Below are 72089 nucleotides of genomic sequence, written 5' to 3'. Positions count from 1 at the left end.
CCGTGGCCAGGGTTTGGTTTCCACACCTTTCTAGGTAAATATTGCTCTGAAACTCCTAAAATCTTGCACCTTCTAAATTTCTAACTTTTGCTATAATAAAGTTCATCATTTGCATATGTTATATTTTCCATGCCTTTCCGCAACTATTGAAAGTCAATTACATATTTTTATAAGTTTGTTCCTATGTCTTCTCACTTGTTAGAGATTATATTTTGCATTGCAGTTTGTAATTTTCTGATATGGTCTAGAACTTCATTACCTAGACTGTTCAAAGGCCCCTTTACTTTAAGTGAAGCGTGTTACTCATTATAGGCCCTCCTATAGTTACCCATACATAGTCTGCCCATGCTTAGATATTACTGAATTGCATAGTATTTTTCTCTTGCATGTTATATCAGTATTTCAATGATTACCCTATCATTATTTTTATATAGCTACATAATTTACATTATCTTGGTCATTGATTGTCTCATTCTTGTATACTTGATGCATGAAGAAAACGAACTTTAGATAAACATTTTAAAACTTCCAGTTGTCCGTGGTCATTTAAACAGTATTTGAATGTTATTGGTTGGGTTTGTATTTTGCTGCCTTTTCTTTACAGCTAGCTCCCTGATTCATTTTGGTCATTAGGTACCCGCATCGGTGGATGGTAAGTCGGGTGCACTGGAAATTAATAGTAGGGAACACACACACAAATTGGTAGAGCTCGTGAAGTCACCTGATCGATGTATATGGTGATTTGAAAGTATATGGGCCCTGAAGCCGGAAAACGGCGAAAACTATTGGTCGGGTGGCCTCGCGCGCTCTATCAGTTTTACTGGTAGCCAGAGGATGGTTAGGGACTAGTTAAGAATAAGGCAGGGATTAGTTGGACTAGTTGAGTCGGAAGCTGCTAGTATATTGATGCTGCTAGAAGAGCGGCTGTTCTAAGAGACCTGATCATTCTCTTGTGAATACGCTGCTGAAACTCATGAATTTTTGTATTGTTATTATTCTTGTTCTTATATTGTTATATGTACTAATCCATGCATTTGTAAACCGTATTGTTTCGTGTTGTCCGAACTCCCCGGGGAATTGAAAGGGCAAGTGGTGAATAGAATCCATTGTCCTGAGGTCACAGGCTCGAGGAAAGTTAGGTGCAGGTTAGGATAACCGGGAAGCACTAACTAGGGGTTTCTGAATACATGTGTGAATAAATGACAGTAACGGGGCTCATTGGCAAAATTCCCATAGTGGCGTAACCTAGTAAGGGTCACATCGGAAGAGTAGCAGGTTCCTCGGAGCTAGCGTGAAAGCAAAGGGGTCCGCTGGGAAACCTTAAACTCGGAATATATCCCGGAAAGAAGTGGATGAGTTTAGGGGAATAACAGGTTCACCGATGCTAAAGTGAAGGGTAGGCGGAAGAGATCTACTCGCAGCGAGTGAAAAGTAAATGGAAGTAGTTTACTTGCAGTAAAATAATTCTTTCTCTATCTAGACACTTGAGCACTGTGGCGAATGTGTATTTGTTGTAAAATAACCAAGCACTGAGCACTTTAAAAGAAAGAAAGTTTCCGTTACCTTGTGAAGGGAGGGAGTCAGTCGCGAAGCGCCTCTGACGTCACTCTGTGCCGCGCTGGGATTGGTAGAAGCAGCGGGCGGGTAGCGGAGCTGGTATTGTAAAGGAGGGGTGAGAGCCAGAGCGTGGGAACTGTCTCACGAAGGGGCCGCGCACCCATTGGCGGAGATTATTCAGAGTCGCGCACCCATTGGTCGCACGGATTTCTGAAGCGCGTTCTGATTGGAGGTAGTTTGTAAACAAAGTTTAGCGTAGAAGTCGTATGTGGCACTCGCAGACTACAGGAACTCGACCTGATCCAAGGCACCTAGGGTTTGAAAGGGATCAGTGGAAAACTAATAGATACGATATTATGTATGGAACAAAGAGAAAATTGTCCCTTGTAAGTAAGGTTAAAAATTATTTTAAAACGGACAAACCAATTAAATCTAGGGAAGGTGTTCTTGTCCCACCACCTAATACTCCTGCCTCATTTATGATGTTTGACCGAGGGTACAATACCTGTGTATGGTTGGAGAATTGGGTGAAGTACACAAAAGATGATGGAGTATTGGCATTTCCATTAGATGGGACTTTCAATGGTAGGATCCTATTTAATTTAAGGACTCGGATGAACGAATTGCATCCCAGACCGAGACTAACGCAGTATGAGGCATTAGAGGAATGGGAAATTGAGGCTTTTGAAAGAGAAAGACCCCGAATGGACAAGGGTTTGACCAAGTGGTACCCCAGGCTGAAACAGGAGTCCAGGGATAAAATGATGAAACAGTGGAGGCAGAGCATGATTGTAGAGGGTTTGTTTCCCATGATGCCGGCATGTCATAACCCTACAGCGGGTGAGAAAAGTACCGAAAAGTGTAAGCATTGGGGGGCCCCGGGGGAGTCAGATGATGAACTGATAGATGACATCTGTACCAGAAGTCCGCCACCTTATAACGAGGGAACCCGACCTTCCAGTGTAGGAGATGCTCCCCGACGCCACTTCCTCAAGGAAGAAGACAGATTCCTAGGACTGGGAGGGGGTGGTCAAGTATTGCCCTATTCTGAGAAACCCGAGCCTGCGGAAACAAGGGATATATATCCCAAAGTGCCCGCAAGCCAGGAAGAAAAATATTCACGTACGAAAGTTTTGTTTCCCAGACCCTTGCATGAAAGCGAAGAGAAACCATCGAATTCAGGACTGCCTTTTATTCAATCTCCATATGGGGAAGAGCGCAGGTCCTTTAACACTGGAACTTTATTTCCGAAACCAAATTATGGTGGGGGACCAAGTGAAACGCATCCTACTGCCCCGAGTTTTACTCCTCCTTTGACCCCACAGATATTACATGACACGACTTTAAGAAGGATACTAGTGGAAAAGGAGCAAGAGGCTCTAGCTAGACAAAGGACAGAAATAATTCAGAAAATCTCCCAGTTAAATACCAGCCCTGAGGCATTGACTATTCCAGTAACTATTGGACCAGTGGTCCCGTTATACGGAAATGGTCAGGGAAATCCGATTACTCCAGTTATGACCCCAGTCATGGCACCCCCGAGACAGGAACCGATAATCATAGATGATCAGTCCAGTGAGTGCGAGTCTGAAGTTGCGTTCTTGGACTTGCCAAACAAACCGACCGGAAAGGGAATGCAGCAGAGGCATAACCCTTTTAATGCGAAAGAGATTAAATTAGAATCCGCAACAGGCACTAGGAATGTCTCTCTGGTAACTCCAGATGAAATTGAGAGTTGGAGTCGTGAATTAGAGAAACAGACTCCGCAAACGAAACCTTTAGACCTCTACAAGCTGAGGGTAGAAATAGAAGAATTAATGGCAGGAAATGTGGGGTTGGATCGATTGAATACCTACTCTGAAGAAGAATTGTCGTTTATATGTAAAAGCTTTACAAGGAACACCAGAGTGCTCCACGAAAAACTGACCGAAACAGCAGTTAGTATGGGGGTAGATATCTCAAAATCCAAGCCCTTACAGAAACCGTACAGAGCAGACTTCTCAGACAAAGATATAGAGCACTTGAATGTGGCAGGGAAAAAGCTGCAGATTAAAGAATTATTGGGAGTACTGCAGAAATGGGGAGATGTGGAAAGATGGAGAAGCAGGTGGGCGAAAAAGAGGGAAGAGGCTCGCTCCCGACAAGTGACTCCTGAATTTGCTTTAAGGGAGGTGGAGAAACCTGAACAGTTATGCCCCATGCGCGAAGTACCTGGAGGGAAATATGTGCATGTCCCCTGGTCTAGACAGGATATTGTGTCCTTTACGAACGACTTTCCAAAATTACGAGAGAAACCAGTAGACTGGTACAGGCAGGTGGAAAGGTTCGTGAAGGTACAGAAATGTCTGTGGAAAGACCTGGATGGGTTTTTCGACATTGTGGTTCCGGTGGATTTATGTACCCAGTGTAAAATAGCCATAGACTGGCCCAGTGAGGAGTACCCAAGAAATAAGGAAACAGGGGAGCCATCAAAGGATGTCATGCGAAAATATGAGCAGGTGATTCAGCATTTGAAAGAAAAGGTGCCCGCAAAGGAAACTGATTGGACAAAAATAGATAGAACAACACAGGAAAGGGACGAGACAGTGCACTCCTTCTATGAGAGGTTATTGCAGGTATTTAAAACATACAGTGGTATTGATAACATCGATTTGAAGGACATGACGCATTTTATTTACAGGTTTATAAATGGTTTAAGACCTGAAATTTGTCAGTGGATAAAAGATAATAAAATCTGCTGGCATACAAAGAAAATGGATGAGGTCCTGCGGTACGCTAAGTACTGCGAGGACGAGATGGCAGAAAAGAAAAAGGCCCTTAAGGAAAAAGTGATGTGGGCTCAGGTGAAGCTCGCAGAACAGCAGGAAAAACAATTGAGTAACATGGTTAAAAATGCTGAGAACAAAAGTCCTGGGGGAGGGGGTGGAGGAAAGCCCCGGCCAAAATTTAGCAGGGAAGAGGCTATGAAGAAATTTCCCTGCCATCAGTGCGGCGAAATTGGACACTGGCGAAACGAGTGTCCTCAATTAATAGATGATAATGCAAAAACTCCTGATTTAACTCCACAGACGCAGAAAGAAAAACCAAGAAAGACTCAACCCCAGGTAAAAACAGTTCAGGTGCCTCGAGCACCCAAGCAGGTATACAGGGGAAGGCAAGCAGAGGGTGAGGAGATAGAAGTTTGGGAAAGCGGTGAGAACAGATATACAGCAACTTCGCAGTATCTGCTAAATGATACCTTCCTTTGTAATGATCAGGACTGACGGGGCCTGAGAGGGGAGGACGAGGAGTGCGTACTTGGCGCTTCCTTGCCAGTAGACCAGTCTGGACCATATATTGAAGGAAAGGTTGACGGAAATGATGTCACCTTTCTGTTGGACACTGGCGCTACCCGTTCTACTGTAAGAACAGTGGACGTTCCAAACCTACCCCTCTCGGGAGAAAATATCCAAGTAGTGGGTGTATCTAATCAACTGATTAGTACTCCTGTTACCGAACCAATGGAGATTTCAATTGGAAATTTTAAACAAATGCATAGGTTTGTTGTCTGTGACACCAGTCCAGTGAATCTACTGGGTCGTGATTTGCTGTGCAAAATGAACTGTACCATCTTTTGCACACCAAAAGGTGTTGAAATACAGACCCCGGATGAAGATGGCATTTATAAATTATTGTTACTTAGACCTGACTCAGAAATTAAAAGATTGACCCTGCAGGATTTGCCCCAAGAACTCCAGGAAGCGGTAAAGCCAGAGGTGTGGGATTTCACTGGAAAAGATGTGGGATTAATGAAAGATGTGGACCCCATACAGATAGCCATCAAGGACAATGCAGTATATCCTAACACTAAGCCCTACCGAATGAATGCTGAAGTGAGAGCAGGTGTCACTCTGGAAATACAAAAATTATTAGAAGGAGACATCATACAGGAAGTGATGAGCAGCCCATGCAACTCACCGATTATGGGCATCAAGAAGCCTAGTGGCAAGTATAGGGTAGTGCAAGACCTGAGAAAGGTAAACAAAATTGTAGTTCCTTGCTGCCCTATTGTCCCGAACCCTGCAGTGATTCTGTACCAGATTCCTTGGGATGCTGAGTGGTTCACTGTGATTGATTTGTGTCATGCATTCTTTTCGATACCCCTGCACCCCGACAGCAAATTTCTTTTCTCATTTGCCTTCGAAGGTCACGTGTATTGCTGGAACAGGGTCCCTCAGGGGTATACAGAGAGCCCCTCTATCTTTAATCAGATCTTGAAGAAATGTCTAGAGACTTTGACCTTACCTGGGAACTCTGTCTTAGTGCAGTACATAGACGACCTTCTACTGGCGTCTAAAAGTCATAGGGACTGTGTAGTTGACACCATTGCCCTCCTGAATCATCTGTGTGAGAAAGGGCATAAAGTGGCCCCTGACAAACTACAGTTCTGTGCAAAATCAGTGAAATATCTAGGACACCAGATAGAAAAGGGTGTCAGAAAAGTCACATCAGAAAGAGTGAGAATAATACAAAAGATGCAGTTGCCCCGTACTCAAAAAGACGTCAGAATGTTCCTGGGAGTAATAGGATACTGCAGGCAGTGGATTCTGGGATTTGCAGTCTTAGCCAGGCCTTTGATAAAAATGACCACGAGAGGAATGCCAGACATTGTAGAATGGGACGATGAAAGCCTAATGGCTTTCACAAGACTGAAAAACTGTCTGTGTACAGCCCCTGCGCTGGGAATGCCAGATTATTCTAAAGAGTTTGCCCTATTCTGTGACACTCGCGATAATTGCGCATTGTCAGTCCTAACTCAAGAACATGGCACGACCAGAAGGCCTGTGGCCTATTTCTCTGCCACCTTGGACCCAGTAGCTGCTGGGTTACCAGGCTGCCTGAAAGCAGTAGCTGCTACCTGTGCAAGTTTGGAACAAAGTGAGTCCATAGTCATGGGACATCCTGTGACTGTGTATGTTTCACATGGAGTGGTAATTCTATTGACCAGAACTAAAACACAGTATCTCACCCCTAGTCGGCTGACTAAATACGAGAGGATTCTTGTGGGTGCAGCAAATGTAAGCATTGTTAGGTGCGGTATTCTGAACCCTGCCACTTTACTCCCCGACTCCCTGGAAATGGAAGGGGGGGATGATGATGAACATGATTGCATTGATCTGACAGAGTTCAGCACAAAACCACGCCCAGACATAAAAGAAACGCCATTGCCTGAGCATGATAAAGAGCTGTTTGTAGATGGTTCCTGTCTAAGACATGAACTAAGAGGCCTGAGTGCTGCTTATGCAGTAGTCTCTTTAACAAAAATTGAAGAAGCAGGTTACCTATATAACATCAAGTCTGCACAAGTAGCCGAATTGATTGCTATGATAAAAGCTTGCAAAATTGGGAAAAACATACGCATAACAGTGTATACTGACAGTCAGTACTGTTATGGAGTTGTGCATGACTTTGGCCAATTGTGGCTACAGAGGGAATTTCTGACTTCCTCAGGTACTCCCATTCGGAATGCAAAGGTTGTGCATGACCTTTTAGAGGCCATCCAGTTACCCAAGGAACTGGCAGTGGTAAAATGCGGTGCTCATAAGAAGAGCATGGACAAAGTATCACTGGGAAACGATTATGCTGACCGAGTGGCCCAATGGTGCGCCAGAGATCGGTATATCGTAAATCCAAAACGAGGGGGGCCAGGAACCAGCTGCCAACTTCAGGTGTTTGAGGAAGTGCCTACTTGGGATGAAGTGAGAGAGTGGCAGGAGTCGGCTCCTTGGCAAGAAAGAGAGAAATGGAAGGAGGATGGGTGTAGACCAAGACGTGTGGATGGTGTCATCTTGGGCCCAACTGGTATGCCTGTATTACCCCGACACTTGCTTGGCACAATGGCAAGATTAATACATGAAGGATCACACATTGGTAGGGATGCCATGATTCTGGTATTTCAACAGACTTGGTATAGTAAGAAGTTCAGGAAAGTAGCAGAGTCCCTCTGCCAGAGGTGCCTGTCATGTCAACAGATGAACCCAGGCAAGAGGACAATGGTTGAACTGAGCAAAATTGGGAGATCAGGGGGTCCCTTTGTAAGGATACAGATTGATTTCATCACCATGCCCCATTGTGAAGGGAAGCGATATGTCCTTGTCATTGTTTGCGTATTTTCAAAATGGGTAGAAGCTTACCCTACTCCCCAAAGTGACGCACTGACAGTAGCGAAGTGTTTACTAAAAGAACTGATACCTAGATTCGGGGTGCCATTCATTATTGAATCAGATAAGGGTGGACATTTCCAGAATGAAATACTGGCTGAACTCTGTAAGGCCTTTGGAATAAGGCAGAAACTTCATTGTGCATACCACCCAGAGGCTTCTGGAAGAGTGGAACAAGTAAATGGAACTATCAAAAACAGACTAGCAAAGCTGACAGATGCTACTGGCATGACCTGGGTGAAGGCCCTGCCCCTGGTCCTGATGGGACTGAGAAGTGTTCCTGACCGCAAGACAGGCCTAAGTCCCCATGAAATCATTATGGGAAGAGTGATGAGACAAGCATGGGTGCCAGGAAGCAAACTGTTGAGTATTACTGATGATTTGGTGCTTGAATACTGCAGAAGATTGGGTGACCAAGTGCGTTCTATCTCTCGCCAGATTGGAGACGACGGCATCCTCAATCCAACGACTCCTCTCCACAGCTTGGTTCCAGGAGACTGGGTCAAAATAAAGAAGCACACTCGATCAAACTGTCTGGCACCAAGGTGGGGAAAGAAACGCCAAGTAATCCTGGTAACAACCACTGCAGTAAAGGTCGCAGGTGTTCCCCAGTGGATCCACGCTGGCCACACCCAGAAGGTATTACCAGACAAAGAATTTGCAGAAGAAGGGCAACCAGCAGAGGACTCTGCAGGAGCCAGACCAGAAGTAGCTGACAACGAGCAGCCCAGCACCAGCCAGGCTGCAGGAACAGCAGACGTTGGCCCAGGAGTAGTTGACTACGAACTGCCAAGAATCCAGCCTGCTGAAGAGTTCCAGGAAGCTGAGCCAGGAGTAGCTGATGACGAGCTGCCAAGCATATGGCCAGAAGAATGGATACCGATGATTGATCTGACTGAAGATCCTATCAGAACAAGAGAGCGACTTAGTGAAGGTAGAGAGTGGACTGGTCAGGAAAAGCAAGGCACAGGCGAAGAACCTCAGCCGCCTGAGATTCACATCAAAACTGAGGAAGGAGAAGGTCAGACAGGGACAGAACAGGTGTTCGAGACACCTCCACTAACTCCTGATGAGGATAAGGGACAGCTTAGACATAGAGTGATAGTTCGAGCAGAAGAAAATCAAGAGATCGAAGTGCTTGAACAGGATCAGATAGGGTTAGAAGAACGGGTTCAGGAAACAGAAACAGAAACAGAAACAGAGACAATCGAAAGCCAAAAACAAAATATTCCTGAACTAGGCCAGATTAGTAACCAGGCAGAAGAAATTGATGATAGCCCTGGAACTAGCGAGATAAGGGAAGGAGAAGAAGAAAGTGAAGCAGAATTGCCACAAGCTGAAGAGAATAAGAGGATAAGAGAAGAAAGTGAAGTCCAAGTACCAACTAAGAGACTAAAGAAAAGAAACAAACTTGAGCCTAGGTTCATAAAGAGACTAAGGCTAAGGATAAAGACGGTGGAAGAGAAACGTGCAGAAGCAAGGAGAAGTGCACGGATAGCAGAGCAAGAAGAAAACTCTTCCAAAAGAAGGAGTGAACGATTAAAAAGACAAAACAAGAAATACAAGTCTCCTGAATGGACACTCGTTTTGGAAGAACTTGAAGATCTTGATATAACTGACGTAAGCGACGGAGAGCCCGTCCCTGAGTACTCTGCTGAAGAAGAAGACGAACCACCGTGAATTTGCACAAAGTAAGCTAGCTGTGTAAAGACACAAAGAGGGGTCAAGAAACTTCTTCTGAGCCGAAATGTCTGATTCAACTGTGAATGGTAGACCTAGTTGCAGTCGTTTCAAGACGTGCTGCAAGGTGTGTATATGTAGTATAGTAGTACTGATAGTAATTTGGATAGGACTAACAATCTTTATACCCTTCACTGTAAGTAAAGATACTAACATTGTCCCTACTGAAATTGTAAATACCGACAGTGAGGAGTTGACAACACAGAGTGTAGCAAGACATGAGAGAGCACTGAGACAAACAAAACGAGACTTAGAAGCATCAGATGAGGGAGGACTACATTATCATGGAATTAAGAACAGGACACACTTAAATGTTTTTGCAAACTTGTTAATACACTATGTAGAGACTATGGAAATTGAAGATTGCTATGTCTGCATGAAGCTACCTACTTCTGTGGCTGAAGGCGTGACATACCATCACTTGCCATTAACATATGGAATCTCCTGTAGCATTTTAGCTAGTTTATTTTACAAAAGAGGACCGTTACAGTACTATTACTCTAATAATGACGTAATCTTTTCTGAACTTCCTATACGTGGGAACTTGAATCCTGTACATACCAAAAGCGACACCATAAGATATATGGGAGACTACTTCTTGACCATAGGTAACATTGACATAGCAGATGCACACAGAGATAACTTGACTTGTTCTTTGCGTGAACAGGAAAAGATGTTCCTGAACATGGCAGAGAAAAGAAGAATTAAAATACAAAAGAAGGCTAATGACGAAAGTCAGAAAAAGCCAAAATGGGCAGAGAACATGGAAGGCACCTCAAATGGTGGGGCGGGACCTGCTCTGTTGCTGGATTTTGAAAAGAAAGGCAAGCTATGTCTTCACCGCGAGAAGACTAGCTATTATAATAATGTTTTCATTGGTTCCAGTGAATGCGAACATAATTACAAGGTAATTGGAGGTTGGGGTTTCAAAAATGGGTCAGAGCCTGTGTTTCCTGGAATTTATTATATTTGTGGGGACAAGGCTTATTTCAAATTGCCGGATCACTGGTATGGAAGCTGCTATTTTGGCATTGTTTTCCCGAAAATATACCATGTGAATGGAAAAGCTGGAAGCAATGAAGATACTAATGGCTTAGTGCGTAGTAAAAGAGAAAGTATAGGTGAAATTATGGGTAGTATTTTCAGTGCACTGATACCTGGAGTGGGAGTGGTTCTGAACACTCACAGAATTTGCAAATTGTCTACTATAGTAGATGTGCTGTCTACTGAAACAGCTCATGGATTTCTGCTGGTCAATACCGAAATGGTTGCGATCAGATCAATGGTTTTACAGAATCGACTTGCTCTTGACACCTTATTAGCGAAAGAGGGCGGAGTCTGCCGGATGTTGAAGGCGCAACATTGTTGCACTTATATTCCGGATAAAAGTGTACAGATCAAAAGATATGTGAAAAACATTACTAATTTGACAAAGGAACTCAAACCACTCGAGGTTGATAGTGCCTGGAAGAGACTGGTAGATGGTCTCTCAAATGTAGGTCATTGGCTTGCTAGTGTAGGTAAAAGCTTGTTGTTCAAGATACTGATGCCAATTGGTATTATAGGTCTTATTATATTTCTCATTTTTATCTGTTGTAAATGCCGCAAGCGCACCAAGAAGTACGAGGTAAATGCAAGAGGGTTGAAACGGAGTGTGGATGAGATTGAGTTGGAGGAAGTGAATGATCAGATATACAAAAAGGTGAAGACTTCTCACCCTACTAAAACTGAGAGAGAAAAGTTAGAAAGATTGCTGGAAGAGATAGAGTTATATAAAGTGTGAAAGAAAGTTGGCATCTGGTTCCATTTTTGTGATGATAGTAAATATCATCAAAGAGGGGATTGATGAAGCAAAGCTTCGCATATTTTGCGGCTTGCCGAAGTCAAGAACCTCGTTTATGTATAACAAGGTAATCAATGTACGTCTTACTAACATTTATATTAAGTTTGAGTAAAGTTTATGACGCTTGCCTATGTGTATTCCTAACTATTTTAATCCGTGTTTATAAAATGGCCGCCGCTTGTATTTAGTTACTGCGCATGCGTCAGCCACACTCACGTGTCCTGACGCGTCTGCAGAAGTGGAGGGAAAGTTATGCGCATGCGTAATTCATAGCTGTGCTCATCATGTGGTACTGCTCGTGCCACTGCTCTTGTGGTCGTATCAATGTAGCTAACATTTAAAATGCATAAGTTTATTTCTTGATGATGAGTTAAAAGTACAAACCCTGTGATGTGTTTTCATGATGACATTATTATGTATTAATTTGTTTTCGCTTACTTTTCATGTATCGCGGGGAATGGGGGTCTGAGTGAGAGGAGAGCCATATTGGAGGTCCCTTCTGCGCCTGCGCCACTTTCGGCAGCACAGTGGACCTTGACTGATGGAACATAGCCAGTTGGCAGCGATGGGCGAGATGCTCCTGAGAAAGTCACCTCTGCCCTGCGAGAACGGCGAATGTTGCTCCTCATATGATACAATGTTAAATTGTCATTGTGTTTCTGCACAGTTTCTCCTGGGAACCCCAAACTTACTAGGCGGTACCCTACTATGCAAATGTAGGCTTGAATTACTATGTTGTGATTGGTGTGTTACCCAAATCCTACCTTAGGACCAATCGAAATTGAGGGATTCTGACACTTTGCAACATTGGGGGGTGGTACACTGTCCCCAAACTGTATATCTACCCTGGGTTCACCTAGGGAGCCGTCCGACTTGTCTGGTTTAGCTGACCTGTCACTGACCCATCGTACTCAATAGGTGATTGAAGATACAGAGCGCTGCGGAGCACTCTGTCCGAATTTGACCATAGACTAAGGTTCTACTGAACCTTAAAGTGCTGGCGAAGCACTTTGCTGGGAGTTCGCGGACCCAATCGGGGTCTTGATCGATAGCTGCAGAGCGGGTGGAGCGCAGGCGTTGCATCCAAACTGTGGATTCCGGTCCTGTCCTGAGCGGTCCTGTCCTGAGGGTTTGCTGTCCTGTCCTGAGGGTCCTGTCCTGATTCCTATTCCGAGGGTATCCTGTCCTGTCCTGGGGGTCCATTCTGCACCTGCTGTCCTTTGAGGGGTATCCTTCCTTGAGGGTTTCCTATCTTAACTGACCCGTGGCCAGGGTTTGGTTTCCACACCTTTCTAGGTAAATATTGCTCTGAAACTCCTAAAATCTTGCACCTTCTAAATTTCTAACTTTTGCTATAATAAAGTTCATCATTTGCATATGTTATATTTTCCATGCCTTTCCGCAACTATTGAAAGTCAATTACATATTTTTATAAGTTTGTTCCTATGTCTTCTCACTTGTTAGAGATTATATTTTGCATTGCAGTTTGTAATTTTCTGATATGGTCTAGAACTTCATTACCTAGACTGTTCAAAGGCCCCTTTACTTTAAGTGAAGCGTGTTACTCATTATAGGCCCTCCTATAGTTACCCATACATAGTCTGCCCATGCTTAGATATTACTGAATTGCATAGTATTTTTCTCTTGCATGTTATATCAGTATTTCAATGATTACCCTATCATTATTTTTATATAGCTACATAATTTACATTATCTTGGTCATTGATTGTCTCATTCTTGTATACTTGATGCATGAAGAAAACGAACTTTAGATAAACATTTTAAAACTTCCAGTTGTCCGTGGTCATTTAAACAGTATTTGAATGTTATTGGTTGGGTTTGTATTTTGCTGCCTTTTCTTTACAGCTAGCTCCCTGATTCATTGTGGTCATTAGGTACCCGCATCGGTGGATGGTAAGTCGGGTGCACTGGAAATTAATAGTAGGGAACACACACACAAATTGGTGGAGCTCGTGAAGTCACCTGATCGATGTATATGGTGATTTGAAAGTATATGGGCCCTGAAGCCGGAAAACGGCGAAAACTATTGGTCGGGTGGCCTCGCGCGCTCTATCAGGAGCACCCCAAAGAATTTGGGTGGGTTTACCTTTGGAACACAGGTGGACTCTGGCCTAACCAGGTCCCCAACTGATCTTGTCTATGAGACTGGCATGGGGTTTGCCAATTTCACTGATTGCCCTAATACTTTGAGCAAGTATAGACAAGAACCTCTCATCAATGGTTTGAAAGTTGAGGCCTACAGAGACACAGGAGCTAGCATCACCATGGTGGCTGAATGTCTAGTCCCCTCAAGGCAACTTTTACCTGATGCCAAATATCAGGTGACAAACATTGATGGAATAGAAACCAAACATCCCATGGCAGTCGTCAATCTTAGCTGGGGAGGTGTCACTGGCCCAAAGAGAGTGGCAGTGTCAGCAAACTTGCCTGTAGATTGCCTACTTGGTAATGATTTGGAAATCTCAGCCTGGACTGAGGTTGAACAACAAACCCATTCAAAAATGATAAATCTCCATGGAAAGGTTAGTGGGGCTGTGATGGCTACAGCCCCAATCCAAGATGTCCTTCCTGAAAAGGTTGGTAGGACTGAGCAACCCTCAGCCCCATCTTTAGCTAACTTCCCTCCTGAAAAGATTAGCAGGGCTGTGATGGTAACAGCCCATACCCAAACTCAAACTGATACATGTGTTGTGAAGCCTGAAAAGATGGATCACTCCACACAAACAGAGAGCTTTGAGGAGGAAGAGAAATCTCCCTCCCACCAGACTTTAGGAAAGGATCAGCCTCCTCAGGGAACTGATCTTACCCCTGATGAAGGAACTGCCTCAGAGGTGGTCAGGCCTAGCCTGACAGAGCCTCTGATGTCAGTGGACCCTTCTCAGGTGGGACCCAGTCTGGAGCAGGTATCCTGCCTCTCTCTACCTTGCCTTAGTCAGCCCAGGGATGCAGAGGACAAGAAGGACAGTGAGCCCCAAAGGACCCCCTGTCAAATAAAGCACCCACATCAACAGATTAGGGGCACCAAAGCTAGCAGCCCTAGCCAGGTGAAAACTTTAAAAACTCCTGAGGGATCCCCCTTAAAATTAGTTAAGGACCTCCCACAGATGGATTATGTTGGGCACAGCCAAACTTGGGACCCAAAGGACCCAAACCTGAACTGTCCCTCCAGTAAGCCAACCAAGGGGACCCAGCCTCCAGCTTTAGGTAGCCAGAGGTTGACCCTGAGAGCACAGTGCAACTCAGTCAAAGAAAGAAAGGCCTACTTGGTGGAAAGTGATTGGAGGAAGCTGAGTCCTACAGAGGAATCTCACTTCAGTACTCCATCTCAACATCAGCCTTTAACTTTGCCAAGACACACCACAGGTAGAGATTACCTATGGTGGAGACCCTCAGATACCCTTAGGGTGAGGGATTGCTTAGTGGACCATGAGACAGGGGGTAACCAAGCCAGAGCTGGTACTTCCTTATATGGCCACTTAGGCAATATAGGCTTACCTGGTCAAGGATAGCCTTATCTCCTTTTGTTTGGGGGGGGTCGTGTAGGAAGGTGGATATCTGACTATGGTTACCCCCAAACTTTTTGCCTGGTGTTTAGCTGGTTTTTTACTTTAGTTGGCCTGGGATCCTGCTATTCAGAGCCCCAGGCGAATTGCTCTCTCCTTAAAATGGACTCCAGGTACCTTAGGTACATACCCAATTGGAACTGGTTCACCTTATTGGCCCCTAAGACAGTGTACCCCAGGTACCCAGGGCATAGGTGCTTCTAAGGCCTACCAGGGGCTGCAGCACGTATTGTGCCACCCCTGGCCTGGCCTCCATATTTGACACAACTGGCTGATCACTCAGCTGGGGTAAGTCGGTGTAATCACCCCTTACTTAGGTATAGTATGCTTATATCTAACCTAAAATGGACACATATGTTCCTATCAGCCACTCCTATGGAAGGCCTCATCAATCCTGGAGGCAGAGTGCTTGGAAATATGTGAGATGGTGCTCTGGCATGAGCTGAGCCTGTCTGCAGCTTTCGGAACCAAGTCCGTTAGCTGTTTCATGATACTGCCATACCATATACTCCTAAGTGCATTATGAACCTCGCGGTTAAATGCTATCTTTGGTTTGGCTTTATCAAAACATGTCGAGTAAGGTGTCATACGAATTGGAATACTACCCCCTCGCCAGTTCTGGTGACGGGGGTAGCATTCCACCCTTCTAGAGGGACACGACATGTACCTAACCTGAACCCCGGTTAAAGTTAAACGTGCGCCTTAACATCACAAAATGGATGCTGCCACCACGGACACAAGTCTGACCTCATGCTGCTGGCAGTCCTTCCAGCGAGGGAGGCTTGGACAAAGGGTTTCCTGCCTTGGGAGGTGCTAGCACCACCCCAGACAGGATTTTGTGTATTGGGTAGGATAGGGCTGAATAGAATCAGACATGCCTGGGGCACACAAGGTGTCCCTGTGCATATGCCAGTTCAAACCGGTGCTGGGGCTCTCCAGCCCCAGCCTTGGCGCAAAGCTGGACAAAGGAAAGGGGGTGTAACCACCCCCTTTCCTGGTCCCACCCAGAGGAGGGACCTAGCAGGTAATCCGTCCCCTAGATTTGGAATAAGAGTAGGAGCTGTGTCCCAAGACTTCAGATCATCCTGAACTCGACTTGAAACTAAGAAGAAAACTGGACTTCGACATTCTGCTGCACAGAAGACTGAAGAGAATCTCCCTTGTGGCCAAGGAGTGACCACCCTGTGAATACAGGCACCAACCAGCAACTCGACGTCTGCTTTGCTGCTGCCTCCTGCCGGAGCCCGAGCCCAGAGCCCAACAAGACCCAGACTCCCAGACATCTCAGAGCCCGATCCACAGTCCCTGCAAAGAAGAGACCCGTGGAGGCACCAAGAGACGTGGGACTGGCCATTTCGAAAGACCCCTGAGAAGCTGACTGCGCAGCACCCAAGGCACCCTCGACGCTGTGCTTTGGGGTTTGAGAAGCCCCACCAACGAGCAGCATATGCACTGAAGATCAGCCCCCCAGCATCTCCACGATCTGCGTGGGGCCCTTTTGCACTTTGCCACTCGATGCACCATCCTGGCCACTTGCCACATGGCTAGCGGCCATCTTGGCAACGCAATCTACAAACTACACCGCTGGTGTGGTTGCTCCAGACTGGCCCTTGCTCCCCTGAAAAGGAGCACCTGCTCTGACCTTGCTGGTCCGAGTGATAAGCTTTTTCCACTTCCTGCGTGGCTTGCATTAGCCAAGGCCTGTTTGCTCCAATCAAGTTGTCGACACTGCCATCATCTAGAGCTTTTGTGTGACAGCTTGTGATCGACTCCTGGACGTCTCTGACCTCTTCGTGTCCACGTGGCTGCGGAGACAAGCTGCACCTTTTCACCTGTTTGCACCCAACATTGCCTGGTTCCGTCCTGGTTCCACGGTAGTCACTGGCTAGTGACTTTGAACATTGTCCCCTCTGCTTTCAGGTCTTCACCTCTTCAGATCCACCCTTGGATCCACCGGAACTCTCCTCGACGACCCGCCTGCAGCATCTTCAGCTCCAAGCACCATCGACCTGCGTGACGAAACCCGACACTACTTCGCACCTGTGCACCCGCTTCCTGTGGGTGAGGTAACTCAGCAACGCTGGTGTTCCCACACTGGTATACACCTCCAGTGCCTGTGTCTAAAGTTCTGTCCTCCTAGGTCCATCGGAAGGTTCCTTAAACACTAAGTTTGTAACTTTTACGCACCATTGACATTGCATTGGTGCATGCGTGCGCTTTAAGCGCTGCACCCGAGTCCCGCGGGCCTTTCCCGACTTCATCACTGTTAGTCCCGAACAGCTCCAGCGATTCCCCAGGCCCTAGGCCTCCTTCCTTTCCCCATAGTGGTTCTTATACCACTATTTTAGTATATGGTTTAGGTGGCCCCTAAGGCTCATCCATATTGTGCAACTTTTGTATATTTAAACTGTGTTTTGTTTTAACGCATTTGCTTCTGTGCTCATAAAGAGTATAGGGGATATTTGTAGAAATAAATCTATATATATTTTCAATATATATCTGTGTGGTGTCCTTTCATTTGGTATTCAAGGGGATTGTGTATGGTAAAACAGCTTGCTTCACATGCCTTTACAGAGTTTAGCCTAAGACTACTTAGTCCATGCTACCCCTAGGATAGCTTGTCTATAAGGTTGACTTACAACCAATCATCATAAGGGTTGCTTGGCATGGTACAAGGTGATCACTAAAACTAGTGAGCATCATATACCAGGCCAACTTCTCACACTCCTAAATATAATTTGTTTATCTTGACCATTTCTTATAATAACTAGGTCATCCCTTCTAAGTTTATGCCCCATATCCTCGATTGTTTATTTTGATATCGTTGACTCTATCCGTTGTTTTCGTGCAACTAGATTATCTTTTTGTTGTGACAAATTCCAGCCCAATCAAGGTGCATTATTTTTGTCTTGATGAATTGCTCTCTGAACTACTTGACCAGCATACGTTTGTTCTTCATTTTGGTTCGTTAGTGAGATTTTTGGATCAACGGAGGTTAAGGATCTCATTTTTTTAATCGGGTTGCTTTGAATATCACACATATGTTCCTTTGTTAATACATAACCATTTCCTTTTAGCTCAAATATTTCTTCTTTATCTTGGGCTTTCTTCCCCTCAAGTGTTACTATGTCAGCTTGTCGATCAGTATTATCCGTTAATGTAATTGTATTGGTCAGGAGTGATTTTAAGTCTGCATGATGTATCCCAGGCTTTTTAAATATATCATAATATTTTTAATTTTTTTCCAATAATTTTGCAAACTGATTCCCGGATACATCACTATCCTGGTTTCCTGTTTTCCTTTGTTATTGTCATTCTTTTTGTCATGTCAGCAGATGTTTCCAGTTTGTAGTATGCTTTTACTGCATTTTCCTTTTTTGCCTTATTTCTTGCTTTACGTAATTTTTTCCTTTGTCTCTTTGTAATTTCAAAGGCTATTAGATCTTCATTATCCTTTCCTTCTTTACTTGACTGTACTGGGAAATCAGGCAGTATTTCTTTACTTTTTAACCTATTTGTTTCTTCTTGTATCTTCTGCATTTTTTTCTGAGTTCAGTTTGGTCACGACATTGGAATCCGTTTTAAATAGCACTTGCTCATTGTTTCCCATATTTTTTGCCTTGTTAATCATTTATTTTAACTGGTTAGGAGTGTCACAATCTTGATTTTCATAACTCAATCCCATATTTATTTCTCCGCTCTTTCTTATTGGCATAGTTGTCACCAAAGCAGAGTTTATTATATCAGTAGTTTGGGTTTGCTTTCCTTGTATGACTTTGTATGCATTATTTAATATAAGCTTGTGATTTAGCGACTTACTATATAATGTGTATGCATTGGCTAGTTCAGTTTTTTCCTTATTTCAACTTTAACTTCTAATGGTAATGGAACACCTGCAGTCATTAGGGTCATAGACTTATCGACTTGTGAGAGATCTTGTATTGGTGTTTCCGTCCTATTCTTAACCATATCCCTCTCTTCCATTTGAGTTAGCAATACTGGGCTTTGTATTCCCCAATCCACTCTTTGTTCAATTATTTCGCCCTCTAGATCTTTATTTTGCGTATTGCTGACAAAATCGCACTCCCGCTCTGAATGAACTACTAGTATATTTCTTTCCAAGATGTTAGTTGGCTTAATCCAATCTATAACTGCTTTACTTCTGCATCTGATTCCATTGACATAAGCGCTCCTGTTCGATCTCTCATAAAATCAAATTTCTGTGGTATTTTTGTAGATTCTCTGAACATCCGTGCTATTGGTGAAATGAAAGTTCAATTTGTTCCCTTTATCTGTGCGTTAGCTTTTTTTTAGCACTTTAGGTGCTTGTGTTTTACGTGCTTGTCTTGAGGGGGCCCAATGTTCTTTCCTTCGCTGAGCACATTCCCGATGTCTACCTTGTTTGATGATAATGGAAAACAACTCAACTATTGGACAGCTCAGCTCCATCCGTGTTCTCCAAGTTCAGCTATCACTACATCTTTTGAGATTTCAATTTTCAATTTCCATGTTACACAAGTAGTGCATACGTTAAACTTTATTTTACAGAGCTTATTTGCAATCCTTATTTGCACAGCTCTGCCACGATTCTTGCACTCAATTTACCCTAAAACCCCTGGGCCATGCCACAAGCCACACCACGAGCCGCTCTACAAGTTGTATTCCATTTCAAACTCCAATGGGGGACAACCAAGCCACTTCTGCTAGGACAAGGGAGCTTAGGGGGGAGAAGAAGCAATATAGTCCAATGCTTTAACTCCCTCAGTGGATTGAAAAAATGGCAACTGAGTAATTGGCAAATGGCAAGTCGGCATAAGTTGTTACTTGCTCCCACATGTTATACTTGCCACAGACGTTTTGCTGTACTGAACTAATTTTCACATCATCTGGCAAACAATTAATGACCGCCATATGCTAAAAGGGTCTTGTGGGCGGACCGAACAATTATCCAACAGTTTTCGGCAAAATATATATATTTTTTTACGTAGTTTTCCACTCCCACTATCGCATTACATAAATAAATTAAGGCCCCCTTCCTTCTTAAAAGGATTTTTGCTCTCAACGGCATTTAACAGTGGTTTAACAATGCGTTCTTGCGCCTCCTGTCTCCTACCACTATCGCTTCAACAGCACCACTCCTCCGAGATCAATGTGGCCCACTGCAGAACTGAGGCCCCTGCCTTCTGCCGACTACCGTACAGAGGATCTTAAGGCAAAGGGTCTCGCAAAGGGTCTCACAGCTCTCAGTCGCATCTGCCGTGACCAACAAACCATTTGCGGTTCTGCTCCAGCTGCTCCTGCTGCATCCTTGGCTCTGTCACCTCTGTCACCTCATTGCCGGTTGGGAGTCTCGTGCTCTTATACCTTATACTCTCATGGCTCGTGGAGGCTGTGGAAGCTTTACAACCCCCTAAAATCGCTGTCTCACTGGTAGCACCAGTACAAGTAGCCCCGCCGCCGTAGCTCCTCCGTTCGCACACAGTCAGAAGCTCCTCAGTGTCAGAGTCTGTCTCAAGGACTCGCAAGAAGAATAGGGGGCTCACAGTGGTCTATTCACAGTCGCGGTTAGCTCACAGGCTCAGGTGGGTGAGGTGGAGTGAGCTTCATCTCTGGCTCCCACGCACCATACCGCAGCCACAAGCTGGTCCGCCAAGGCCGGTGAAATTCCATGAGAGCTCAAATCTGCTGAAAAGATGCTAAGAGCCACCAGACCCCCAGGTAGATGCTGCACCCCCCTCAGGGACTGGTGAAATAACCCGGTCGGTGTTTCTTTCGGGTGTGACGTTTCTCAAACTAGCTCCGCGGCTCGGCTGTTGCCGTTGCTGCTCTCGGGTCCCCCCTTACTCTCATATCCTCGCCTCACACTGCACCGTTGCAACTCTCTACTGCTCTCTACCAGGCTCTCAATCCCTGAGCCGCTAACAGGAGGGGGAAGGGGGAGGCCAGCACACCGACACCCAGACCCCAGGCAGGAGCAATGGGCAGCAGCAACAAGCCCTCAGCTTAGTCTCACTTTGCAGACCCGGCCCAGTCCAGGTTTTTGCAGCGCTCAAGTCAACAGCACTTGGCAGGGCTGCCATACCCCAGGTCCAGGGGCCGGGCCTCTGGTTGTCCACTCTGAGGCCTGCAGGATAGCCTCTGTACCTCGAGGGACACCACTGCTTCACCCAGGCAGATCTCGGTCATTGCATGGCCCGGTACTTTGCACTGTCATTGAACTGCACAGTGCTTCGGCCCTTGCCCCCGCAACAGCCTTTTATCCAATTTCGGTCACAGAGCCTCCGAAAGCCGTGGTTGTCACAGTTTCGGGCATCGGTGCGCTGCTCGCCTGTTGTAATTCATTTGCAGCCGGTTTTGTACCACAATTACAGGTCAGGATGCATGGTAATTCAGGATATTTGAGGTCTGCTCCGGAGCTCTCTCAATATAATTCCGCCATGTTCAGCAGCTGGCCACGCCCCCCCTCCATTACATACATGACGGTTGTTAAGCAATGACCTTTTACCTAGATACGACACTGCTTTCAGAATACAGGTTTTTCCCTAGTTCGAATCTCATATGTCATGCATGAGGCTTCTTGGAAGCACAGCAGGACTGACATCTCCAATATAATATCCCTGTATAAAGTTCAGGGCCAACGTCATCCTTTAGGCCGACACAGTAACACAGTACAACCCTTGGGGAGACCTATGGGTATATATACATTATGTCTTGCTTAAAGAGACAGAGATGACCGTGACTTTACGGCTGACACACTGACCAGAGACCCTGAGGTTCCTGCATGCAGATACTCCAGCTAGCAGTGGTCTAACATCCCTCGCGGGGTGTCCATCTCGAGACCAGGATGGGGCCCCACATTCTCTAATTCTCAGGTAATAGGGTGGACTAGACCTTAGAGGGATTCTTGACATAACACCTACATAGATGCTAGGTACATTTAAGTACATCTAGTTAGGGAGGCATCGTAGGAGTACACACTTATTATCATGTATTTTATGTACTTGTATATATTCATCATTACTGCAAAATGGCAGAACTGTACCATCCCTTTACTTTCGTAGCACTGCTAATCACTGTCTAATGGTTGTTGCAGCTCATCTATTCTATACTAGAATAATAACTGTTCAATAAATTCTTATTGAAACACCCAGACTGTTTATTCTGTGTATCTCTGAGGCAAACTAAGTGACCACGAGTAACTGAGCGGAAGGTAGTATATTGTTTCCATGATCCTGGGGGATCAGGGTTGTCATGTTCTGAGGTTGCCAGAGTCTATTCCCTCCCAGATAAGAAGGGATCCAAGTAGCACTGTGAGCTAGCTGATACAGACAGGCTAACGTATCCGGTGGGGTTGCACAGAATCAGTCTGCCACCAGTCCCACAGTTTATGTTATCCAAAATGTGCAGATCGTGTATAGGTAATATAGGAACTGCACAACATGGCGTCCAACATTGGATGGGTACTTATTTAACAGTAGAATCTGAGTAGGTCAGTCGTGCTATTCTCAGAGACCCCTACTCACTACACCAGAGACATCTGGAGTGGGTGGGCAGAAACTCTGCCATAGCTGAGTAGGCAAGAAATCCTATGTATTAGCTCTTGGTTAATCAAGCTTGAAGGACACAGTGTTCATAAAATTGTGCATTAAAACCTTATCTTAGATCCCTTGGACAAACTTCTTCTTTACAAAAATGCCTGAGACAGGAGATGACGTAAGAGTCAATCTACACCTCTTAGCCGAAGAAGGAGGTGCAGACGCAATTCTGATAGCAGAAAAAGTCAGACAATCAGTCACCCTGAAACTGTTAGAAAATGGTTTATCATCTAGGGGTGTTTTACTAGTTTTCATGATGTAGGCACACGAGTCAAACAAAACAGAGGTATTTTATTTGTGGGTTACATTCCCAGCAGCACATGCAAGAACAAACACATTTCACTCTTACACAGAAGGAGATGCACCAGTGGAATATTGTCAGTACGAGGACATAGAGGTTCCACTCATGTACCAGGAACACTTATACTGGTTTAAAGGCGCCCTACTCCTTATAAGAGGAAAAGTTAGATTAGGCCCACTCGGAGGAGATGGGGCAACATGGACGATATTACGGGCGTACACACCACATCCTGACATTGAAACAATCCCACCAGGAGACTTAGTCATACAACACAAAGATTTAATTAAAATCTATAGAAATTTTACGCAATTCGTCATGAGGATATTTATAGTCCAACCAGCAATAGTTGCAAAAAATGGAACTCAAGCTTGGGGTACAGCAACTAAAATCACAGCACAAATATTACATGTAGTGATAGGCAAAGTGCCCGTTAAACAGGAACAAATGCCATTCTGGCTAGCTCAGAAAATTGCACAGCTCGAGGCAGTATTCCCGAATACTACCCAGTATGAAAAACACAGAATGTTCACAATCTAATCTGCTTGCCCTTGGGGGTAACACCACAAGTAGAGAATTGTATCACCTAGGGTAAAATCTTTGCTGTCATATATACCAGAACTCATGGTATTCCTTCATTAGCAGTGATACCAGATGTGATAAGAAAAATACAGAATGAGTACGGAGCAGAGCCTGCCCTGAACTTAAGGATGAAGTTACTAGGTAACTATGCCCAGGTATCAACCATGATACTAGCTAATATTAATGTCTATTTTGGGAGCACCTTATGTTTGGCTATGACATTCTGTTAGCTGAACAAGATTGGCTGCCAGCATTTGTCATGGATTGCCCTAAAGGAAAAACATTATTTCTACCAGCCTTCTTAGATCATATTCCCATGCATTTTTCACACACATATGTGCAGGAGTGGGCGGTAGCCCAAGCTCCAGCATTATACAAATACCACGTTGGAAGGGATGATGATTCAACCCACCACATAATTCCTTTACAAAATACTCCAAATGCACAGAGGTAGTATCCTATAAAGCAAAAAAGCAAAAAAACAGGTCAGGGAGATCTTTGATCAACTCTAATACCAAGGGAGGATTGTGACGGATGTATGACGGTACCACGCGTACTTTTACAACGCGTACCGTTACAACGCTACTTTTACCACGCAAGTCGTTACAACGACTTGCGTGGAGGGGCGCTGGATAGTAAATTTTTTAATTTACTATTCCAACTCCAGTCCCCGTGGACTCTAGGGAAAGGAGTTGGATAGTAAATTAAACTATTTACTATCCTGGAGCGCCCCCCAGCGCAAGTCGTGGTAACGACTTGCGTGGTAAAAGTAGCGTGGTAACGGTACCGCGTTGTAAAAAATGCGTGATTACCGTTGTATACCGATTGTGACTTGCTCCTCTCAAATGAACAATCCTTTGTTTCCTGTCATGAAAGCTGAAAATATATATCGTCTAGTTTTAGATTACAGACATTTAATTACTTGCACTAAGACACAGTGGAAGTCTCGAGAGCGATATGCTCTCTTTGGAGAACTGGCTACAGCTCCGCTCTTTGGAGCTTGCCCCCTCTACCACTTGGGCAGCAAAAGCCAGCAGAGTCTTGGCCCCTTGGTTTATGGAGGCCCTCAGAAAGAGCAAAAGTACCTGCAAATGCCTTGGAAGAGAGTGGCAGAATAATTTAATTCCCATGAACAAAACCACTTACAAACAGGACCTGAAAGTCCACTACAGTAAATTCCGAGAAGAAAAAAAACTTTTCTTCTCTTCTAAAATTGAACAGGCCAGGAATAAAAGTAAAGAACTCTTTAAAATCGTAAATTACTTCTCATTCCCTAATGCAATGGTTAACCCTTTTCCTCCTTTAAGTGATTGGACTAACCATCTGGCACACTATTTCTATGATAAAATCAAAATTACACAAGATTCTTTTGAGGCGCCGCCCCAGGCGAGGGAAGTAAACACTGGGCCTCTTCTCCCTGCCAACCCTAAAATAGGTTTTCCCTCACGCAGTTCCCTTCTATCCCTTTAGATAAGTCTCTTGAGATAATGAAAGCACTTAAGTCTGGTTCACCCAGAGACCCTTGCCCAGCAAAAGTACTGTCATCCATTGCTGAGGTGATTAACCCTGCTGTCAATCTGGTTCTGAATACCTCTCTTCAAGAGCGGCAAATGTCAGAGAGATGGAAAAACTCAAATATTCTCCCGCTACTAAAGAAACCCTCAGCATACTCCTTGGTGGCCGGTAATTATAGGCCGATATCAATGCTGCCCTTCTTTTCCAAGGCTTTGGAAAAATATGTAAATTCAGTTACCACAGAATATGTGGAAGACAACCATTTACTCCACCACAGTCAGTCAGGTTTCAGAGCTAACTTCAGTACAGAAACAGCCTTATTAGAAGTCTCTGAAGCTATTAAAGCTACACTAGATAAAGGGGGAAATGCGGTACTGTTATTACTGGACCTTTCTACGGCCTTTAATGCCATGCCCCATGACCAACTCTTGCAAAGACTCCAGGACTGCAGCATTGGTGGCACAGTACTCAGGTGGTTCGACTCCTTTTTAAAAGACTATCAGCAAACAGGGCTCGATCATGAGCTCGACTCTTTTTAATGTTGCTATGGCCCCCCGTGTGCTCCTAGCTGACGAACTTTGCATGAAATAGTATTGCACGCCGAAGACACACAATTGTTGTTCACCTGTGACAAGGGACTGATTTTAGAGGCAGGGAGATACATGTCTGCTTGACGGAGGTGTTTTCATGGCTAAGACAAAACCAATTAAAGTGCAATCCGGAGAAATTGGAGATTATTTTCTTTGGTCCTAATCCTTATGAAGAATGGTGCCAATGGTGGCCACAGGATATGTCCCCCCTGTAACCCCAGTAAGCACCGTGAAGCCCCTTGGGGTCAAGCTAGACTCTGACCTGTCCATCAAGGCTCAGATTCAAACTTTTGCCTGTACCTGCTTTGGGCTGCTGAAAATGTTAACGAATTTTCTCCCCCTGCTTCCTGTCTCACACAGGAAGACTGTAGTCCAGGCCCTGATTGAATCAAGGCTAGACTACGTCAACGTCCTAGACCTGGGCCTCCCTGACTATCTACTAGGTCGTTTGTAGGTGGTTCAGAATGCGGCAGCCAGAGCTATTCTCATGGTGGGTCCCAGAGCGCAAATCTCTCTTCATTTGAAATCTTCTCACTGGCTACTGGTCCGGAAGAGGATCCATTTTAAAGCTCTCGTCCTGGCCTTTATGGCCCTACATAATACGGGTGCCTCTTACATTAGGAAAAGGATTCAACGCTATGTCCAGCACAGCTTTTGACAACCAACCGTAAGTTTCCGTGTTCCCACATGGTTGGTTATTCCTTCCAAGTGATGGCCTCTCGGCTATGGAACAGCCTGCCACTTTCTCTTAGATGGGTGCACCTTTAGGAGACAGCTAAAAACCTGGCTATTCCAACATTAGATCTAGGCCTACCTGTTTTAGTGCAAACAGTCAGTATTGTGGTCCTTTCAGCACCGGAACACTCTGTGGAGTAGCCACGCACTTTTCAAGTACCTATTTACATTACATTACATTGTATTGCATTTGCAGTCTAAAATGCACAGTGCCGCATTAATGAATAACTTTGTTCAGAAAAAATATAAAACTCTTGATATTTCAAATGGATTTTTCTGCCAAAATATAGCGCTTTAAAGCAGGGGTCTAACAGCATTCTCAGTGCTAGGGTCCCAGGGGCAATTTAGTTGACTCCCCCAAGGATATGGGAACAGCCCGGGGTTACTTCAAAAATTAGATATGGATGATATTTATCTGACAGATGATGACCTGGTGGAGCACTTGAACAGAGTGAATATCATAATTTAGAGATTTACATCTGAGGGCTACAAAAAATAATCAAAAATTGCCCACCTCAGTGTCCTGTTTTTAGGATATGAGCTTTCAAATGAAGGAAAAAGTCTGGCAGCGAATTTTGTTTTAAAAATGTGCGCTGCTGCAACCTCCAAAATCATTAAAGAATCTACAATCAATCTTGGGATTCCTAATTATTGGTAGATACATTTTGGATTACACAAAAAGTGTAAAACCTTTCTAGAACTTAATAAAACCGGATTTTTCAGAAAGACATTGGACACAGGAACACACAGATACACTACGTTCCTTACAAGCTGACATGATAGCTTCCAAACATTTACAGACATACATAAACGTACCAACCTGGTGATCCGTATAATTGCGGGTCAATCTGGGTACACCTATCTGACATACAATGAAGGTGAAACAGTACCAATTGCATAAAAATCACATATGTACACTAATGCTGAGATGCGCTTTGCATCTATAGAAAAGATTCTAATGGCGGTACATACTGCTGTATTGAGAGAAAGAGCACTGGCTCAGGGAAAATGAATAATAGTAGTGACTCTGGTTGCAGCCTTAGAGGCTGCGACAAAGGCAAGCATCCCTAACGCTAAAGCCTTACATCCGAGATGGATACAATAGGCTAACTCTCTCACTGCAACAGATGTAGAATACAGGTACGATCCAAATTTAAAGACACACGCATTCCTGCAATACAAACAAGAATATCCTCTACCAAATGAAATAATGCCTCTGGATCAGTATGAATATATAATTTACACTGACGGATCTGCTCAACCGGCCATAGGGAGTAAGCAACAATATAGCACAGCATGCGCTATTGTTAAAGGTCACATGCAGGATGGAAAGTTCCATCCAATTTCCACCAAAACACAATCTCTAGGAGATTGCAAGGCACAGTTGGCAGATTTAAAAACCTTGATACTGGCACTTGTAAATATGGATCGAAAATTCCCCACACTAATTGTGTGCGATTCCTTTTACCATGTCCAGTCATATAATGAATACTTGCAATACTGAGTTAATAATGGGTTCAAAGATGCAAAAGGTGGCACAATTAAGCACAAAATACTTTGGGAACAGGTAGTGAAGTTTAAAACCAAACTACCGAGGGCTCACGTGATTCACACACTGAGTCATCAGCGTGATGGCATTCACATTGAAGGGAATTAATCGGCTGATGAAGCTGCGAAGGGGGCTGTACACACAGCAACCATAGCTGTAATCACTCATTCTAAACAGAGATTAGACAGTGAGATTATGGTAGCTGTCATTGCTTCACGCAAGAACAGTAAAGCACTACCGAAAACAGTTTCCACGCAAGTACTCCTACAAGTTAGATGCCAATAACATTCAATTTGCTCAGGTTCCTGGAGTGGGGGATATAGTAATACCAAACATTGAACGTAGGTTAGGTTTAATCCTAGCGGCACACGGAGGGATAGCTTCTGCACATGCAAGATTTACGGGGACTGTTTCTTTGTTAAAACAATGCTACTGGTGGCCTGGGTTAACAAAGCAGACTAAAGACTATGGGGTCCATTACGATGTCGGACGGATCGCCACCGCCATGGTGGCGGTAGCGATCCGCGCGGCATAAATTCCCGCCCGCCACCCTTTCCCCCCCGCCACATTACTATGGCGGGGGACCGCAACGGAGGCAAACCCGGCCCGCCACTTTTCCGCCCCGGTCGCCTTGCGGCTGGGGCGGAAAAGGAATAATATGGTGGCGATGTCTAATAGACACTGCCAGACATATTATGATGTGTGGTGTTCAGTGCCTTTCCGTGGCGGCGCTGCGGAAGTACAGGTGGGGGGTGCACATGGGGGGCACCTGTGGTACCCCCCTTCATTGTCATTTACAAAGCGGCAGGCACTGCGCGGTGCCTGTCGCTTTGTAAATGACAATGTGAAAGTCCATTTTCAGCATTGTGGTGGGCGGTGCAGAGAGCACCGTCCACCACAATGCTGCAAATACAGGATGTGCCCGCCACTGTGGCGCGCACATCCTAATAGCACCCCCGGGACCCCCACCCTTATGGCGGGCGGTCCCGATTTACGATGGGATGACGGGCAGGCAAAGTCCGCCCGTCATCCTAATGGACCCCTATGTCTTGAAATGCGACATCTGTCAGCAGATGAAGGGTTCCACCATAACATGTCCAGCACATACACCATTGTTTCTATCTGACAAACCACTAGCGTGTGTATATTTAGACCACTGCGGCCCATTTAAAAGAGATGGGGCTTACAGATATATCATGGCAGCAGTGGATTCCTTCTTGAGATTCGTATGGGTGTGGCCCCAGTGCTCGGCTGCCGTTCCAACTGTTATAAATGATCTGCGAGTCTTTATAGGGACATACACAATTGACACATTACATTCTAACCTGGGCCCTGCGTTTAGCTCTCAGGCTTACAAAGAGGCCATGCGAGGAGTGGGTGTAGCATTGCAATACTTCCAGAGGGAAATTTGGTTGTGGAGAAGAAATACCTAGACTTAAAGCAGACTTTAACAGCTTGAGTATTAGGCATGGGAGAGCTGGGTAAAACATCTGTATGGTGTCCAGCGGGCCCTTAACAATATGACAAGAAGTTCTCTAGGGGTGGTCACTCCATATGAGGTGCCATGAATGTGGGTACCTGATCTTGATTGTGAAGGCGCAGTGGCGTATGAAAAACCATTTGACATCCATGATTGTTTGGCTGTTTTACAGGATCTAAGTGAATCCAGGACACAACAAAGTAATGTCCACCTGATGCAGACCACCACTGGGGAAGTCAAATCAGTCACGGCAAGACCTGACTGGATCCCAAAAGTCAGGAATCTGGTCAGAGAGAAAATAGTGGGCAAGAGAGAATTTGGGCCATCCTACAGAAAACCTGTCCCTGTCCTAGCCATTTTACGAACAAGAACAGTACTTCTACCGTCTCTTGCTGGTAAAAAGGAGAAAAGATTTGTCTCAATTGACCTAATCAAACCACACTATGTGGCCGATACTAAGTAGTAGATACGTGGACTCCAAAGTAGCAGACGCCCTCCTCTCGCTACAATTCAAGACGTTCAAACTGAAAGACTCATCATGTTCGAAGAGCCTCCTGTACGGATTGATGGACTAGGCAAAAATGTTATGGAATTCGTTCCCCTTGAACCTGAAGTGCAACTTCAAAATCAAACTCAACAAAATGACAAACAATTGTATTTATTTATTTAAGGAGTTTTATATAGTGCTGGCCAGACCCGAGGGTATTGGAGGAGCGCTTTACAACAAATTATAATGCAGGAGACCCAAAATAAGGCATAGGTACTAACGCTCTGCTGAGAACGGGCGGTATTGTCCCATTTAAAGAATGGGTGCACTGCTAAAACATGTTGGTTTTGTGCATTCAAAAGCATAAAAGTTCCACTAAGATGCATCAGTCCTATAACACACATCCCACTCATGCTTTATATTTGCTCAGGCAGCTAAAATGGACCCACACCAAAGCGCTTAATTCCTTGTCCTGATACTGACAAGTGTCTTTATCCTCTACACACATACAACTTCATACTCCACAACACACAAACATGCATAAAAAACACACTTATTGGTGTTGCCATTTTCTTTAAAAAGAAATTATCAATTTATGTACCTCAGTAAAAAAAACTCACTTTCTAGCTGGCAGACAATTAACAGGGTCCGTAACTTTGAGACAAAACACAACTAAAAAATAAGTACAATTTTATGCTAAAGGCAACAGAGTAACCATCAGTTCAGTGCACTCACTCGTGGATACCGTCTTTTCCTTGTCCATGATCACTATTGTCAGAAGACTTTTTAACCATTTTGTAGATTGTAAAGATAACAAAAAAAACACATGACAATTAGCTACCAGCTCAGTAAAGAGAACCAATAAGTCCTTTCCTAAATACTCTCTTCCAACATATACTACTGACATCTTAAGAGGAAATATGTTGCAGCAGGTGATATGCTTTCGCTAGCCACTCTACCCAACCGAGAACACGGTGTCTGGTACCTTGCGTAGCCATGCCCACCTCTGTGGAAGGTGACAAGTGTGTTTAGTGTCTATTTTTTTATTTTTCTATTTTTGTGTCTTCTCTTACACAATTTTGATAAATCTGTGTGCTAGTGCTCGGCCATTCAGTTGGCTCAAGGGTCAAAGTTGAACCCTCGCAGCAGAAGTATCACTTTTTCATGTTCTTAAGGTGGATATCACGCTCCAACTCGAACTGTCGGTGGTCCACCCATTCCAGAAAGGCTTTTCTTTCGATGTACCCTTCTTTCCCCCGGTTGTGAATGGCCAGCTCGTCCCCAATTCCTTCTTTTTCTTTGAAAGACTCCCAGGCCAGTTTGGATTTCTCCAGCGTGCACATCTTTTGCTTTTTGCCTATAAGGCTCCCCAGGACACTGTTAGTTTGGCCAGGCCTCTTTAACCCAGGGGGTGCAGGTGGGGAAGTGTCGCCTCCTCGTCTTGCTGCTTCAGGTACGATTTAGCTTCTTTTGACATGCTGCAACTTCCTTGTTCACTCTCACTTCTTCACCAGCAAAATCAAACACCTTGGTGATGGTAACCTTGGCAGCATCTTTAGGTTTATCCGAGTGTTGTGTCTCCTGTGGTTTCTGGTCAGTCTTGGGGGTGACCTGGGAATGCTACTTTGGAATGCTGGCTGGCACAGAGGCCTTGGGCTTCTGCCCTACATCGTTCAGGAGGCTGCCCCACAGATCATCAGCCTTCTTCTTTTGATAATTTTCTGTTTTAGCCACTTCCTCCTGCGAGAAGTCTGGCGCCTCGGGAACACTTTGCTATAAGACCAAATACAGATGTCTACGTCATCATGCCTCGATAAGAGCAAACTACTATTTCACCAGATCCTAATACAATTCCAACAATTGATCGAACTGCTTCTGGCAACTTCATAAACTTTGATACTTTTTCTTTGGATCCAAGTGTACCAGAAATGACACCAGCCCAAAAATCACACAAGCAGCAAGTTAAAGACTTTCTGAACTTTCTTAAAAAGACTTACCTGGTATCACTGTGGGTAGAACTATTAGTAATTACCGGGGTGCTTTTCTTTCTTTTCTGGCAAGGCTTAGTGATAGTTTTTAACATGCTTATTAATGGACAATACATTTGGCAAAGCTCTGCAGCCCAAAATGTGAATTTACTTTTAAAACCTATCACTCATCTCATCGACGACAAAGAGACTTGTCATCAGTGAAAATTACAGCAGTTCCTGTACCCAATGGTATAGTGTGGGAAAAGGTTGATTTTGATATATTTGGCCTGACCAAACTTTTAAAAATTCCACATTTATTTAAAATATCATTAAGTGATATCATTACCTCAAGTACATATTCCGATGATTGGGATTTTGAAACTGTAAATAACATGTCTGATTTGGAAAATTCTGCTGCATTTTCTAATAGTGAAACATTAGAAGGCACATCAGATTACGAAACCATGTATTGTTACCAACATTATGTTCATCACTTTCTGCATAAATCTGCAAATCCTAGAAATGTGTTCACATACCACCAAAGGGAACATTGTCCAACACGGCCGAAGGGCAATTCAAAAACCTGTGCTCAAAAGTTTCCATATTTTTCAGGGTTTAATAAGTCTACCCCAGCCTCATAATATTATAAGGTTGCACCAATGTCAGCACAGAAAAATATGTTAACAAACACCAAACATATTTACTCTGCATCCTTAATTGCCCAGTTATCTGAACAGGGTTACGACTTATGGAAAGACACTATAGACTTGAAATCACTCTGGGGTACTAGAGAATGGCATGGACAGGGGATAGAAGCTTTATTTAGAGCATGCCTCATCCCTCCACAAATCATGTTTTTGAACGAGACAGAGCAACAGACGTCTTGCCTTGGACTAGCCAAGAATAAAGACTTGAACACACCTCGGCTGCCAACACCATCACACACCTAGGGTAACGAAATATCACAGGAAGTGATTACGATAGATGACATTTTACAATATTACAGATCAAATCCCCGACTGGAAGAAATAGGTGATTTGGCCCACAGACACCAATGGGTGTCAGAAAAGATTTGAGGGTAAAACCGAAGGGGATCACAATCCACAGGCCAGATCGGTCTATGTACACAGACAACATCCAGGAGTAGTGACATCATACAGTGTTGGGAAGTTGTGCCTCAATTGGCTAAAAACCTCAACACTCACACAGGTAAAACAACACGCCGCACCAAATGACGCACTCCAGAGGAGGAGGAGAAACTGCTGCGCCTTCCACAGCTTAATCAATCAATCAATCAATCAATCAATCATATCATTTGTAAAGCGCACTACTCACCCGTGAGGGTCTCAAGGTGCTGGGGTGGGGAATGCTGCTACTGCTCGAAAAGCCAGGTCTTGAGGAGTTTTCTGAAGGTCAGCAGGTCTTGGGTCTGCTGTAGGTGGATGGGGAGGGTGTTCCAGGTCTTGGCGGCGAGGTGGGAGAATGATTTGCCACCTGAGGTCGCTCTTCGGAAGTGGGGGACTGTAGCAAGGGCGAGGTCAGCGGAGCGGAGTTGGCGGGTGGGGGTGTAGAAGCTGAGTCGTCTATTGAGGTACGTTGGTCCGGTGTTGTGGAGTGCTTTGTGTGCATGGGTGAGGACCTCCCTTAGCCTTAGAGCACTACAGCAGTGAAGAGCTCGGCCACTGCTGATGGGTGCAGTGCACAAAACGCCCAATAGAAGATGGTGGTGGACTAAGGTGCCGTTATTGTTAATATACGTGCTGATTGCTAGTCAGCACCTTTTGCCAACACTGCCAAGGGGGACTTCAGTCCCAGGCTCCTTTTCTCCCTGGAGGGAGGAGACTGCCACTGACATGCTCAAAATAGAGCTGACATCTATGGCAGTGCCGGTCAGCACCTTTTGCCAACACTGCCAAGGGGGACTTCTAGCCCCAGGTCCCCTGGCTTCCTGCTCTCCGAGAATATAGTGGAACCCTTTGGGACTTGTGGACCTGTGGGAATGTAGCTGTGAGTTATATGTGCACAAACACTGTATAATTGGTACTATTGTATATTTGCCCATGGAAAGCTGGTCATATTGGGCAACTAAAGATCTTTCTCAACCTCTGGCCCAATAGTTTCCTGTTGATATGGAGAAAAGGAAATCAATTCCGAGCGACATCAAGAAGGGTGGGTCACCTGAGTGGGGGCACAGAAAAACTAGAAAAGTCTACATTGCATGCAAATCTGCAGCAGAAAACTGTGTTTTGGATCGTATAGATGATCTATTGGTACAATGTCAAGACATCTTAGCTCCATCGTCTAGCACTCCTATTAATACATCTATGTTAGGGGAACAGCACTCTACCATTGAACCAGACCCAGAACCCAATCACGCTAGCAAAATTAAGCAAATTGCATCCATATTCACTAAGTGCACTACACAAAGCACTGTCTCCAAGGTTCGTGCATATAATACCAACAGGCAGTGTACATCTAAGGAGCGAGATAGGGAGGTAGGAGCCCTTCCCTCTTCCACTCTAGGGGCAGGCAATAACACCGATAATAGTAGGAATGACACCTATATAACCACTAATATTCCCCTATCCAACCGATTTTCGCTACTCCAAGATTAGTCAGAATGAACGGTGGATCTGCAGGAACAAGCACAGGGAGAGACTCCACAGTCCAGCCAAGGTTTTGTTTGTATTAATAGACAGAATGAGGTCCTCGGGGAGAGTGGGGGAGAAGGGGGAGGCTTACAGAACACAGCATCCAACTAAAGAGACTAAAGCCTGTAAGCTCATTGCTGAATTAAGAGATGAAGTTAATTCGTTGAAATCACTAATTTCAGTGCTCTCAAACCAAGTGAAGTTTCTTGTAACAACTGTGCAATTGAGAGTGAACCCTAACTACCTGCCCTCTTGTCCTCTATCAAATCATGATCCAACAACAGATAGTAACTCCTCAGCCAGGCCTATAAGAAATCCAGTTCCCCTAATGTCCATCCAAACAAGTCGCCCATTAGAACGTGGAAATACTACTCCTCCCAGATTAATGCGGACTGTGAATAGAGGCCGCCGTACTCCATGGCAGACCCAGGATCATGGTTCAATTAAGAGCTCTAGGAGTATTTTTTATGATTAATGTGCCTAAAGTTCTAGAGGTAGGCAGACAAGAGGACCACCATTCATTACTCAACAAATCAATCCACTGGATTCGTAAAATAGGGGGTGTAGATCTATTATTAGGGACGATATTATCTGGGCCAAACAATTTTCATACAGTGCCTCCCTTACAGATTCCATCGAACTCCATCTAAGAGATGAAAACGTAGTCCATAATTTAATTGCTCTAGAGGCAAGTACCTGCTCCCCGACAACCCCCAATGTCCAGTTGAAATATAGTCCTTCTGTCTCAGCACAGCCACAAGCACACAGAAGTGTTAATGCCTTGATGGGGTCAGATTCATCTTTAGCTCAGAATGACAGACTGAGGCGTCACAATATTACACCCTGTATGACCCCCAGCCATTACAACACGAATACCAATTGGGCTCTGAAGATACTCCAACTTGGAACCCCTACAACTGACTCTCTGATTACAATGCCGCCTTCTTGTTCTGAGCTCCTTGGTCCATTGCATTCTAGTGTTGGAACTCAAATAATGGCAAGGCCATATCAGCAAACCATTCCCCGAGCACCACAGATGTGCAATGCATCAGAGAGAAGTAATCACACCATCCCTTAAGGATTAGAAGAAATTAATTCAATGCTTTGTTTTGACGTGGGAATGTGGCTGGAATAAGATCTAAGATGTTACTCCCCCACTGGATTGAATATATTGAACAATTTGATGTCTGCATTTTACAAGAAGCTTGGGCAACCACACTGGTCTACATCCCTGGGTATGTTACTTTTTGTCGACCGGCTATTACTGGTAGACCAGGAAGACCAGCGGGGGGGCTATTGACCTGAATTAGTATTGATCTGCTATGCACAATTAGAGAGATTAAAATCAATAACCCTGACATACTTGAAAGTTGCAACTAGCCTCAGGGGTAGAGATGGTAGGATGGTGGACATATTTAATGTGTACGCTCATGGGACCAATTCAGGCACATGTTCTCCAATCCTCCAAGCTTTAGAAAACACTCTTGAGGAGAGGGAGATATCAATACCTCTGATACTTGAAGGAGACTTTAATTGTACATACGAACCATTATGCACAATGGACGCACCTGACAGCGACCAGGTAGAGGCATATTGGCATTTCCCCCCCCTCGATTTACCACCAATCAGAAAATGGATACAAATTGCCCTGCAGCTCCAGGCCATAACTCTTGGTTATGGGCTTAGGGCAGCAAATGGCCGTACCAACTCTGATAAGATGGGAGCCAATACTTTTAATAGGACATCTAATATGAGCCAAATTAATTATGTTCTGATAGACATTAGGTTGTGGCCAGAAGTACTGGAAATGGTGGTTGGGGAAACAGTTGTTTATTGATCATAACTCGCATGAGCTTTATGTGACCTCAATCTGGACTAAACCAAGCGACACTTTAGAGATAATGCTCTCCTCTAAGGACTTATACCCCACGAATTATAATAGACGATTAAAGTGGGCACAGGTAGCGATCGACACAGTTAAGACTGAAGCTATAAATCAAACCCTTCAAGAGAGTATTACACTGCTTCACAATGGAGTTGAACAGCAATATGAGCTTACAACAGTCACAGACATTCACTCGTCCTTTTTTATACAGTTAGCTTCCCACTTTACTTGCTCGAGAGCTCGACATTAGTCAACCCACAACATTCTTGGTTTAACCAAAAATGTGAGGAAGCACGGTCATGTTTGGCAGCAGAGATTAAAGCCAAGAATCCTAATAATATAAGATCAGCGAGAAGAGTATACAAGAAAACTCAGAAGGATGCTAAAAAGGAGTGGGTGGAGGATCGCTGGTCACAGATCAATGTCGCTTGCAAACAGAAGGATCAAAGGCAATTTTGGCTACCTGTAACAAGGGGAGATGCTGAAAGACCTAGATCACCCACTAACAATATCACAGGGGCCGCATGGTTTCACCATGTTTTAGGTATTTATTCTGGACCAGGTTTGACCATCAACTGCAGGCTCTTCCCTAGAATTAACCAATATGCAGCCAAATGTTAATTTTTTTTACTGTAGCTGTAGCATCAGGTCCAGATGGAATACCTGGAGACATCTTTCTAGCTGATATTCCTAAATGGTCTAGTTATATGTGGTTACTAGCCTATGGCATAGCTGCTGGGCCCCTGTACCTCCTTCTTGGCAAGGAGCGGAGTTCATCCTTATCTACAAGAAGGGGAACCAATCGCTGCCCACAAATTACAGGCCGATAAGCTTAATAGATGGGGCTCAGAAAGTTTTCTCCCGTGCCCTGCTTTATCAAAATCACTGATTGGATGGAAGAGAAGGGGAACATCCATTACAACGCAACTGTTACAACGCAGTACCTTTACAACGAATCCATTACAACGCATGTGCCTTTACAATGCATGCTATTACATCGCATGCTATTACAACGCGGATGCCATTACAACGCATGTTATTACAATGTAAGTATTTTTTTTTTAAATGTTACATTTTTATAATATATTATAATATATCTTTAATAATTTTAAATTAATCTTTTTTCATATAATTATATATTTTTTTATTTAATCTTATTTATTTTTAAATTTTATATATGTATTTAAATATAATGTTTATAAATTAATATTCAGAAAAAAAATATTTGTTTTATTAATTAGTTTCAGGTAATACTTTTTTAATAATTAGTAGTAGAGTTATATTTTTTGGTATAATAAATAGACTCAAAAATAGTAGTATTTTTAATTTATTAGATTTTGAAGTAATTAAAAATATTTGTTTTAATAATTAGGTTCAGTTAATACTCATTAAAAAAATCGTAGCTGGTTTTACTTTAATTTTAATCAATTGTTCATAAAGTAATATTCATGAAAAAAAATAGTAGTGTTTTTAATTGATTGAATTATTAGTAATTAAAAATATTAGTTTAATTAATTAGGTTCAGTAAATACTCATTTAAAAATTAGTAGTAGTTTAAAATGTATTTTTAATTAATTGTTTATAAATTAATACACTTGAAAATTAATTATTTATAAATTAATACTCTTGAAAAAAAATAAGTATTATTTTTTAAATGTTGGTATACATTTTGTTGTTATTAAGACACTCAAAAATTATCGTATTTTGTATTGATAATTTAATAAATAGTAATTACAATTTTTATAAAATGTTTACATTTTAAAAAAACTCAATAAAAAATGTATACTAATTAATAATATCATTATAATATATTGTTAATTTATAGAAATAAATATATATGAAGAATAATTCTTTAAAAAGGTTTTTTTTTAAAATCTTTAAAAATATACTAAAAATATTATATTATAGTTTAAAATATATTAAAAAATATTTTTTGTTAAAAGAAGAGTATATGTATTTAAAAAAATATTTAAGTAAGATTACATTTGATAATTAATATAAAAAAATATTGTATTTATTTTCCCACGCTTTACCATGAGATCAATGAGATGAATTGTCCTTTATTTATTTCCATAGCCGCCTGTATGTTTGCCGCAGAACTCATTTTCATGTTCATTTTATGCTAGATGCGGGACAGATCAGAAGCAAATGGATCAAGAATAGAGGTATGTACATTATTTTATTAATATTAATAACATAAGCTACAAAGTAGAATAAACATTTATTAATAACAGATTCTATGGAATGCAAGATTGATTTTAATAATATTTATTTAGAAAATATATAAGAAAAAAAAGAATAATTTATTATAATTTTTAATAATGTTATAAATAATAACATATGTGTATTTCACATGTAAATAAACATTTTTTGATCAGATTTATGTGAAATAATATATAACATATATAAATTGTCAGTTTTTTATCTTTGTTGTTCCAGATGACGTAGACGTGCATGGACGCGGCCATTTTGGAGATCGTCGATGGACAATGCAGCAGCAAGCAGATCTGCGCTCAGGTAGGAAACATTTTTAAGTTGATTTTTAAACAGTTTGATGTATTAATGTGTAAATATTGTAAGGAGAGAATAGGTAGAAGTTATATAGGAGAGTTTTAAGGTTTTTGTCACTCTTTTAGCATGTAGCTACAGCATGCCGTTGTCGGGTCATCTGTAAATAGTATTAAATGTGTAATTGTAATTGTTTACAGTAATTTATTATCATTGTTTAGTATAAAAATGTATATACAATGTTTTTTTTCGAAAATATAACATGTGTTTGACAAACCGGATCAAGAAGAAGATCGAATAAGACGTTTTGGATTACATTTGTAGTTTTTTTTTTTTTTTAATGGATTTTAAAAAAGGGATTTTTTGAGTAGTGGATTTTAAAGAATATTTTTAGGAGTGTGTTTTTTTAAAAATCGGAAATGTATATTGGAAAAAGAAGATGGTTCGTGGATTTCGCAGAAGAAACTTTGGAGATGGATCGATTTTGGATTTGGAGATCGTTTTTGGAAAAAGAAATAATAAATGGATTTTGTTTTCGATATCGTTTTGAAAAATTAGATTTGATCTTCTTTTGTCCAGGTTTTATACATTTTGATTGGATTTTCGACTTTGGAGAATGGATTATTTCTTCTTGGACATTTTGGGAAATGCTTTTTTAAAAAGAAGAAAGATTACTTTTTTTTAACACTGGAGTGGATATGTTGATGGATTTCACAAAAAATGGATTACAATGGGATTTTGAAAGAAAAAAAGAAGAAGATAGAAGACATCTAAGGTAAGGTGACCCGACATTTACATTTTGAAAAATGTTTTTTAAAAATGCCAATTGAATAGAAATGTTTAATGAATTTAGGGCAAAACAGGAAAGTAAGGTTGTAGTTAGAGTTAATAATGGAGTATGTGTGCAACATTATCTAGGTAGTCTAAAGCCACACACAACGAAAATTGTTGTAAGGTATCCAATAGTCTCTCAGACATTTCTTTTGATTTTTTAGAGATGCGTGGATTTAGACTACCTGTTAATGTTTGTGAGATTCTCATTTCTTGGAAAGTTTTCTCCTTCCTCAAAGTTTCCAAGAAATGATAAAAGTTAGGGTGAGGTTTGCCAATTTGTATGATTGAAGGAGTAATGCCATCCCTCTATGGCATTGTTTGTCTTTGCTTCTCCTTCTAAGCAGCTCGTGTAGCAGTTCCACCACTCCACATGGAAACGTGGTTTCCTCCTGCGACCCGACCTGCTTAGATGCTCAATCCATGTGTCCTCAAAATAATTTAGTAAGGCTGCCAATTTTTCCTCGTTTTCAGTATAAAATTCAGATTCTGTAATTGCAGTGTAGTACTCGTCTACACTTTCAGGAGGAACAAAGCAAAGAGCTGTTAGTTTTTTTAATTCAAATTGAAGTTTGCTATCCGAAGAAAAATCCACAACTAGGGATGTTTTTTGTAATTTACGCCAAAATGTCTGGGAAAAGTGGAAAAAACAACCCTGAATTTGGGTATCCGTGTATGTTTTGGAAATAACATTTATCATAGCAAATTCAAAATCAACAATGATTTTCCTAGGACTTATGTTTGATGGTTTGCTTTTAACCACTGTCAAAAGTTCATTGTAGGTTGTGGATTGTTTGTCAGGTAGCAAACTGTACACTACGGGAACTACATTGTTGTTAATTTTTGCATGAATAGTGTAAATTTGAATGAATGGATGGGGCATGCTTTTAAATGTCCCATCCATCATCCATATTTCACTATTCTCTAATTTAACAAGGTTGCGGGTGTACTGAAGATAAGTATACGTTTAAGAGGGTTTTGGTTATCATGCAGGAGGAAAGGTTCAATGTCTTCGCGGATCAGTTATTCTCTCATTATAATATATATATCCAGCATGTTTTAATAATCTGTTTCCTTTGTTTGATTTGATGTATCTGGCAGTATTATCTGCTGACATTATCTGAAAAAAAAGAAAATGATTTTGTAAAAATATGTTTTTGCTAACTTAGAATTTTCTTTCATTTTTCAGTTTTAACCCCTACACTATCCAACACTAACTTTACTGCTACACCTCCCTGGAGTTAGAATAGTAATTTAAATCACTACACTATCCATCACTTACCCTACTGCTACACCTCCCTGGAGTTAGATTAGTAATTTTATCCCCTACACTATCCATCACTTATCCTACTGCTACACCTCACTGGAGTTAGATTAGAAATGTTAACCCCTACACTATCCATTACTTACTCTACTGCTACACCTCCCTGGAGTTAGAATGGAAATTTTAACACCGACACTATCCATCACTTACACTACTGCTACACCTCCCTGGAGTTAGAATAGTAATTTTAACCCCAACACTGTCCAACACTTACCCTACTGTTACACCTTCTTGGAGTTAGAATAGTAATTGTAAACCCTACACTATCCAACACCTACCTTACTGCTGCACCTCCCTGGAGTTAGAATAGTAATTTTAACCCCTACACTATCCAACACTTACCCTACTGCTACACCTCCCTGAATTTAGAATAGTAATTTTAACCCCTACACTATCCAACAGTTACCCTACTGTTACACCTCCCTGGAGTTAGAATAGTAATTTTAAACCCTACACTATCCGAAACTTACCTTACTGCTACACCTTCCTGGAGTTAGAATAGTAATTTTAACCCCTACACTATCCAACACTTACCTTACTGCTACACCTCCCTGGTGTTAAAATAGTTATTTTTACCCCTACACTATCCATCACTTACCCTACTGCTACACATCCCTGGAGTTAGAATAGTAATTGTTATCCCTACACTATCCATCACTTACCCTACTGCTACACCTCCCTGGATTTAGAATAGTAATTTTAACCCCTACACTATCCATCACTTACCTTACTGCTACACCTCCCTGGAGTTAGAATAGTAATTGTAACCCCTACACTATCCATCATTCACCCTACTGCTACACCTCCCTGGAGTTAGTATAGTAATGATAATCCCTACACTATCCATCACTTACCTTACTGCTACACCTCCAAATGTTACAATAGTAATTTAAACCCCTACACTATCCAACACTTACTCTACTGCTACACCTCCCTGGAGTTAAAATACTATTTTTTACCCCTACAATATCCAACACTTACCTTACTGCTACACCACCCTGGAGTTACAATAGTAATTTAAACCCTACACTATACAACACTTACCCTATTGCTACACCTCCCTGGAGTTAGAATACTAATTTTTACCCCTACAGTATCCATCACTTTCCCTATTGCTACACATCTCTGGAGTTAGAATAGTTATTTTAACCCCCACACTATCCTATACTTACCCTCCTGCTACACCTCCCTGGAGTTAGAATAGTAATTTAAACCCCTACACTATTCAATACTTATCCTACTGCTACACCACCCTGGAGTTACAATAGTAATTTTTACCCCTACACTATCCATCACTTAACCTACTGCTACACATCCCTGGAGTTAGAATAGCAAATTTTATCCCTACACTATCCATCACTTACCCTACTGCTACACCTCTCTGGAGTTAGAGTAGTTATTTGAACCCCTACACTATCCATCACTTACCCTACTGCTAGACCTCACTGGATTTAGAATAGTAATTTTTACTCATACACTATCCATCACTTACCATACTGCTACACCTCCCTGGAGTTAGAATAGAAATTTGTACCCCTACACTATCCATCACTTACCCTACTGCTACACCTCCCTGGAGTTAGAATAGTAATTTTAAGCCTTACACTATCCATCACTTACCCTAATGCTACACCTCCCTGGAGTTAGTTTAGTCATTATAATCCCTACACTACCCATCACTTACCCTACTGCTACACCTCCCTGGAATTAGAATAGTAATTTTAACCCCTACACTATTCAACACTTACCTTTCTGCTACACATCTCTGGAATTAGAATAGTAATTTTAACTGTTACACTATTCTACACTTTCCCTACTGCTACACCTCCCTGGAGTTAGAATAATAATTTTGACCCCTACACTATCTATCACTTACTCTACTGCTACACCTTCCTGGAGTTAGATTAGTAATTTTAACTCCTACACTATCCATTAGTTACCCTACTGCTACACCTCCATGGAGTTAGAATAGGAGTTTCAACCCCTACACTATACAACACTTATCCTTTTATATAACAGTATTAAAAAGTTTTTCTTTTGTTTACCTTTATTTTGCTTTCTTGGCACTTTCTAGATTAAGTTGTTTTTGGGTCTTCTTGTTTGCAATGTTCTTTCTTTAATATGTTGACCTGTTTCTAATATAAAATATAAAATATTATTTTTGAGTCCTTTTCTTTTTCGAGTGCTATGTCTCAGATGATTTAATAGTGGTTAATTTTACGTTTTCCTACTGCATTATTTAAAATTTTCTTAAATGATTCATTCTTGTGCAGTTTCATTTCAAACATTTTCTAGTGCTTTTACCATTTTCTTATGAATTGTATTGCTTCTCTGGAGTTGTCCAATTATTTATTGCACATGTAATACTCTTCTCTTACCTTTTCTTGATTTGTCTTGGGACTTAGATGGACTTTCTTGTTTTTCCTCGTTCTTTGGTTTCCTTAAGCGGTTTCAAAATTTATGAAAAAAAATGTTAGTTTCGTGTGCTTTTTTAAGGAGAGGTCACTGTTTGAGGATTTAAAAGTGGTTAATAAATGACCGTGTTCATTTTCCTTTTTAATTTACCTTTAGTTTTATTTGGTTGTTTTGTGAATGGTTTCTCATTTTGTAACAGGATGGTTTTTAGAAGGTCTTATTTTCTGTTTTCCAAGTATATTTTTCTTTCTATTTATCTGTTGTGGGTGTAGGAAGAAAACAAATGTTTTACTTTTTTTTAAAGACCCTTTTCAATTGGAATTCTTTTTTCCTAAGAACTTGCACATGTTAAGCTTTTAAAATGTGCAATAAAAATTGAAAAACATTTATAATTCTTCAAAATTAAATTTTGATGGTTTAGCAGTTTTTATTGGATTGCAGCAGAGATTTAAAAAAAAGGTTATACCGTGTACATAATTGTGAATTAACCAGAATTGTTTTACTGCTTTACAGTTTTTTTTGTTTACCTTTGATAAAGAAGTTGGTATAAGTTGTCTGCGTTCTGTCTTCAAACTTTTTTTGATGAAATGATTTCCTCACTAAAAAATATTTAGTAAGCTTGAAAATTGAAAAATGAATACTGTTTAGCTTGCTAAATATTTTTACGTGTTTTAGACATTAAATCAATTCATAGAAAAAATAGAAACCTGTTACATTTTACCGTTTCACAAGATTCCTTTAAACATTGTTGCATGTTAAAGTTTAGAAACTCATTTTAATAATAATCTATTTTTTAAAACGTACTTACAACTATTTTCGCTTTATAATTGTGTTTGTTTTCAAATTTCTTGAATCGATTTACAAGTATGGTGCAATCTGAAATATATTATTATTTTATTTTAAAAAATTGTGCTGATTTATTCACAAATATGCTATTTCTTTATATGCTATTACTTATACTTACTTTATTTTATGGGAGGTGATGTATTCTTTTTGTCGAGTTGATGCAGCTTGAAAAAGGTTAGAGTGTCAGGAATATCCGTCTGCTCTCTCTGGTAGTTAATAAACTACTGGATTCAAAATGGTGTCTTAGTTGTATTTATACGTTTTTGTGGGTCTCGCCATAAATTTTGAGAAAAGCATCATTTAAATGTGTGTTTTTTATGATTCGTTTTATGTGTGAACTTATAATTTAAATTTTATATTTAAAAGTGAGTGTTTTATCTTTTGAATTGCGTTTAGTCCTCTATTTTCTTTCCAGAGGTTTGGTGTGTGGGTCATGAAAAGTGTTGTAGGACTGAATTTTAACTTCGTTTTTAAAATGGCGGCTATGTTTATGTCTTAGTAATTTTTTTCAGATTAGTTTCCTTTATATGTTTTGTTTATGTTGATTTATTAATAATATGTATTGAATATGGTTTTTAAAGAATTATTAATACTGCTTGTTTCAAATGTAATACTCATGTAATACTTGTGTATTTATTTTAATACTCGAGTATTATTTTTGTTCACATGCTCGTTTTTGAATAAATATGTGTTTAATTTCTTTTTGTATTTTAATACACTTCACCACCAAAAACCCCTATTTCCTTGGCATCCTGTCCCAGGAGGTATTTTACAATATTTTATAGTTATTAATACTGTTTTTGCGTGACTAATATTCGAGTATTTATTGTAATACCCGAGTATTAATTTTTTTAAAAATACACATTTTAGTCAAAATTATCATTCAGTTTCTTACTACATTTTAATACACTTCCCCACCCAAAACCCCTATTTTCCCTGCAACCTGCCCCAGGAGGTATTTTACAAAATTAATTTATATTTATTATTTTTTTTTTTGCGTTGTAATGGTATGCGTTATATTGTTTTTCGTTGTAATGGTACTTTCCAATCTTCTAAATTACTTTGCGTTGTAATGGTATGCGTTGTTAAAACTTTCGTTGTAATGGTACTTGCGTTGTAAAAAATGCGTTGTATTGGCATGCGTTGTAAAAGTATGCGCTGTACTGTCATTCATTCGAAGAGAACAATATATTATCTCCCTTCCAAGCAGGGTTCAGGAAAAAAAATTGTACTATCGACCAAGTCTTCCTCTTTACCCTTTTGGCCTGTAAGTCTGTGATAATAGAGCAGGGCAGTCTTTACACTGCTTTTATTGATTTGAAGTCAGCCTTTGATGTTATCCCAAGGGCCACAATTTGGCAAGTCTTGCAAGATCTGAGGCTCCCTCATAACATTCTGGCACTTTTAATACGACTCCACGAAGAAAATTATGCTAAAGTACGATGGGGAGATCAAATGCAACTGACTGACTCAATAAGGGTTGTAAGAGGGGTGAGGCAGGGCTGCGTTCTAGCTCCCATCTTATTTTCGCTTTTTATAAATGGGGTGGTGAAACACCTAGTGGAAGTCCACACAGATGCTCCCTCATTGGGGAGTGTCAAAACAACTACTTTGCTGTTTGCGGATGATACACTATTAGTCTCTAAAACCCCGAGTGGCCTTCAACTGCTGTTAGATCGCTTCATGTCTTTTTGTGAGATGAAAGGTTTAGAAGTCAACACCTCAAAAACTAAACTCCTGCTTATGAATCCCCACAAATCTTCCAAAGGGAAATTTACATTGAGGGGGATTTCATTGGAAAGGGTGGATTCCATTGTATATCTTGCTGTAACTCTCACAGAGAAAATTGCATAGAAACGAAATAATTTGAAGCAAATCCCGCAGCAGAGGAAGACTTCTGGGGCCTTAATTTTAGAACATAGGACATCACAAACTAGACCGATTGCAGCTCCCCTTCAAATATATCACCAGAACGTGGTTGGCTTGGCCCTGTATGGGGCTGAAATCTGGGGATTTGATCATCTGGAGTGCCTTCTTCTTACTGAAAACAAATTCTTAAGATCACTCTACTCCCTCCCCAGAGTACCCCGCTCACTCCTTTAAGGTTAGATTTGGGTAGAACTACAATAGTGGATAAGGCGAGGCTTCACCCGCTTCTCTTTTGGCTCTGCATTAAAAAAAACACCTGAGCTTCTCCACTACGCAATTGCTACTGAAGTGGTTCACAAGCTGAATCATTTCAGAAAGATTGGCTGGTTTTGTAACATCAAAACCTTTCTTTTTTAATTAGGTTTGGGAAACCTTTGGGAAGTAACGGATTCCAGATTATTGCCCAGCAGAGGGTGGGTTAAGTCTTATTACTGGAAATGGGTGGCAGATAGAACTGCCACATATGCTATAGGAGGTCGCCTCACAATAGCATTTATGGAATTTAAGGTGCTTAGTGTGTATGAACCTTCTATGGATCTCATTACTGTTCCGCAAGAGAGGAAGTTATTTATCCAATTTAGATTTAAATGTCTCTCCTTGAACTCTTTTACTGCGTCATGGAACAGGGCTCTTCAGACACACATTGCCACTGTCCATGTTGCTTTGAGACAGAGGAGACGATCCAGGATATTCTCTTTGCATGCCCTCTGTATAAAAACTAAAGATCTAATTGGTTAGCCCCTGCCTGTAGACAACAATGAACCCGTCGCCATTTAGAGGCACTATGTATCCTCCGAACAGATACAAGGCCACTAATAGTATGTGCAGTGGCCAAATTCCTGGGGAGAATGTGGTTTACCAGGAGGCAGATGCTAAAAATGAATTAAGCACACTTTCAGATCAAATATTAATCTTCATTTAGTATCTAGTTTACATCTGATATTTTGTGTATATATTAATATATAATTCATGCCAAAATTACTGAGAATTTGTGCAATATTGTATTCTTGCATGTTATACATTAGCACTTTATGTACATTTACGGCTCCATATTTTTTCTTTTTAAGTGTTTTTAGCTTGTCATGGTTTTACTTTGTCGCAGCTGTTTTTATCAACCTGTTTCTTGTTTTTAATGGCTTGGTTTTATTATGCTTTGCTTTTGTATAAAGAACGTAATTCGTCTTGGCCCACAATACCTAACATGAAAATCTTTCTCCTATCAATATACTGAATTGTATGCCTATATACTGTGATAGTCGTAATGACTGAATAAAGTTTGATGATGATGACTAGGAAACAACACTTATATTTACCCACACAGGATATGGATCTTAGGGATTTTTTACTAGGTCTCAGGAAACCATGTCAGAAAGATTTCATGTATGCTGGAATTCATGCTGCCTACAATGAAATATGGAAAATATCCCAACAAGAGGCAGCAGAGAGACTTCACGTAATAGACCATATTAATCCAGAGAAATCCCAAGCAGTGGTGGACAATGGGTTAACTACATTGACCTCCAGGATATATTCCTTAGGCAACATTGTATTTTCTGTGATGGACATCCTCGAACAAGATTTGGCCATAGTACAACACGAGCAATACCAATAACGTTCTATCATGTTGTTAAGCTGGACGCTGCAATCTTTGTGTGCAGGTTATGTGCCATGGCGTTTTATCAACAGCACGTCCCTGTTTTCTGAATACAATCTGACAGATAAACAGGTAGAAATGGCACAAAGGGGAGCAAAATATACAATGCTGCAAATTTAAAACTGGATAGATTACCATTTATAGTGGCAGAATCACCGTCCATGGAATGGCTAATCCATGGCCACATAAATCTACCGGTCACTACTTTTCAGTTTTAATTTTGCCTTGAACACAAGCAAGCAGGCAGATATGAAAAAATGGGTAAAGAATACATTAAGGAATCTTGGGAATTACCATACAGATTTTGATGCCGGAGTGGGGATGGAGAAGTGTTTCTTAGCGGTACAAACTGTAAGAACACTTTAAGTGGATCACTCATATGTTAGGATATAAGGCTGCACCGGGCTTGTAATGGTTCTGTAGCAAACTTGTCCTGTCATCTGAGCTGTTCCACAGCTGCAGGGATTACTCCAGCATTCAGGCTACTTTCAAATGGAAGTTACTTGATGCTGGATGATCCAAGCTGCTGCGGAATGCTTCTGGGCATCGCATATCTGGTGAGCTCCAGGGATACTTGTTGTTTGCAAGTATTGTTCCCACTGACACAAACAGTCAGGGAGACGCCGTTATGGCCTTCACTGAATGTTTCTTTAATACTATTTGATACTCTAAGCAGAATGAAAGTCATGCTTTTACAGAAGTTTGTGCCCTTAATCTCTGCTCAAGAGACTTTTGATCTCCAGATTGTAAGGTCTTCAGCAGAGTTACAGGCTCTTATTCATACACATTGCCCTTTCTATTTTGTAGAAATGGTAAATCGCATCTTTAACATGTCTGATATGACTGACATTGTCTACCTATTTAAGACCATAGGTTCTGGACTTCTGGGCACCTTTCAGACGGTACATGGAGTTATACCAAACTTCAGAAACTCTGTATTCGGAAGAGTCTTTGGAGGACTTCCACTAATCAAGTTTCTAATAACAGGTATCCTGATTGTCTTCTATCTGTGGACATCCCAGTCACCAAGGAGATGGAAAAAGCAGTCATGGAGTGGAAATACCGTAACCGCATGGTACAACATCTAGGCATGTCACGCCTAAGAGAACTAAGTGCATTTTGGTTTCCGTCATTTTGACCAGTCTGGATGGACTGCATCTTACCCGTCCTTCAAAGCCTGTTTTGTGCAGAAGAATGGGTGTTAGACCTTTGTTTGACACTCCCATCATGTGCGCAACTGGACGTGAATGCTCTACTGGACCCGATAACGGCCCATGTTCTGTAGTGTTCCAAGCGTAGTCTAATGTTGATGGCGGCATTCCTTGTGCCACTGCAGGTAGTATATCCACCTGTTGGTATGGACACCGGCTCCTCCACTGACACCCAGGCTTTGGACAGCGCACAGCCTGCCCCAGCACTGGCTGTGGACAGCGTAGAACATCATCTGTGCTCAATTGACTTGCTTTGCGAGGCTCTACAGGGCCATCTACTACGGAAATAAGCAAAGAAAATGCGTCTACCAGCCAGGACACGTAAACATTCAACTCATTTTGGCTTGTGTTCTGGAATAAATTAGGCTTTTTTAAACAAGCTCAATTTGGAACTCAGAAACAAAATTGCCCATATTTCATTATTGGGCATAAATGGCTTTCTAATGCTTATAGTGGTTCGGACTATAACTACGGACACTTTTAGAGCTATAATTTGCAAACATTTTCCTTTTAAAAACTTTAAGCTTGTTAGAATTGTTTTAGAAGTTTTAAACATTTTAGCAAAACGAATGTCTTATGAACTCTGAGCATATATCTAGCTAGGCTAGTAGTATGCTATAGGTTACATATGTCATCCAGTCGGTAGAGGAGTGGGTGTTATATTCCATATAGGTACCTAATATAGGCGCAGGCAACATCACAACCTTTCACCTATACTCGTCCCTACATTACAAACATGACAGTTCTTAGGCACTGACCTTTTACATAGATATGACACTGCATTCAGAATGTAGGTTGTTCCCTAGTTCAAATCTCATACATTATGCATGAGGCTTTTTGGAAGCACAGCAGGACTAGCAGCAGGACTGACATCTCCTGTATATTATCCCTGTATAAAGTTCTGGATCAACATCATCCTTTAGGGCGACACAGTAACACAGCAAGGTAGGACCCCTGGGGAGACCCATAGGTATATATATATGCATCATGTCCTGCTTAGAGAGAGAGAGGAGACCTTGACTTTCCTGGCTGACACACTGAGAGATGCTGAGATTCCTGCATGCAGACGCTACATCTAGCAGTGAACTATTATCCCTCGCGGGGTGTCAAGACCACCACGGGGTCCCATATTCTCTAATTCTCAGGTAATGGGGGGACTGGACCTTAGAGGGATTCTTGGCATGACATCTATATAGATGCTAGGTACATTTAGGTACATCTAGTTAGGGAGGCATCGTAGGAGTACGCACTTATTATCATGTATTTTATGTAGTTGTATATATTCATGATTACTGCAAAACGGTAGAACTGTACTATCCCTTTAATTTCTTAATACTGCTAATCAAATATCTCTGCTACTGTCTAATGGTTGTTGCAGCTCATCTATTCTACACTAGAATAACAACTGTTCAATAAATTATTATTGAAATGCCCCGACTGTTTATTCTGTGTATATCTGAAACTAACTAAGTGAGCACGAGTAACTGAGCAAAAGGTAGTATATTGATCCCACGATCCTGGGGGATCAGGGTTGTCATGTTCTGAGGTTGCCAGAGACTATTATCTCCCTGATAAGAGGCGATCCTAGTGTCACCGTGAGCTATCTGATACAGACAGGCTAACGTATCCGATGGGGGAGCACGGAATCAATCCACCACTAATCCCACAGTTTATGTTATACAAAACGCACAGAGCCTGTATTGGTAACATAGGAACTACACAACACTTCAATCCTACAGTGTGTGTATCAGTAGATCGATACAAATTATTTCGCAGAAGGCAAGAGAAGGAAGAGTTAGAAGATTAAGTGATTGCTTTAAAACACTTTACCTTAACTTGTAGATCTGACAATTTGCACGATGAGTTCATAAGGGGTCACATTTTCATGTGTTGTGCGAATTTCAATATTCAATACAAATTATGGACTATTGGGGACTCATCTCTACTGGAAGTGATAAATGTGGTGAAAAAAGCTGAACTGACTGGGATATGTGCAAGAGTGGTGGTTCCACAGAAAGGAGATAAAGTGCGAGAGGACATGGAATAAGATGTCGTAGCCTAGGTGCAGACAAAGGATACGTTCAAGAGTATGGGTAAAGTCCAGATCAAAAGAACGGAATAAAAGAAGGGTGATTCTTTGGACAGGTTGAGTGTTTTGTATTCAGTGGTAAATGCTATAGATGTGCAAATAAAGGGCATCTAATGAATGATAAGAAATGCCCTGCAAGATTCCAAAAATGCTCAGGTTGTGGCTTAGTAGGACATTTCCTGAAAGTGTGCACAGGGCAGAAAGGGAACATCAAAGGAGTGAACCTTCTTACATCGGACTCCTCATCCGATTTGGAAGAGTCTACAGATGAAAATGTTAATGTATGTATAATGAATGTTGTGGAAGGGGATCCCAATGGGACATTGATATAGGGGGTATTGATCACAGTCACAGCGGACTCAGGGTTGCCTTATACGGTTGTTAATGAGAGGGTTTGGAGAGAAAGGTGTGTTGCTGTCTTAGGGAATGTATTGGAACCTACAGATGTTTGGCCCAAGACCTTCACAGGCAAGGTCATTAAAATAGTGGAAGTGAAAATATTGAACTTCACATTTAAGGACAGGAAGGCTAGATGTAGATTGTGTGTTTCCCCATTCTAGGCTGGGGAGATCAGGGAGAGTTAGGAATCATTTTGGACCCAAACAGTCAAGAACCTGTGAGGTGGTATAGCATAGTGAACTAGAACAGGAAATCCTTAGGAAGTACCCTGAAGTATTCCCTGGAACAATTGGAGAATTAAGGGTATTCTAGCATAAGATTGTGCTTAAGATCAATGCAGTACCACAGGTGCACAAGTAAGGAGCATTCCTTTAGCCTTGAGGGAGGAAGTCAAAAGTGAATTACATAAATTGTGTACAGAAGGTGTGATAGAGAAAGTAGAGGTAGCGAAACGGATATGACCTTTGCTAATTGTCAGGAAAGCCATTGGGAAGCTCAGGTTGTGTGTAGACTTGAGGGATCTGAACAAGACTATTCGAGCGAATCAGGTTCCGTGACCAAAAATAAAGGAGATATTTTCGGTTGCCAAGGGTGACAGTGGTTCATGACAAGAGATTTCTCGTCAGCCTACAATCAGGTTCCTTTACATAAGAAAAGTAGAAGCCTAACCACATTTGTAACACCTTTTGGATGTTCTAAGTTTAGGAAGGTGCCAATTGGGCTGGCATCTGCGGCCACAATGTTTCAACACATTATGTTTGAACTATTTAAGGATGAATGTAATGTCTTGTTTTTTCAAGTTGACATACTGGTGATGGTGAAAACCAAAGTGGATCATGATGCAACTGTTGAGAAAGTGTTGAGTGTGTGGAGGGATAAGGGACTTACAGTAGAGTTTAAAAAAGGCAAACTTTGCCGGCAAAATGTGACATACTTAGGCCAGAGTCAGTGGATGGTATCAAGCCTAAAACAGAACTACTGGAGAAATATCCCGTGCCAAGTACTAACGATAAAGTGAGAGCTTTTATAGACCTGCTTGAATTTTATTCTAAATTCAATGAAAATGTTTCTAGCACAACCTATGATATGATGCAGCTGTTAAAAAATAAATGCAAATTTGTATGGTCAAAAGAATGTCAAGAAGAGTTTGTGTCTATTAGGAATGAAATGTGTTTGACCACACACTTAAATCAATTGTTACGATGGACGCGAGTGGAAAAGGTATTGGTGCAGTGCTCACAGAAAGAAATGGAGTGGGAGAAGAATGTGTGGTTGCCTTTGGGTTGCGTTCTCTTTCACCTATGAAGACAAATATTCTATAACAGAATGCAAGGCTTTGGCGTGTGTTTGGGGATTATAGCATTACAGGCCACTTATTTGGGTAGCCATGTACTGCTCAGGAGCAACCAAAAACCTCTCACCAAGGTGTCTACCAAAGGGTTGTATAAAGCCTCACCTAGGTTGGCAATGTTATTAGTCAAACTCTTTGATTTTAAATGTGTGCAATAAGGTGGCAGGTTTTCTGAGTAGGTTGCCTCTTCCTTTGACAGAGACACATGATGAGGATACAGAACATTTTATCATGGCCTGTTTGGGAAAGGTGCAAAAGTAAATCCCACCAGAGGCATGAAGTCAAGCACATCGAGAGGATCGAAGGTTGGCAGAGGTTAAAGCTAGGATCACAGGAGGATGGCCTACTGAGTACAATGTTCCTTTTGAATTGAAAGTAGTTTGGGAGTTGAGGCAAGAGCTGTCTGTGGAGGATGATAAAATTCTGAGGATTGGCAGGATCGTGCCATCAGAAAAACTAAGAAGCAGAATTATGGACTTATGTCATGAAGGTCATTTAGGAATTGCAAAAACAAAAAAAGTTTGAAGAAATTGTATTGGTGGCCTGGTATGGGGCTATCTATTCAAAGGAAGGTCTGTGAGTGTATGCTATGCGAGAATGCCGATACAAATAAGGTTACATTAAGACTACCTTTATTTCCCTTTAGTGGGCCAAGTATGCTTTGGGAGAAATTGAGCGTGGATATTACGGGTCCAATTAGGGATGGACCAGTGTAAAGTACTTGGTTGTTGCTGTGGACCATTTTTCGAAGTGGCTGAAGGTAGTGGTTGTAGAGCATGTTAATGTAGGCACTGTGATAACATTCTTAGATGGAGTTTTTCAATGGGAAGTGCTACCTAGATTGGTGATCACTGACAACAGAGCACAATTTATAGCGGACACATTTGAGAAATTCTTGAAACTCGATGGAGTTAAGCATATTTCCACTTCACTTTATCCCCTGGCCAGAAAAGGGGCAGTTGAACATTTTAACCAAGTGACAAGGAGAGCGATACAGCTGGCTAAGTGCAATGGTCTAGATTGGGAAATAGAAATGTTTTGGACTATATGGGCATTCAGATTAGCACCATGTGCTTCGACAGGACATAGTCCGTTTGAACTAATGAGAGGGAGGATTGCCTTCACGAAGGACAACATCGGATGGATGCTGTGTGCTATGAGAGCGAATTGGGAATCGGAGAAGGTGAAGGGGCGCATTGATAGAGCCCAAACAGATTTTCAAGGACTATTGTGATAGTAAACACGGGTGCAAATCTGTTAAGTTGCAGGTGGGAGATATGGTGAGGGTTTAGAGGACAGGTGTTTTAAGAAGTGGACAGGCCAGGTTTTCAAGACCACACAAAGTAACAAAAGTATTTTGCTATGCTGCTTTGTTGGACAATGGAAAGGTTCAGCATTTTAATGCCTTGTCAGTGTGTGTGAATAATGCAGTAGGTGAGGATAAAAAGGATCAGGGAGTCTATGATAGGCTGATGGAAGATGAAGAGACTGACGTGACACATGTAACCATTGTGAATGGAGAGATGGAGGGTGCAGATAATTCAGGACAAAGTTTTGTGCCTTATGAGAGCAAAGCAGGGACAGGTGGTAAAATTGGGAGGTTTGGAAGAATGGTAAAGAAACCTTCCAGACCGGAAGACTTTATTTGTGAATAATTTCCGGCATCAGGTTCGATCCAATCCAAGTACCTGGCATTTTACCCATTGAACTGTTGTTTAATGTTTAATTTCATTGTTTTAGCTGCATGATCAAATTTGTAAATCATTTTATATTTTTTCATTTCAAAGGAAGGGGTTAGCGGATGTATGGGTTCAAAGGTTATGACTTTCTATATCTGATTTTTCCTCTGTTCTTATCCATTATTATTTTTGTAGGATGTTCAAATGTATTTTATTTTGTCTATATCAAAGGAGGGGGATCTGTGGTGTTCCACCCAATCCTGGGCCCTGGAATGTGCGCACATGGTGGAATGTGGTATAGAATGTTGGGTATACGATTGCAGGCAGGGGTTGAGAGTGTGACAACAGAAGCCGGTTGAGGCGCAGGCATCTCCTGTTTGTACCGTGTCAGTTTACTTTAATAAAGGTATTTGAAAATATAATCAAGATTTGGACACATCTTTACACTCCTGCACTTCGTTTACTATCGGCCCCTGGGTGGGCCTGGTCCTAGGGCCATTTCAAATTAAAGGAGGGGGCACAGAGCCTCCCCCTCATGGGGCTTATTATTGCCCAAGGACCACTACCTCCCTGGGACATCTTTAAATATGCATGAAGGAGAGGGCTGTATGCCCTCCCTGGCCAAAGTAAACCATTGCAGCCTCGGGGATCACCACCTCCCCAGGGCTTTAATTTAAAAAAAATGTGGAGGAGCCGCGCCGACCCCCCAAAGTCCCAGGAACCACCACCTCCCCAGGTCAAAATACAAACAAAGGAGGGGGGCTTCGCGTTACCCCTCCTGGAGCACTAGATGGCCCTGGGTACCACCACCCCCAGGGACAGATCCAGCAATGTTCCCACCCTTTGGACACTGCAGTTTGCTATGCTCCAGCCAATCCATAACAAACTCTGGTCCGCTTTGTGCAGGCTAGAGCAGTAAAATGCTCTTGCTTGCATAAAGCAGATTAGAATTGCATTTGGACAGAGAGAGTTGCATGTTTAGCAGCTCCCCCTGTCCAAAATCAGTGCTGGCTCCTGCAGGGCACAAGGAGCCAGCAGGGACCACGGGGCTATTCAGGCTCTCCCACAGTCTCCAACGGAGAGACCAGGCCCCCTTCATTTAAAAAAAAAGTAAAGGATGGGGCAGGCCCCAGGGATAAGGTCTTCGTGGCTGAAAAAGACGTGGGAGGGGGCAATGCAGCCCTCACATATTACATTTAAGAACCATAAATAAAAAGTCTGAGCCAGGAGGATTGGGTCACTGGGGCTGATATAGGCCTGGGAGGGGAGCCCTGTGCCCCCTCCTTTTTTTATTTATTAAAAAAGTGGCAGCACTGGGGATAGGGGTCCTTGGGGCTGAAATCAGCCTGGAAGGGGAGCTGAGAGGCCACCCTGCTTTTTTTTTAAACAAACAAAGGGCAGTCCTCTGGGCATGGGGTCACCTGGGCCAAAATCGGCCAAGGAGGGGGGACTGCATGGCCCCACACCTATTACACTGAAAAAAATATAAAATGGCTGGGCCTGGGGGATGGGGTCCCTGGGCTGAAAAAGGCCCGGGAGCGAGGCCACTCAGTCTCCACCCTAAAAGTTATTTTTTAGAATTCAAAAAAGAAAAGGTGAGGCCCTTGGCGATGGGTCCCTTGGAATGAAAAGGAGGGTGGTTGAGGAGTCCAGGAGGATCTTGGACGCAGGTGGCAGCGTGGCCATCATCCTCCTGGACCTCAGCGCGGCCTTTGATACGGTTAATCACCCTATCCTCCTATCTCGCCTTATTAACATCGGAGTCACGGGCAAAGCCCTTGCGTGGCTTGAATCTTTCCTTAGGGACAGGTTTTTTAAGGTGTTTGCGGACAACAGCTGCTTCTCCCCGGTACCGTTGCAGGGTGGGGTGCCGCAGGGCTCCTCCCTCAGCCCCACACTGTTTAACGTGTACATGGCACCCTTAGCGGAGATAGTGGCCCCTTTCCGGATTCAACTAGTAAGCTACGCTGATGACACCCAGTTGGCGGTCTCTTTGAACCAGGCAGAGCCCCCCCCCCACAAATCTGTGCAGCTGCCTGGAATCAGTAGCTAAATGAATGGACCAGTCTCACCTCAAATTGAATGGGGGAAAGACCGAGCTGATGCTACTAGGAAGGCAGGCAACGTTTGACACCTCCATACTGTCGCCTCCCTGTATGGGCCCCGGCCCCATCCCCAAAACCGAGATCAAGAGCTTGGGCATTTGGCTCGATGCGGACCTTTCGTTTAAACCTCAAGCAAGAAAAACAGCAGCCTCTTGCTTTGGGCTACTGAAGACGATCCGTAAAATCCTTCCTCAATTGCCAGAAAAAGCAAAGAAAATCCTAGTCCAGGCCCTAATCCTATCTAGGTTAGATTACGGTAACGCGATCTGCCTAGGAGCACCAACATCGGTGATCCGGCAACTTCAGGTCGTCCAGAATTTGGCGGCGAGACTGTTAATGGGCACCAGTCTTCGCTCCTCAGCCAAACCCGCGTTGAAGGCTCTCCATTGGCTTTCGGTGAAGGATCGGATCCACTTCAAGACACTCTGTATGGTGCATAAAACTCTCCATGGCAGATGCCCCGCCATTCTAGACAAGATGATCAGACCACACAAAACACCCAGAACTCTGCGCTCTAACGATTTGAACCTTGCAGAGATCCCTAGAATCAATAGGGCCCGTTCTGGCGGCCGTCTTTTTTCATATAATGCGGCAAAACTGTGGAACTCCCTGCCCCCGTCCTTTCGCCAGGAGCCCAATCTCCTCGCATTCCGACGAAAGTTAAAAACCTGGCTCTTCCCTAGGGCCTAGATCCCCAGGCTGCCTGGGCTTTCCGTACTCTGCCCTTTCCCTTCTGGTCACTCCTAAGCGCTGGGATGCTCCCGAGTAGCCATGCGCTACATAAGAGTCTTATTTCATTTCATTTCAGGGAAAAAAGGCTATGCAGCCCCTCTCCCTCAAAAAAACAAGAAGACAAAAACATCAGGCAAGTCACCAGAGGCCATGCTCCCTTCATCACAACTCTGCAAATGTTCCTCCTGGTGCACTGCCAGTTGGGGGTTTAAGTCAGGAGCAGCACGTGTAAGTAAGAGTGGTGGGGCACGCTGGGGGGATTTTACAGACAAGGGAAAATTAAGTAAATAATTTATTTTCCCTTATCGTTGTCTCCCCACCCCATCTCACCTCTTATACATGCATGTGCTGCTCCTGCTTTAAGTCCCCTTGAATCCAGCAATCCTGCTGTGTGGCCCTTACTGGAAATAACAGGAGGGCTAGTTTGCCCCCAAGGACCCTCCGGAGCAAAGGGGAGATCATCTCCCAACCATCAGTGCACTAGGAGGTGCATTTACAGAGTGGTGGAAAAAGGGGGTGTGACTTCCAAAGACCTCTAAGCAATTGTGCTGTATGGGACCTACTGAGGTAACTGGAGAAGTTGTTGGCCCCCAAAGATGTCCTTGTCGGCCAACTACCCCTCCTGTCACCTTCAGTATGCCCCACACTGAGGAACTGTTGAGAAGTCTTTGTAGCCTGCACCCTTTCTCTACCACTCTGCAAACACGCCTCTTGGTGCACTACTAGTTGGGGATGAAGTCCCCTTGGCTGCTAAGGGTCCTTGGGGACGAATAACCCCTCCTGTTACCTCCAATATGTCACACACAGCAGGATTGTAAGAGGTCTTCAGAGGCCAAGCTCTTTTCTCCACCTCTCTGCAAACACATCTCATGGCGCACTACTGTTTGAGGAATAAAGTCCTCTTGGATGCTGAGGGACTTTGTCAGCCCAGAAGCCCTCCTGTTACCTCCAATAAGCCCCCATCCCCTTGCTCAATCAGTATGCAAATGCCATTAATACTGAAAAAAACATAGAAATGTATTGAAAAAAAACAAAGGTTACAGGGTTGTTATAGTTCAGAAATTGAGTAAAAAACCTTAGAAATTTACTAAGAAGACCATAGGTTACAGGGACGTTATAGCTAGGATCAGGTTTCACTCATATGAAACCAGTGAAATTCAGCAGTTATAGTTAGCTGAGCTAAGTATAACTCATGCCCCCTCAATGCACTGCTTATGACCTCACATATTATATCACTCATGACATGGTCAGTAACAACACTGATGACATCACTAATTACATCATATACAAAATCACTAATGCACCCGCTCTCACCACCATAGAACCTTTCATACACTCACTTCCACACAACCATTCACAAATCCATTCACAGGCCCATACCATTACTTCCACACCCACTCACTGATTTATAGATCTACACACACATCCACTTACTCACCCATACAGCCAGTCATACACCCACTTACTCACTAATAAACCACTGACATATCCACGTATACACCCATTCAGCCACTCATACACTTTTACACCTACTAACTTACCCATAGAGTCAATCACACAGCCACTTACTCACCGATACAGATCTACACACCAACTCACTTATTCATACAGATACTAATACATGCTTACTCACGTCTAAAGTCACTGACACAAGCACACAAGCACACATTCGCCCATACAGCCACTCTCACAATCACTCACTCACACATACAGTCACTCATCCATACAATCATATTGCTATTTACACACCCATACAGTTACACAGACACCCAATTACTTACTCATACTTATACTAACTTGTACTCATCCAACAATACAGTCATTGATACAAGCACACACTCACTCATAAAGCCATTCTCACATTAGCTCACTCACCCACACAGTCACCCATATACCTCATCACTCACCTATTCTGCCTTTCACATACCCAGTTACTCACCCACATACCACTGACACATCCACTAACTTACCCACACAGCCATACACACACTCACTCATACAGTCCCTCACACACACAGTCACTAACCCATAGAACCACTGACTCACTCAATCATACAAGCAGTCACAAACACCCTCACTCATCCACACAGACACTCAGATACCCATAGAGCTACTCAGACAACCAATCGTTCACCTATACAGAAACTCACATACACACGCACACACCACACTGCCCCTTAGACACCAACTGAGAGAGCGATGCAGACATTCACACAACCAGTCACGCATTCATACATTTACTGAGACACCTACTCACTCACTTATACAGTCAGTCTTGCACCCACTGAATCATCCATACATGCACTAATACACCCACTGATTCATTAATCACCTAGGTATATATATTTAACACTCATAATCTTTTTTAAAACACCCACAGTCACTGGATGATGTCATCAGTGATGTCATTTGAGATGTCATTAGTGATGTCATCAGTGATGTCACTGACCATGTCATGAGTAATGTAATATGTGAAGTCATATCAAAAGCAGTGCATTGCAGGGACATGAATTACTCTTATCTCATCTAACTATAACTGCTGAATTTCACTGGTTTTGTACTAGTGAATCCTGAGCCTAACTATAACGTCCCTGTAACCTTTGTTTTTTGAGTGAATCTCTAAAGTTCTTTTATTTCATTTCCTTACTATAACATGTCTTTAACCTTTGTTTTTTTCAGTGAAAACAAATCATTCCCAACACAAAAAGACCAGAGCACACGTGGGTTTGAGAAGCGTCAATTTATTGAAAGAGCATGGCACGTTTTGAACTGAATTCCTTTTTTAAATGCCAAAGACACAGGTGTTCAAATGCCACAGTTTGAATAGGAGTGTTGCCTCTTTGCTGTTAGTGGATACTGAATAGCAAACGTGGAAAGACTTCACAAACTCGCTGCTCTGAGTTCATTCATATAAGTGCTTCATGGTGAGTACCTCATATTTTCAAACAGTGGGTGGCGCTTCCTTCTTACCTCCAATTACACCAATGTCATGTCTAAAACAAATTAAAAGTCTCTGTGACCTCATCCAGCCACTTCTTGCCCTTTCAGGTATCCTATATGAAAGCACACCTTCAGTAACCTGTGCCTTTCTATGAAGTCATAGTTCAATGTGTGTTAGCAGGGTCACATTACTGCCAGGCTGTGCGGTTCGGCAGCTTCCAAGAACTCTGGAGACACTCTGCTACTGTTGCTGCTGAACTTCTTAAGGATGGGTGCTCTCTGTGCTTGTGGCTGCACTTACAAATCCAAGCCATGATCATTCCCCAGAGTAAAAGCTAGGCCACAAACAGTTTTGTGGAGTTTCAATTTATTCAGATGGATTGAAGCAAAAAGATACAGAGAAATGTGGGTAGTTCCCAAATTTAGGTGGAGAGCAGCTCTTAGAGCACCCTACAACACCAGCAACACTCTGAATTCGCTCACCTTAAAAGTCTGCTTTCTATCAAAGTTTTTAAGCTTAGGATTAGCACAGTGACATCCATGCTGAGATAGAAAGGGACAAAGTATTTTACCATTTCTACAGCAAAGACTTTAAGAATAGGATTAGCACAGTGCTATCCATGCCAACCTGTAAAATGACAAAAAAGCATTTTACCAATCCAGGCATAGCATTATAGCTTTGGACTGCTGTGCCTGGTGTCATTAAACACTTTTGTCATTCTATAGTTCTTTATGAATAGCATGGTACTAATCCTATGCTAAAAGACTTTGCTGTAGAAAACATGTTGGGTGTCAGCCGAAATAAAGTATTATGCTATTCAAACAAATCATGCCTGGAGTGACGGCTCTCTCATATCGTGTCAGGAGAAAAAGTTGTTCCACTCTTAGCACTGAGACAGAAAATTATGGACCTAGCCCATACTGGTCACCTGGGGCGCAGTCTTACGAAAAATAAAATAAGACTGGACTACCGGTGGCCAGGGATCGATATCATGGCGGAGACAACTGTGAGGGATTGTCTCGAATGTAGCCGCTCAGAAAAGATACAACAAACGAGAAAACCTCCGCTATCTCCAGTGACTGTGAAAGATAAACCATGGTCAAAATTAGCCCAGGACATTTTTGGTTCCCTCAACCTAAAGTCCTTGAATGAGCGGTTCTTACTAGTCATGGTGGACTACCACACCAGGTGGATTGAATACAAGTGTGTGCATCAGATTGACATGAAAGAAATGATAAAGTTCCTAAGAGACGTCTTCTTTGAAGAGGGTATTCCAGACATCTTGGTAACCGACAATGGGGTACATTTTACCTCAGAGAATATGTCTGAATTTCTCTCTGAAATGGGTATCACCCACCACAAGACAGCGCTTTATTGCCCCAGGGCCGATGGGTTGGTAGAATGCATGAATCGCATGATAAAAGAATGCTTACATCGTGCTGAGATCTTAGGCATTTCGGCAGCGGACACCTTGCAAGACACTCTGTGGGCCTATCGTACAGCCCCAAACCTGGTCACAGGAGTGTTCCCCTTCAGCTCACTTAATGGGAGGGTTCCCAAAAAAAGACTCTCACCTCCTGTAAAAAGGCAAAACACCTACGAGGTGAATCGCGATGAGATTAGGAAACATGTCACCAGTCATCAAGCCAAGTACAAGGTCAGAGATTACGCTACTAAACACATATAATCCCATACAGTCAAAGAAGGGGATTGGGTCCCTGTAGATCTTCCTAAACAACTTAGGAGCGAGGCCACAAGATTCGCAGAACCCATGAAGGTTGTCAAAGCGGGAAGAAATGTAGTTACTTTAACTAATGGGCAAACTTGGAGCATGGACAGGATTGTCCCTCACAGGGAGGCGCTTAAACCCCTTGTCAACCCTCCCATGGAGGGAAATGCGAACGCAACTCAGAGAAGATTGCTAAGACCTATGTCCTTTCTTCCTTTGATACTGCAATGTAGATGTATTGGTGTTCCTTGTGACTTCTCATGTGTCATTGTTGCTTCCTCAGAGCAGCCCTCTTTCTTGTTACCTTCCCTTCCTCCCCTTTCCTTTTGCTATGTAAGGAGATGTGTTGTAATCCATCTTGGTACGCCCCGCGCCCCCCCTCCCTTTCCCTACCCTTGGTATGAACCAGGCAGGAATGCATGAACATTTCACAGCTGACTCCAGCTGACTGTAACCTGTGATGGTGTTTAGACTGAATAAAGAGGACTCCTGTCAACTTACTTGTATGTCACTTCATTGCAACAGTTTCAGACATGTTATAGTTAGGAATTAGCATTTAAAACACCTTAGAAATTCACTGAAAAAAACATAGGTTTCAGGGCTGTTTTATCACTTGTACAAAACCATTGAAATTCCTCCGTTATAGTTAGTTCTACTAACTATAACTTGTGCGCCTGTAATCCACTACTGATGATGTCACTTATTACATCATTCATGACATGATCAGTGACATCACTGATGACATCTCAAATGACATCACTGATGACATCACTGATGACATCATCCAGTGAATGTGGTTTGGTTTGATATTTAAATATGTATTATAGATATATATAGCAATCTGCATTGCAGAATGAGTGGATGTATAAGTGTCTGGATGGAGGATTTAGTAACAGTGTGATTCACTGTTTAAGTGAGTAATTGAAAGTGTCCCACTAAATATATGGGATTGTGATTAAACTGCGTGAATATCTGTATCACTCTGTCACTTGTTGTGTAAACTACTGCATAAGTTGGTTACTAGCTACGTGAAAGTCTATATTAGCTATTGATTAGTTAACTGAATATTTGTATGGGAGAGTGAATGTGTGTGTGTGGTTGGGTGGGGGGGTGTAACTGTCAAAAGATGTGTGAATAGTTGATTCAGTAGGTATATGAGGTTAAGACTGCATGTGGAAAGAGTTCTTTGGGTGAGTGAATGTCTTTATGGGAGTGGTGATGAGCAAATATATTTCTCAATGGTACATGTCCAACAAAGTAGAAAAATAAAAGGCAGTGATGTGACAGTAGTTGTATAAAAATAAGTATACATAAGACTCAGTGATTGTATGAGTGACTGTATGGATAACTGTATACTTGTAATAGTGATTTTATAAGACACTAAGTAAAAGTTATTATCTATATGAATAAATGAAGTGGTGTTTGAATAGGTGTGTAGCTGGGTAAATGTAAGTATGATCAATTGTTTGCATATGTGATTAGGATGACTGCATAAGTGAATAGGATATGTGCTGGTGTGTAATGTCGATATAGGTGTATAGGTATATTTGATAGTGTTCTATTGATCTTTGTCAGCATGTATGAGTGAATCTATAGTTAAGTGATTAGATGTGTGTGTAGATCAATGAATCAGTGAGTGGGTTTTTAGATACTTGTATTGGTGTGTCAATGATTTCAAATATGGTACTCTTTATTTTACAGTGAGTGATGAAAGGTTATACTAGTGTATGATGAGGTGTATCAGATTGTCACGTGGACGATGTAATCAGTGATGTCATTTGAGATATCATCAGTGATGTCATCATTGATGTCACTGACCATGTCATGAACTATGTAATATGTGCTATCATCAGCAGTGGATTGTGGGCGCGTGAGTTATAGTTAGTAGAACTAACTATAACAGAGGAATTTCAATGGTTTTCTTTGAGTGATATGTCCAGCTAACTATAACACCCCTGAAACCTATGAATTTTTCAGTACATTTCTAATGTTTTTTAAATTAATTCATAACCATAACATGTCTGAAACCCATGTTTTTTTCAGTGAATTTAGAAGGTTACTGATTCTCTACAGTTTTTTAACTCTTTTTTTTACATATTTTATTGTTTAAATTACATTATATATTTTCAATATAAATGGGAAAAAATGTTTTTTTCAAATATTGAAACTGAAATATTGTTTTTTTTCGTTTATATTTTTTTGGGGATATATTTATGTTATTTTCTTTATTGTTTTTTTTCCAAAATTTTTTGGGAGTTGCGCACCCAAAGCGTACCTTTCTCGATCGCTGAGCGGAAACTAGCTGCCATATTAGGAATGTTGTGCAGGATCCGCGTAGGGTGTGCGACATGTGCGTATTTTCGTGCGCGATCACTATGCGACCGGTACGCGACTCCAGCTCCCACGCATTCGCGACACATGCGCATTACTATACGTGACACTTGCGCGCTTCCGCATAATGTCATGTACGTGTTGGATGCGGTGGGTGTCTAAAATGATATATATATGTCTTTACTATACATATTAGGGCAAGACATTATCTAAACTTTTCAAAAAAATAATATATTTTTACTTGTAAATGCATTTTCGCAAAGTCGCGTTGGGTGCGTTGTGCCTGTGAGCATGGTGCACGGATCCCAAGTGACCTGAAAAAAAAAGATTTGATTGGTTCATAACATTTCCCATTGTAACTATTGAAGGACCCCTCCCATTTCCATCATTCTTCTTTGAGCTTCTTTGGAGAGTGATCTCTGCTGGGAAGAACTTATTTCCATTACTTTTGTTTTGGTGTTTTTTACAATAAAAAGAACATCATGGCTTCATGACAGCAGCCACAGGAGGAGGAACATTCTTCAGAGGAAGCATTTTTACAAAAACGTCCACGACCACAAAGGCCAGTATCGGTGGTGTGGAAGTTTTTCACATTTCTGGAGGGGCAGAAGAAAGTGAATGCCACCAAGGTAACCTGCAAAATCTGCGAACGTGTTTTGTCCCGAGGTAGTGCTGAGAACAAAATACTCCTGCAGTACTGCCTTGGTGTATAAACACTTGAGGACTATACATCCGGTGAATCTCGCTCGGGAGGAGTGCAGAAGAGCGGAACAGAACCCTCCACCTGCAGTGCCTGGTACATCTGGCAGTTCCACAGCACCATCACCACCGGACATACGTCCTGAATTTGCTCTACTAAAGCAGCACCGTGTAAAGTGCAATAAACTAATTTCCTATGGGGAGCAGTCAGTTGAAGCAGTGTGTGCTGCGCAACGAAATCAACGTTGCTAGACTTTTTTCGTTTCTTTTTTGGGAATGCTTGTTAATTCCTGAAGTATCCTGTTTTTTCATTCTTTTTTCTTTTTTCTTTTGAAAAAACACCAAAAAAATAACACAATCGGTTTGAAAAATATAAAACAAAATAACAACAACAAAAAAAGGTATTTTCATATCTAACTTCTCTGGTTAAATGTAAATGTTTTTGTACTTGTATAGCGCACAGCTACCCGCAGTGGGTTTCCCGGCGCTTGTACGAATACCGCAAGGGAACCCTTCCTGGCTTTCCCTGTGAAGTGTCCACTCCTGGGCACCCCCATGGTGCAGACCAGGCATCCCTCGCGTTGTGGGGGCCGTTGTGGAGACTAAGCAAGCTATTGCCCAGAGTTGCAGCACAGGACCCATGATCAGAATTTGGCGCTGAGGCGAGAATATCCGGTCAGGGGAATTAATGAGCCCGAGACCCGCCGAGGCGGGAATCGAACCCTGGTCCCTGGCCAGAGCTCTGCATCGAGGTCTGCCTGCTCTAACCATTGAGCCACACTTCTCCTATATTTGCATAATAATGTGTGAAAGTTTGGTTGAATGTATGTGAGGTGTATAATTGACTGAAAGAATGTATTAGTAGTGGTTGGTGAATGCATAAGTGCAGAACTACAAGGAAGTGCTGCAGCATGACACTGTAAGCTCTTTAGCTGCAGTGTGCTGTGATACTTCCGAAGCACAGGGATGTAACAGATATACATAAATATACACATATATACATAAATATGTTGCTTCCCTCTGCACTGCTGCACAGACTGCAGCCATGCGGTGACATAGGCACCCTTGCACCATGGTGCAAGAATATCTGTGTAGCGCGGAGATTGTTTTTGTGCAGGAAGGTACACCTTCCTGCACAAAAACAATCAGTGAAGGCATTTTTCTCTTTCAATGTATGCTGTGCAATGCAGCATGCATTGAAAGAGGAGAGAATGAGGAGAAATTAAAACAATTCTCCTCGTTGAGCCTTGCTACACCAACTGGAGGATGATGCAGCATTCACACACATCTCCAGATTTATGATTTATGACCAATCTGGAGATGTGTATTGTTGTATGAGTGTTGTGTGCAAACACTCACAGCAACACCTATGAAACACCCCTCCAACACAAAGTGGTGTGTATGATGAGGTTGTATTTACATGGAGAAGAAAAGGTACAAAGGGTGCCTTTTCTGGCGCCATTACTATGTTACAACAAGTGACTTATTGTTGGTACAGGATGCTTCTAAATCTGCCCTATTAGTGCTTAGGTATTGGCAGACTATTACAATAAAACATATTGCTAGTTGATTGATAGAAAAGTTGCATGAGAGTGACAGAAGGTAAGCGCTGAGATATCTCTCCAAAGATGCTCCAACATTAATGATTGAAATGGTTGCAGTCCTTCAATAGTTACAATGGCAAATGTCATGAACCAATCAAATCTTTTTTTTCAGGTCACATGGGATTCTATGATAAAGAGATTCCAAAACTACATATATGTAAACTGGGTATTTTGAAGACTGTATTAATACTTTGTAACTTCTTGCAGGTCTGCATACATAGTATATTAAGCAATTGATTTGTACTAGGGTTAGTGACTAGGCCAATCCTTAACTATATGACTAATAACTAGAGTAATTTAAGTACTGCAAAGAGAGTGCAAGATACATTTATAAGTAAAGTATTTAGCTTTTAGCAAAGTGATAGGATAGATACATAGTGCTGGATGAATTAATGGACAACTGGTTGGGGAAGACTTGCAAGTTATCAATCGTAGGCGTCGACCCCAGCTTAACAATGGGAGCCAGATATTGTGTAGATTTTCCTCTCTACCATCTTGCTCTAGACGTGCCATGCTCAGCGCAGCTTTAATCCAAGCTTCTCTGTCCGGGGGAGTCGGATCTTTCCACCTTATACAGATCTCCCTTCTAGCCAAAAATACAAGGTATAACAATAAGCCCATTTGGATCTGTGAGAGCAACCCATTTATGAGATCGTTTTTACCAAAAATCACCAGGTGAAGGTCGATCTCTATATCGGTTTCACAAATAGATGTATGGGAATCCCCCACATTTTTCCAAAAGGAGCTTAGCTGTAAACATTCGAAAGAAATATGAATATCATCAGCATTAGCTTACATCTAGGACAATTTGGAGCTGGCACCGGGGCGAACTTTGCTATCTTGGCCGGAGTATAGTGGAGCCTGTTGAGCACAAAAAAGCAGTTCTTCTTTAAGTTGGTGGGCTTAATATATTCATAAAGTAACTTAAAAGATTATTAAAAAAAGTCTTCTATACCATGAGAAAGTGGTGTTTGGTTCCAAACCGATGTTTGAAAGGGGACCTCGCAATCTTCTGCTTAGAGGAGCCTTGTGTACCACAAAGATATTTCTTTCTTTTTGGCTGCGGGTCTTGTAGTATCAGCTCGAGTTCCTAGTCCCCATAATTTGTCCCGCTTCTGCCTCATACCATGATCTTAATTGGAGGAAGTTAAAACTGGAAAATGTTGGGCCGATCTTAGCTTGTAAGATCTCCCATGGAAGAACCCCATCTGAATCCACCAGAACCGACCACTTCACCAAACCAGCTATTTTAATTGGGGTCACCAAGCTGTCACACATGCAAGAAAGGGTCCCCGGGGAATCCCAGGTAGGGACAAAATCAGAGAAGTAACCTATACCACAGATACGTCTCATTTAATACCAGGTTATCAAGGCGGCCTTAAGAACCTTAATGCGAACATGCTTAAAAAATCTTGGCGCCCCAAATTTGTATAGAAACCCTCTTTGCCACTACCTCCCTCTACCAGTGCCATTTTGCCCAATAACCTACACCACGTAGTTTCCTCTGGGGTAGTCAACAGCATCCTGATGCCCTTATATTGAAAAACCATTAGGTACCAGTTGATGTCCAGAAGAGCCAACCCACCTTTTAAGAGTTTCCTTCTTAGTTTTTTCCGTGACATCCTTAAGCTTTTATGTCCCCATATAAAACTCCCAATTTGCCCCTGGATCTTACTTATATTCTTATGGGGGAAAGTTAGGGGAACTGCGTTAAAAAGGTACGTCAGCTTGGGTAAGACGCACATCTTCACCAGGTTGACCCTCCCATAGATCGTCAAAGGGAGGTTTTTCCATCTGGCGAAGAGGTAATCAATTTCCTTTTCAATTTTCCCAAGATTTATCAAAGGGATTTTATTCAAGTCCTTAACAATTTTAACATCTAGGTACCTGAATTCTTTGCTGGTTGGGCCGCCTCTATACACCATGTTCCAGCACATAACTTCAGTTTTGGTCGAATTGGCGAGGTGCCCTGAAATCGAACCAAACTCCTTCAGCTTGTTTTTGAGCCGTGGAATGGAAAGCACTGGGTCACTAGTGTAAACTATTATGTCGTCCGCATATAATGCTATTTTACACAGATAATTTTGTGATTTAAATGGGCTAATGTTGTTATCCAATCTAATAGTTTGTGCTAGGGGCTCGATGTAAATGTAAATGTTAAATAAAAGGGGGAATAGGGGACACCCCTGTCTTGTCCCTCTCTGAATGTCAAAACTTAGAGTCAGGGAACCGTTCAGAAGAATCTTCGCAGATGCCCCTAGATAACAGTTCTTTAAAGTCTGCATGAAAATAGGACCCATACCCATAGCCTCCAAAACCCCCCCAAAGGTACCTCCAACACACCTAGTCGAAGGCCTTAGCGGCATCTAAGGCCACTACTGCCAAAGGGTCCGCCCTTATCTCGGCCATATAGATATTACCTATCAGTAATTGAGTTTGCTCCTGAATTATTCTCCCTACCATAAACCCTTTCTGATCAATATTGATCAGTCTTGGTGCCAGTTTCACAAGTCTCCCTGCCAGAATGCCCATAAACATCTTATAATCAGCATTCAGCAGGGAGATTGGACGATAGAAGTCAGCCAACAGGGGGCCCTTTCCTGGCTTCAGTATTAAAACAATCGTGGATCTGGGGATCACCCCGGTGGAGCAATAAACTGAGTTAAATAAGGCGTGGAGTACAGGTAAGAGTTCATTAACTAACAGTTTATGTACTTCATTGGGGGGAGCATTGAGACCGGCATCCTTTATATTTTTTGACCTCTTTATTTGATCCCTGATCTCTTCGAAGGTTATGGGCGCATCTAGAACATCGCTGGAAGATTCAGTGAGAACAGACAAAGATTTAGCCCTTAGCCAGGAAGATATCAGATCCTGGGCGGGATCTAGGTTCTCCCTATACAGGTCTGAAAAAAAGAGACAGGAGGCATTTTTGCATCTTTTCAGGCTTACTGGATCTGCTCCCACTACTATTAATGATAAGTTTGTTAATATTATTTTTGCCCAGTCTATCATCGCATTCCAAGCCAATAAGGCCCCTGCTCTTTCCCTGTACTCAAAAATTTCCATTTTACAGGCTTGCCAGTGGGCCTTACATTTCAGATCCAGGAGGGTCCTAAGGTCCTGCCTGGCCTACTCCAGTTTTTTTCCTATCGGCATCAGTTTTTCTATATCCTCTTGATTAATGTTGCTCCTTTCCAATTCTAGTGCAGATATCCTGCTCTCTATGGTCTTTAGTTCCAAGCTCTTTATTCGGTTCCTGGAGCTTATTAAACAGTGTAGCGAAACTCTCAAACTAGCATTATAGGCATCCCACACGTGATCTATTGACGTGGAGCCTAGATTGATAGTAAACAATTCCAGAGAGGACTCTCTGATAGATTGGACGATTCCTGGATCTGAAAACATTGTTCTATTCAGTGTAGGGGTGGGTAGAATTTGCGTAATTGCTTTACGCAAATCTCCGCAAAACGGTAAAAAATCTCCGCGAACACGCTGAAATTCGGCAAACATGGAGAATTGCTTGTTCTCAATGGTTTTTTACTGTTTGCCTTCGCTGTTTGCATGCTTGGGGAGAAATATCTTGCAAACACGCATTTGAGAAGGCGAACAAGCAAACAATTTCGCGAAGTCGCGGAACGCAGAATTTTGAGCAATTTTGCGTTCTCCGCAGAATGTGAAATTACTCAAATTCCGCAAGCGAGACAGAATTTACCGGCCAGGCCTAATTCAGTGTCCATCTTGATTGTGGACAGGTATTGTCCATGGAATATAAGAACAAAAGGGGGGTATGATCTGATAAGTGGCTCGGCAGAATGGATATATTAAGAAAATTGTCTAGTATTTCTCTATTTCTCTGTTGATATATTAAGAACATTGTCTAGTATTTCTCTGTTGATCAAAACATAGTCTATTCTGGAAAAATAATGGTACTTTTTACAGTAAAAAGTAAAACCTTGGGAACCCCCCATCTTAGCTCTCCAGAGATCTACCAGATTTATTGAGTAATAGATTTTTCATGACCCTGCGTGATCGCAGGGTCCCTATAACATGACTCAAATTAGATCTATCTTTTGCGGGATCAAGCCGGACATTAAAATCACCTCCTATTACCAAGGGAGGATTTGCCGTTATTAAATTGTCTTGTAGTTTAGGCCGTAGAAAGATGAACAGGTCATTTCCATTTCCTCAAAATCCAACAAAGCCATGATCCATCTACCTGTGTGATCTGTCTGAACTGATTTAATCCTACGAGGAGTCCCTTTCTTCACCAGAATTGCTACCCCGCGACTACTTATTGATTGCTGGGAATAACAAAAACACTGTATCCAAGGAATTTTGGATAAGATTATCTGTGACTCTGTTGGATTTAAGTGGGTTTCCTGCAACAAACAGACCTGTGCTGGTGAAAGTTCTAAATATTTAAGGATCAACCTTTGCCTCCGCGGGCATCTCAGACCGTTTAAATTCCAAGAAATAAATTTGACTTTACGACCACCTTTCATTTTACCTATCACTGGCTTGGGCTGAGGTTTGATGGCATTTTTTATTTAACAAGTGAGATGAGGAATATTTTTTGTTATTTTTTTCCCTCTCTGCTCCCCACTTTGTGCTCTCCCCCTCCCCCCTCTATTTTGTGACCCCATAAACCCTGAAACTCCCTGCACCCCTTGAAACCCTCCCTTCAATAGGCAACGCCTATTCGGGCACTGCCCCCCCCCCCGGGCTATGTACAATTACATTACACCTACTAAATACTGGGAACTAGGAACAGAGCTCTCAGAAAACCTCTACATTCTTCATTTACTTCCCTCCCTGTTTTTCATGGTCTATCTTTGCAATAAGAGTATCCACTTCTTCCGTAGAATGAATCATGTGCATGTGGTTATCCACATCACACGCAGTGTAGCAGGAAACCTCAGCTGGGCTTTGCCCCCTAGACTGTTTAGCTCTACTAGTCTTTTCCCCAACTCCCACTGTCTTGTGGCCGTTATGTGTGAGATGTCGGATCTGATGGAAAAGGAAAAGGGGGACAGTTCTGAGAATGGAGAAGAGATATCCCCTTCCTTTAGGGCAGCCGTCAAAATCTGCTCTTTTACTGAATATGACAGAAAATTTACCAATATCTTCCGGGGTTTCTGCCTACCCGGATTTCTTTTGAAGGGGTCCCTGTGGGCTCTTTGGATTTCATAATTAAGGTCAATGTTAGGGTGATTCTTAAGAACTTTACCCTTCACTAAGGTAATCAAGAACCCCCTTATGTCCTCCCCCTCCAAAGCTTCCGGAATAATTAAGAGCTTCAAATTATTTTTCTTTGAATGATTCTCCAATTTTTCTAGGTTGTCTTTACACTCTTTATTTTGAGTGGATAGTTTTGCCAAATGAGAGGTAGTAGTCTTGATTGATTCTTTCAATTTAGGAATTTCTTCTTCGATTGCCTTGGTCCTCGCA

At 42.2% G+C, this 72089-nt stretch overlaps 1 pseudogene; it reads right to left on the bottom strand.

Annotated features, from left to right (window-relative positions):
* Positions 1-30909: 30909 nt before the first annotated feature.
* LOC144762689 (craniofacial development protein 1 pseudogene) lies at positions 30910-48997 on the bottom strand (annotated as a pseudogene).
* Positions 48998-72089: the final 23092 nt, after the last annotated feature.

This window comes from Lissotriton helveticus, chromosome 6 (assembly GCF_964261635.1).
Source record: "Lissotriton helveticus chromosome 6, aLisHel1.1, whole genome shotgun sequence".
Lineage (NCBI taxonomy): Eukaryota > Metazoa > Chordata > Amphibia > Caudata > Salamandridae > Lissotriton > Lissotriton helveticus.
This window is presented reverse-complemented; position numbering and strand designations above follow the sequence as displayed.